Here is a 60,300-nt window from a genome sequence, read left to right on the forward strand (position 1 = left end):
ATGACAGAGAATTTTGAGCATACACCTAGATTTGTATAAAAAGCTAAGAATTTCCCAAGCACAGTTCAAATAAGGAAAGTGAGAAATTACCTTGTCAGATATAAGGCAATTAGATTCCCTTATCAACTTCATAGCAACAGATGGAACACATAAAGTAAATAAGACGTTACTATGTAGAGATGCCTCAACATGAAAGAACATTTTTCATGGTCTTGTTTTTTGGATGGGAGAGAATGATGCAGCCACTAATGAGTATTTCATGCTATTTCTTTTCCAGAGTGCAAGGGTATAAACTCTTGGTAATTTGGGCCAAAAAAGTCAACATTCCCAGGAATGGTTTCATATACAGCTGTGGTGCCGTCTTGATAATGCCAGGATGACCAGCTGCTGTAGCCTGCCATTCCAGCAGAAACGATACCGTCAACTTGACATTTACCAAGGCTATGTGTAAAGTTTCCCACTTAAGCAGTTGATTGAGTCCGGTGGTGAAATTCAATTTTTTTACTACCGGTTCTGTGGGCGTGGCTTGGTGGGTGTGGCAGGGGAAGGACACTGCAAAATCTCCATTTCCACCCCACTCAAGGGAAGGATACTACAAAATCTCCATTCCATCTCCACTCCTGGGGGATGGATATTGCAAAATCTCCATTCCCACCCCACTCTTGGGCCAGCCAGAGGTGGTATTTGCCAGTGCTCTGAACTACTCAAAATTTCCGCTACCGGTTCTCCAGAACCTGTCACAACCTGCTGGATTTCACCCCTGATTGAGTCCCCAATTTCACTAGGAATAAATCAAGCCCGTGATGATGTTAAAGTTATATGTAACCTATAAAGCTAAGCTCTCCCATTAGACAGAGGTCAATAGATTTCAGACAGTGGTAAAAGAGAATTATTCTTATGTCACACAGAATCTCCTGGATTTAAATAAAATGGAGGCACCAAATATATTCAACTTCTATTTAATCATTTTTTATTCCTGAAATGCGGTAGATGATATTCAGTACTTAGCTGGATTATTTTATCTACAGGTAGTACTTGACTTATGATCACAATTGAGCCCAAAATTTCTGTTGTTAAGTGAGGCAGATGTTAAATGATTTTTGCTTTATTTTACAATCTTTCTTGCCACCGTTGTTAAGTGAATAATTGTGGTAGTTAAGTTAGTAACATGGTTGTTGTGTGAATATGGCTTCCCCATTGATTTTGCATGTTAGAAGGTTGCAAAAGATGATCATGTGAACCTATGACCCTGCAATTATCATAAATATGAGTACGTTGCCAAGCATCTGAATTTTGATCACATCACCATGGGGATGCTGCAATGGTCGTAAATGTGGAAAATGGTCATGAGTCATTTTTTTCAGTGCCTTCGTAACTTTGAATGGTCACTAAATGAACTGCTCTAAGTTGAGAACTACCTGTATTTATTATATTTTCAGTGGTTCCAACACTTTTTGTTTCTCAACTACTGGCTTCTATGGGTGGGGTGGGGTTGAAATAGAAGAGTTAGAAGACAAATAACTATAAATGTAAGTTTAAATAATACTGCAACCTAAAGTAAAACATCTTATTTTAAATACTTTAATTTTTTAAAAAATCTGATTAAAATCAAGCACAAACACACAGCCATCCTAATCAGGCATTTATAGCAAGAGGGGTCTCAGCCAGTTTCACTTCAGCAAGTTGGCTTCATTTCTATTTGCAAACACAAGCTTCACTCAAGTGGCACTAAAAAGAAAAGAAAGGGCGGTTGGGGAACAAGCTGTATAAAGAGAGGAGTCATTCTACCATCAGGGTAAAACAGAGATTTGTGTCTGGAAGATTCTAACACCAGCTGAACTGATAGAAAAGAATTATTTTGAAAGGTTCCTAGAAATTGACTTTGTTTCATTTTACTTAACATCTTTAGAGACCTCAACAGCTCGTTCATTTGTTGCTTTGTTTCAGTCCTGGAATTTGGACGTGTTCTTTGGTTTTAAGCCGCATTAAATTTGTAACAAGTGGGTCAGGCATTTCATACTTGGTTTCCAAAAGAAAAAAAGAAGAAGAAAAAATCCCCCACCATTACATAAAAAGGATGTGGAAGCACAGGCACTGAAGAGTTCACCCTGGAATTTCTTCGAAGTTCAGAGCTACTGATAAGGCCGCTCCTCAGTTCTCAAATGAGGCAGGAACAAGATTTCTTTGGTTATTACAGACAAGTGCATCTTGAAGAATTGGTACACCTGCTTTTTTTTTTTTTTTTTTTTGCGCCAGGGTATGACAAAAGATAAAATAAGCTGTGTACTACTGCAGAGTTTTTTTTAAAGAAACTTTTTAAAATGATGTTTCTCTTTTCCACACTTTTGCCTGTTGTTTTTAAAATGAGTATTATCGATCTGTCAATTCAGGAGATCAGAATCTGCCCCAGAGGATACCAAATGGGGAAGGAAAATTCCTCTTGCTTTGGTGAGTGAAATTAAAACTTCAGACACCCTCAGAGACTTATTGCATTTTTATTAGTATTTCTATTTCTTTTATTTAATTGTGTCTGTTTTGATTTGGTAAATGCACAACATGTGTTACAATAAGCTAACTGATTGATAGCGGGTCTTGTTTTCCCAAAATCTTGTCAACAAAATAAAAGTGTCCATGAGAAACATTTTAATAAATGTAACTGTTGATCTGGAAAAATCAGGATTACTTCTTGAAGAAACTAGATCTATAGTGAACTCTAATTCTTTCTTGGTTTCTGGTGGTGGTCTAGATTTTTGCACTCCAGATCTGATATAATCTCAGTAAGATGCTAGAAACTAAGTATTTGGTACTGATAAGACTTGGAGTACCTGAATATTTTTATATTGTTCAAAAATTTAAGGCTTAATCTACACTACAAACACACTTCGTTTTTTGTTTATATTATTTTAGGAGTAGTTGGTTCTGTCAACCTATCTGACCTGAGAAATATAAACCAGCAAAATGACTTGATTTTTACATGGTTTAGTTTTTGGGAAATTCCTTGGAAAGATGGCATAGCTGTTAAACTAGCAACTTGCCTAGTAGCTATTCCACTTGATATAACTCTTATAACCTCTTCAGCCTGATTATTGGCCAGACTACTTAAGTATTATGCTTGAGGATTATAGGAGCAGTAGTCACACACCTCAACAAAACAAGAGGCTTCTATCCATCTAATGTGTATTAACTCAATGTTATGCACGTTAAATTGGAAATAAATCCCATGAACCCTGTGGGACTTGTTCCTTAGATTGCTTCAGCGGAAAGTGTCCCAAAATCAATATATTTTTATCAAATGAATTATTATTGGTAAAATGGTTTCACTATTTTTATTTGTCACTGTTATTGGGTCTTTTTTTTCAGAGCCAGTGTCCATCAACCCATCAGGTTTCTCTGTTTAAAGTTGGATTTCCATGGCCATTTTGTTTATTATTCATTGAATTTCCTGAGTTTTAAGGCCCTGTCAGCACTAGTCATGGAAACAATTCATCATTTACTCCTATCCTACACACTGAATGCTACATAGTAGTGACATTAGATCATCGTTTCAGATGTTATAGACCTGGTTTGCAATCAGAGATAAAAGATAAACAAAAAAAGTAAGATTAAAGAAAGAAAAAGTGTGTGTTGAAAAATTAAGAAGTGTGATTAAGAAATATAAATAGAAAAAAATAGAAAACGTACCGTATATAAGGAAGCAACTCCCAATTTTCTTTGCAGCAGTTACAAACAATCCTATCTCATTCCTAATTACACGTGTACCATAATTAACTTCTTTTTGTGTGCAACTTTTTAAAATAGCAAATCCATTAACCACCAATTCATTTTTTCAATTTTCAGCAAAAAAAAAAAAAATCCTTAATAGATTTCCAGTGTTTAATAACTTGTGTAACTTCCTTTGTTATTGCTAAATATCTATGGAGATTCTCAGTCATCTAGATCATGGTTGTCCCAAAGGTTCATCTCTGAAGAAGCTTCTTGGATGAGAAGCGAAACATCTTCAAAGAAAAATCAGAAAGTCCAGTGGCCTCTTGAAAAAAAGCACCTTTGGGACTTCCTTTGTTATTATTGCCAAACATTTTGTGGTGTTGTTTGTTGCTAAAAATGAGAAGTCAGTGCATTTGTTACATTTGAAAGTTATACAAATGACTGAAGACATTGGGTTATTGTTTACGGGTTAGTACTGTTATTATTTCTAGTTCTGCTCAGTTTTTGGAGGGGAATTTTATAGCTCATCACTCAAAGTTTCACTCTCACATAGATTTATTGTGGAATAATTTTTTTTCTCACATAAATTGAGAAACCCTGATAACTACAGAAATCATTATAGGCAAATTAAACAAACAAACAAACAAATGACAGGATGTGCCACAGATAACTTCTCTCCCCCAAAATCCTAGAAATTCTGTTTTTTCAAAAATATATTTCAAAGTTGCACCAAACTTTGCTCAAATTGAAGTTCTGTATTTATTAAAGAGGACTGTGGTTTGCTTTGCAGTGAGTCTCTCTGCCTTCATACCATGCATACTAATGTTTCACGTTCTGTGACTGGAACTTTGCTTTTATTCTTGGTAAATGTAGTTCCTTGTGTCTAAGGATTCTGAATTTTACTGCCAGCTTTGCAAAGACGTGATTCATTATTTAGACTCATTCTCTCAGGCTGTCTCTGCTGAGATGGCATAAAGAGGCTTTTGAGCACACAGAGCAGAAACCCAGGCTTTCATTCACTACTGCCTGTCAAGTTTTTTGTGGATAGACTTTTTTGGCAGCTGCAGCTGCTTCACTTCAAGAATAAAAGAGAAGCAGGTGATGAAGGCAAATATACGTGTCCCAGGATAATGTTAAAGGATCTACAGTAATCTAGGTCGGTTAGCGGAACCAGAGGTTTTGTCTTCCAAGTTTTTGGGCTCATGCTGGAGTCCATCTTCAGGAAACTTCTCTGTAGCACACTCTGCTGGAGAGAAGTTCCCTGAAGATGGGCTCCAGCATGAGTCCGAAAACTTGAAAGACAAAATCTCTGGTCCAGGTGACTGACGTAGATTGGATCCTGCATAAGCAGGTGATGTTGGGTTAACATTTCATGATTTGGCTACTAAGAAACATAACTGCCCAACTCTGGAATAGAAATAGGTTTTCTAATAAGAAAAGATGAGAAAACCATATTTTCTCATTAGTTGAAGTAGATGTTTTCAGGTGTGCCAGAAGAGATGATGGTGCTGTTTGGGTATCTTCATCTGCAGAATGATTTGGAACCTCTTGCTTCTAGAAAATGATTAGATCCGATCTCTGCATTAGTTAAGAAAAGCCCCTATTGTTAGATAGAATGAAGCTCTCGTGCTGGGGAATGGATTGGGATAGGTGGGGAAACAGACCGAGTACCATTGCAGTAATCCTTCTGATCACCTGAGCATACAATAGGCATCACCATGAAATGATATTTTTTTAAAAAAGAGATGCATTATGAAGTATTGGAATAAATATGTCAAATGCATAGGCATTTATGTAAGCAATGTTCAAAGTAAGTACTCTGCACTTTGGTTCACTGGGAATTATTAAATGATAGATGCAAAGCAATATAAATAGAACACCTGCTCCATTATCAACATGGTCAAAGCCATCTTGTTGGATCAGGGCACTTGCATAAAAAGATGGATTTTGCTCTGGAACAACATCTGAGCATTATTTAGACTTATACAATCACCAATGCTGTTTTAACTACTTGTAGACCTGTCAAACTGGCAGCCTGCGGACTGGATGTGTCATGGGCAGGCCACGTCCATCCCAGCTCCACAAAGGCAAAAAAACATCATGATACGTCACGATACATCATGTGACGGGATCGAGTTTGACACCTGTGAACTAGAGGAATTGAAATGCATAGTCACTAATCACGGCACTGATATCATTAGCCGATACGTAGGAAAACATTTCTAAACTTCCCATTTCTGCTCTGATCTATACATTAATATTTTTCAGATATTGACGAATGTCTGGAAGGTAGGATTCAGATTTGTAGCCAAAATTGCCTCAATGTCCCTGGATCCTTTATCTGTTCCTGTATGCCAGGCTATTCTTTGGGAGATGACAAGAGGTCTTGTCATGTAAGCGGTAAGGTTGGTTTGTTGTTTTTGACTAGTCTGTCATAAAAGCTGTTTTGGTCAAAGGAAACGCTGACTCCCTCCCTCCCCAAGTTTTCATCCTTCATCTGAAACATGAAGATGGTGATATTTTGTATGTCTTTTTGCACATCAGCCCCCAAACTGTGGAAATACTTTCCCAGGGAAATCTGACTAATCTTATTTGGCTAGTTACACTAAATTCACTCTCTAAATATATTACTGATTCCTAGCTTTAGTGTATGATTTCCCCCCCACTGTCTGTCTTTGCTTTTTGTTCTTTGTATATTGTCCTTTTTAGTTAAAAAAAGTATTGAAAAGCAACTTCTGTGGAAGAGAGCGTGAAGATACCTTTTCAAATGGAAACCAGACATCTCGACATGAATGTGTCTGTCCAGGATGCATATTGGCACCCGTGAATATGCAGAGCTGCTCCTCTCTCAACATTCTTTGAATGTGTGAAACTTTGCATATAAATGACTCAATTGTATCTTGCATTTTGCCAAGGAGCGTTCCAGTTCAAATCTTGGATTCACTTTTACTTGTATAATATAACTTGTAAATGAGGAAAGAAATATTAAGGGGAACATTTACATAGCAGATTTTAAAATTCATGGGTATGGAACACAGTTAGTTGCAGAACATTTGGTGTTAGCTCTTAAACTAAGTAACTAGTTTGCTGTAGGTAGAGGAAATAAGAACTCAAGCATATAAAAGCCTAGAAAGCTTTTTCTTTGTTGGGGTGGAGAAGGAAAGGAGGGGAATTTGCAACACACACACACCCAGCACTCAGTGGTGGAATTCAAGTAATTTAACAACCGGTTCTCTGCCCTAATGATTTCTTCCAACAACCAGTTTGCCAAACGGCTCAGAAAGTTAACAACCGGTTCTCCCAAAGTGGTGCGAACTGGCTGAATCCCACCACTGCCAGCACTGTGTGTCACTGGGACTTCACTCTGTGTAGCTGCAAAGGAGATGATTAAACATATGCATGTGTGTGCGCGTGCGCATGTATATCTAGTCATGACTCTCTCTCTCTCCCTCCCTCCCTCCCTTCCTGCCTCCCTGCCTTCCTTCCTGTCTTTCTTTCTTTCTTTCTTTCTTTCTTTCTTTCTTTCTTTCTTTCTTTCTTTCTTTCTTTCTTTCTTTCTTTCTTTCTTCATTAATTTATTAATTTATTCAATTTCTATAACTCAACCAAATCACTCTGGGCAGCTTACAATTCTAAAACTATAAAACAATTTAAAAACATCAAAAAATGAAAACTTTCACAAAAATAAATAAGTAGCAACAGCAGCCATGATGCTTAATCAGCTGATAGCAAAGCCAACAAATTAGACCTTTAACGCATTGCGAGATCCAGGGCCTGGTACACAGGCAAGTTTTTAAAACCTTGCAAAAGATCAACAATTGGGTCCAATTGTTCTAATCTCTGAAGGGAGAATGTTCCAGAAGGCAGGGGCTATAGCAGAAAAAGCCTATCTTCTAGTTTGACACTCTTTGGCTGACAGGATCTGTAGAATGCCCAATCTGTTGCATCGGTTTGGACAGAAAGAATCTCTTAGAAGATGACAGTTCCTCGGAGTTCCTCTCCACTTTCCCACGGTTAGCACACTGCCAGGTGATTGCAAGCTCCATATCTAAAAAGCCAACACAACTTCATATTGATTCATTTCAATATGAAATGAATACACACACACTGGACCAATAGTCCATTAAAATATTGTTCCTTGAGTATAATTAAAAGCACCATAATTAGTGATTCTTGCCTTAGATAGCAGATGTGGGAGTGTACAAGTAGTCATCAATTTACAATCACATTGGGATTGGAACTTTTGTCACTAAGTGATAAGGCTATTAAGTGAATCACTCCTGATTTTATGATTATTATTTTTTTGCATAGTTGTTAAGCAAATTTGCTTCCTCGTTGATTTTGAGTTTCCAAAGCCGCCTTGGAAAGTTGCAAGTGGCGATCACATGATCCGAAGATGCTGCAATTGTCGTGAATTCATGCTGCTTGGCAAACACTCAAAATTGATCATGTGACTGCAAGGGTGCTTAGACAATCATAGACAATCATAAATGCGAAGACTAGTCATAAGAGATAGAAGATGATAGGTAGGTAGGTAGGTAGGTAGGTAGGTAGGTAGGTAGGTAGGTAGATAGATAGATAGATAGATAGATAGATAGATAGATAGATAGATAGATCATCATTACCTTCCATGATACAGGACTGAACCAGGGGTGGGTTCTACTTACCTTTACTACCGGTTCGCAACGCGATCGCGCATGCACGCTCGCTTTGCTCGTGCATGTGCCTTGCTTCTGCGCATGTGCAGATCACTTCTGGTGATGTCAGGGTCAGTGGGTGGAGCCTCCCACCGGTTTTACTACTGGTTCTATAGAACCGATCCGAACTGGGGGCAACCCATCACTGGACTGAACCCTTTACATAAGGGGTGTCCAACCTTGGCAACTTTAATATTTATTGACTTCAACTCCAGAATACCTCATGCTGGTTGTGGGATTCTGGGATTTGAAGACTATGTTTTAAAGTTGCAAAGACTGCTTTACACATTACTCCTAGTCCTGCTTTACACATTACTCCTAGACAAAAGAAAAGAGCCTTGGTAGTACAGTGGTCTAAGGCACCCTGTTATTAAGCTGGTTATTAAGACCAGCTGCCTGCAATTACTGCAGGTTCGAATCTCGCCAAGGCTCAAGGTTGATTCAGCCTTCCATCCTTTCTAAGGTAGGTAAATTGAGGACCCAGTTGTGGGGGCAATAAGCTGACTTTGTATAAATATACAAAAGGATGAAGGCTATTGCTGAGCACATTGTAAGCCGCCCTGAATCTCCGGAGAAGGGCAGCATATAAATCAAATTAAAAAAAAAAAAAAAAAAAACCCTGGCGCCTGTGAATTTAGATCCCCAAGAAATGTATATAAAATTATAGCAAAACTTTTAAATAAGGCTGTTTTAAACAAAGTCATGAGTTATGGGTAATAAATATAAAATGCTTGGTCTTAATGTTGTCCATTTTCTTCTGTAATACATATATTTGTATCTTTTTAATAGATTGTCATCTTGCCTTTTTTATATACAACCTAAAGTGGCAACCAATATTCCTCCATTCTCCTTCTCTCCCCAACCAAAGCTCAGTGAGGTGGGTTGGGCTGAGAAAGAGTGACTATCCTTAAAGCCACCCAATTAGTTTTTCATGCCTAAGAATGGACAAGAATTTACACTCTCCTGGTTTCTAAGTCAATAGTTAAGTAATTAAGTAACCCTAACCCTAACCCTACCCCAAACTTTTTAATGGGATTGTTTGCTACATTGCATATTTTTGAAGGATACATTAAATGTTGAATTTGAAGGAATATATAATGCAGAAAAAAATAAAATAAAACCATTTGCTTTGGAGCCAGGCATTTTTTCCTCCACTTTCCATTTTTTTTCTTTTTAGATCCTGTACCATTCCTAGTTTTCAGCCAAGGAAATGCGATCTATAGAATAGATGTAGAAGGAACCAATCACCAAAGACTAGTAGCTGATGTTGGCTTATCAGCATTAATTGATTACCATTATGAAGCAAAGTATCTTTATTGGGTGAACAAAGAAAAATGTCTTCTCCAACGAGTACATTTGGATGGTTCAGATCAAGAGGTAATGAAACAATAATTTTCAAAATTCTTCCTGATGGTAAATAAGAAGGGACATTTTTACCCAAAGAGTATCTCTGTTTCTTCTTGGAAAGGAAGTGATACCACATGCTATAGTTTATCTTGGGGGGGAGGGCTGATGAAGTTAATGCAATTTAGATGGCAGACCTTTCTCATCATTTATCCTTATTATAATTGAGGAAACAAAGGAAACCAGTGTCTCAGGGGTGGGCTGCTGTCCTTGTAACAACTGGTTTGGCCGGAACCGAAAATGTGAGTGTGCTTTGCTTGCACGCACGCCATCCGTGCATGCGTGCAGCATCAAAAAACTGGCAATTATATAGGACATGATAGCACCAAGGCGGATGGGCGGGGCCAGTCCTGGTTGGAACTACCAGTTCACCAGAACCGACAGCAGCCTACACTGCAGTGTCTATAGAACTGTTCTTCAGAGCTTGGTGGAAATTCTTTGAATGATCAAGGTCAAACAAACAAATGAAAATGGTCACTCAAATGTGACCAGTTTTTGTATAGAGCGATGTCTTTCATTCAGCAAACTTAAGATATATGGACTTCAATTCTGAGAATTCCCCAGCAGCATGGGAGTTAGTCCACACATCTGAAAATTTGCTGAGGTTGAAAAACACTACACTAGAATTTTGCCCCTGATAAGGAATTCTGGGACTTAAAACAATTAATAACCCCAGGGGGAGGGCCTTCTCTGTGGGGGCACCCACTATCTGGAATGAGCTCCCCCCAGAGATATGGAGGATCCCGGATCTGCGCACTTTCTGCTGTGCTCTTAAGACCCTCCTATTCCAGCAAGCCAGCGTGGCCTAATTTTCTCCCCTGTTTTAAAATTCTTTAAATTGAAATTTTAATCTGTTTTAAATTATTGGGATTTTTAATTGTCTCGGGCTAAATTATTTAATCTGGTTTTAATTATGTTTCTAACTTTTGTATCTATGTATTTTATTTTGTGCCTGTTCACCGCCCTGAGTCCTTCAGGAGTAGGGAGGTATATAAATTTAATTAAAAAAAAATAGAATTTGTGGCTTGAAATGTTTAAAACTCCTGGTCTGTATTAGAAGTGCATTTTGCTCTGCCTTTACTACATATGATGCTTGATACAGAATACAGTATAATGATACTTTGCACATAATACTGTAGATGCTCAGGTTTCCCAGTTGTCAACTCTTTTTTAAGCTGCAATCCTGCCATTCATGGATGGTGTCCCAAGACCCCATTTAGATAAAGGAGAAAGAGAAATAGATCCATGGACAAATGTGGCTCATCTTTCCAAGTCTCGTGGTGGGCATGGACATTTCCAACAGTGTCATTTCAATCATAGCAATGACAAAACTATACATTCTAGAGATGTTTAGTGGCTGAATCAAGGTAGTTTTTTTGCATTCACCTGATTCTGAGCTCTTGGGCTCTCCCAATAGATATTCACAATAGATATTGGCAGGAAATTTGGGCCAATGGGAGAGAAGGACTGAAGAAACACGAAACATGAAAAATGAATTATGTTCTTGAATTTTTCTTATCCTACCACCAAGGGACTGTCTGCCCAAAGCATGAAAAGATTTATGAAAGTATAGAGAAAAAAAATCCCAGATTTGTGTTTCAGGAGTAATAGCTTATGTAGATTTAGATTGATTTTTCTTCTTTTTCTGAATTTAATAATAAATGCCTAAAGGCATTTCCTTAAATGTTAAACCATTTAAATAAATGCCTAAAGGCATTTCCTTAAATGTTAAGGTAGTATCCATCACAATGAACATATAGTTGTACTTCCTGAATTCCAATGCCTTAATAGTAATCGAAAAAGGGTTGGTGGCATTTTAGTATACCCATTTCAATTTTGTGTGTGAATGTGCTTATGTAATAGACCATCTGCTCCATAAAAAAGGATGTCACTGGATTTGCGATAGATTGGATAAATGGAGGCATTTATTTGGCTCTCTCCCAAGGAGCTATTGAAGTAATCAGCTTGGATGGAAACAATTCTCGAATACTTATAAAGAACAATCACAATCCTACAAGTATAGAAGTTGATCCAAGTCAAAGGTATTTCCATGTTTAGTTACCACAGAAGCAAAACTCAAAGTTAAATGGTATGCAGTAATAGATTGGAGAAAATGTAATGGGGAAATGAACCCAATATTTCCTATCTTTCCTTATATGTTCAATTTAGTAAGTAAATGCCTGGTTTAATCAAACAACAATTTGTTTTTCTATCCATTTCTGCATGCACAGATACATTTCTGCATATTGCAGGGGTTGTAAACCACTTGTATGTTGATAATAAGAAATGATGCATAAGTATTTTTAATAATTAAGCACTGGATGAAAACAAAATAAAGAATACTAGATAACAAATTAGTGAATAAAATAATCTATAACCTTTACAACTGCTTTGATAATTTTTGAAATAATGATAACCGTTCTTATTGGCAGGTTTTTATTTTGGTCTACTGAAGGGATTTTTGATAGCATCTATCGAGCAGATCTGGTTGGAAATAAAATACGGAGAGTTCTAAGGAGCACAGAAAAAATCAAAACCATTTCCTTGGACTTAATCAATGTGAAGCTGTTCTGGATACAGCATGACACCATTAATGAAATTTCATATTTTGGAACCTGTGACTACAATGGGCATTTTATCAAGCTATACAGACAAATGGGACGGTACGTTTATGGATATAAAATGGCATTTTAAAAAATTGCACCCATTAGCTATAGCCCCTCTGTCTGTGGGTGCAGACCTCTACTGGGGTGCTGTTCAAGTGGATAAGTAATTGTTTATATGACACATTTATTGTATGTCCTCCAAAGAAGGCCAAATTAAAGTATTATATAAAATCAGAAGGAGGAAAAAAAAGTTCTTTGCCAAAAGTGCAAATTATCCGAAGTTAACTAAAAGATCCTATTTCTAAATAGGAGAAAGTTAGCTTCATTTTTGCTATTTTGAATTAAATGGAAAAGGTTACTTGTAAAATCCCACTGATTCCAATTAAATATTATACAAATATTTCTAAGATGCTAAACTACCTTGCTATATTGATAATGTATTTTCCTTATCTTGAGCATGAGCAACTTCATAAACTGATGCCACTACTTGTTTTATTTCACTACAGAAGTAAAGCTTATGACATATTTATCTTTGGTGACCATATATACTATTCTGACTCAAGGACCGGAACTATTCGGAGAGCCAACAAATACACTGGAAAGGATATTGTTGTGCTTAACTTGGAACAACCATTTCCTCAACCTACTGAGATATTGGTGGTGCACCCATTAAAACAGATTGGCAAAAGGATGGATTCTAAAGGACTTGGTAACTTTACTTATCCCAATAAGGAAAATGTTTGCTCCACAATGCAGCCTAAAAATGCTTCTTATAGAAAACATAATTATTACTTATTTTTCAATTTCAAAACAATTGAAATTTCAAAATTTCAAAAAAAAATATCAAAATTTCAAAACAAGAAGAATATACAGTGGTACCTCAGTACTCAACTACCTCAAAACTTGTCGAATTTGGTTCTTAATGCATTTTCAGCTGAAAATGTTGTCCCAGTACTTGGCCTTTGTTTAGTACTCAACATGCTGCCATAGGAAGAGGAAGATGGCTATGGGGAACAGACAGGAAGTCAGCCATACTGGGAAGGTCGTTGACATAGGAAAAGAGACAGACAGAAAGTTCTTCTCAGCTGAAACAAAAGATTGCATGGTAATTCGCATGGTTTGCTTGGAATTTGTCCTTTCCAGTACCTGTCATACCTCCAGAACAAATTAATGCCGAGTACCAAGGTACCACTGTAAAACATTAGAAAGACATTCATATTGAATAGTAAGTTAATAAATATGAAAATAAAAAGAGATGGGGGTGAAGTGCTAATCTCTCAATGTATGTCCACTCAGGGAGTAATGCTGGAGGAGATGGCCCTGCTATCACAGAAAGGACTCTCCTGCTGTGGTGAAATGTTTGTAAGAAGTGGGTCCCCAGGATGGAGGGGGCACATTCCAGAGAAATAAGGGGCAATTTAGCCCAGATATCATGTGTGAGGAACAGAGGGTGAAATAGCCCAGTGGTGAAATTCATTTTTTTTTTACTACCGGTTCTGTGGGCATGGCTTGGTGGGTGTGATGGTTTGGTGGGCATGGCTTGGTGGGTGTGGCAGGGGAAGGACACTGCAAAATCTCCATTTCCATCCCACTCCAGGGGAAGGATACTACAAAAATCTCCATTCCATCTCCACTCCTGGGGGATGGATATTGCAAAATCTCCATTCCCACCCTACTCTGGGGCCAGCCAGAGGTGGTATTTGCCAGTTCTCTGAACTACTCAAAATTTCAGCTACTGGTTCTCCAGAACCTATCAGAACCTGCTGGATTTCACCCCTGGAAAAGCCCCTTCCTAATAGTTCACAAAGTATATTGCAGATGCAGATAGTAGAGTGCTCAATCTGGCAAGATTTTTTCTATAGCTGTGGAAATAATAAAGAATTCAGCTTGGAAGAATTTCTCCATATCATTCTTGGTTTGGGGCTTCACACCAACTTGACAGGTTTATAAGCTGAGAATCCATCACTGAAATCAACTAATCTTTATAGATTTAAAGCTGGGTATTAAGAATATACATTTTGCCCAGTATTGGCAATGTAGGGTTTTCACCACTGGCATCAGATGCCATCCTAATTTTGGACCTTTTAAATTCAAATTGCTTACTTTACACCAGTTGCAATTTCTGAAGAATTTTCAAGGGTAGTCCACGTAGAACCTATTTCAACAGATAACTTAATCTGTCATCCAATCCTATCACATATAGAAGATCTATACATGGGAAAATTACAGGGTTTGTTTAGACCAGAGTCTTCAACTTGGCAGCTTTAAGAGTTGTGGATAACTATGCTGGCTGGAGAATTCTGGGAGTTGACGTCCACAAGTCTTACTGCTGCCAAGTTTAAAGACCTCTGGTTTAGACAAATGCAAAGACATTTAAGATATTGTGGGTAGCCTTTTTAAATCTTTACTTGTAAGTAACAGATGAGTAGATTTTTATTTCTTTTTTAGATTTATATCTCACATTTTCTCCAGGAGTTTAAAGGCAGTATCTACAAGATTCTCTCAGCTTTTTTCAAAACACAGCCTGTCAGATGGGATGGGCTGAAAAATGCTCACTGTGGGTAGATGTAAAGAAGAGCAACTGCATTGTGTGATGAGTTAATCTGTTCTGGAAGCTAATGCAAGCCATGATTTAAGTTTAGAAGTCAAGTAACTCGTAGTTTAATCTTACTTCAGCTGGGGGCGTGTTAATAAAAATAAGTATTTCAATGTACATTTCCCATGTGTGGGCTAAGGGTAGACAACTGCTACTGAAATAATACAAAGGTAAGCAGTGAAGAGGCAGGGCTCCTGAGTAAGTAATACTGTATGTACATCTCTCTGACTAAAAGCTATATCAATGTTATTTTTCCTGATATGTGCACATGCTTGCTTTGACATTTTCTCCTTATATGCTAATAGAAATTTAAGACTCAGGTTTATAAAATCTAAACCAGATTAGTTCTAATATATCTCAGTTTGTCCCTCAAAGTTTGTTTCTTTCTTTCACTTTCTTTCTTTCTTTCTCTTTCTTTTTTCCCCTCCCTCCCTTCGCCTCCCCCCTCCCACCCTCCCTTCCTTCCTTCCCACCATCTCTTCAAAGGCAACTCTAGGCAGCTTTACAGACATTCAATTAAAAAAATAATAAAGCTCATAAATTTAAAATTCAATTAAAACAATAACTGAATAAAATAATAATTAACCAGGCTGGAGAGAGAGGGAGCAAATGCATACAGGAAGGAAGTTGGGTGTTATCTACTCCATTAGCTATGTCCAAAGGGCCACATCCCCAATTGGGATCCCCATTTCCATTTTAGTTAGTGCTGAGTTATTTCCCAATTGCCAATTTTCCCCTAAGTGTAACTCAGCTGACCTCTTTATCTGTTTTCCCAACTCCTTTCTTGAATTCCACATATATTGTACAATATCATATAATGATGAAATGTAATCATTTTCTGTGAGTGTTTTTTTCCTTGATAATGCATTAGCTTTTAAAGCATACCCTGTTTTCCCCCAAAATAAGACATCCCCTGATAATAAGCCCAATCGGGCTTTTGAGTGTATGGCAATAAGCCAAGCACTTATTTCAGGGTTCCAAAAAACATAAGACAGGGTCTTATTTTCGGGGAAACACGGTACTATTTGTTGACTGCAATCCATTCATTCTTTTTCCAGCAAAAATGACTGAAAAAGAGAAATATGAAGGTCATGTTGTCCTGGTCTCAAGCTTCTTTTGTTTTCTTCTTTTCTCTCCTGCTAAATGCCTCTTTATAAAGCAGTCTCATAAGGAGCTTAAGTTTCCCTGTCCAGATGAACTCTTTAGTCTTTGCATCTGCCTTATTCAGTTTATCCAACCAGACTAATTAACCGTCCAAATTAGATTTACAATGAGGCCTCACAGCAAGCGAAATTTCAGGATAAAATCATGTAAACTCTATGCTCGGTGGAGGCAAAACCATGATGTGCTAGAAATAAAAATGCACCATTGAACATGCTTGTGACAAGCAAATTACAGTAGTTTTCACTTACAGCACAGAAGTAGTTTTAATGGTTAAATGATTGCCTGATTGAGGTTCGGGTTAATAGTTGCAAGCTTTAATGCAGGATGCAATAAAATGGATTACCATTCATTTGCAGAATGAACAGCCCTGTGGGTACGCTGTGATCCTATCCAGATGGCCGAAGGTTATTATAGCATAAAGTAGCATAGTCTGGAGTTCTTAGTATTTTCTGAGCATGACTGTTTGCTTGCAGACATTTCGTAACCTGACTCGGTAACATCAGCAGTATGAGTGAATGTGGGATTTGCTCCCTGTTTATATACTGTACAGTAGCTGGCTCTGTCAGTTTTGTCCTCGGTAGTTCTTTGGTTACTATATTGTTTCTGCTAGATAGACTGTCTGGAATTAATTTCTATCTGAGTTTTGGCTGCTGGAGAGGATGTATTCTGGCCTTTCTATTTCCCTCTTAACTTTTTTGTGCCTTTGAATGATATGTAAATATGGCTTATTTCTATGTGTCTGTTGATGGCTGCTTTGTCTGAATGCCAATCTTCTAGGAATTCCCTAGCTTTTTTGCATCTAACTTGGTCTAGGAGGCTCATAATTTCCCCATTGGAATTATGGCTGAGTCTCTCTAATGTGTGTGAGATTAAGGAGTGTTTATCGAATTTTCAAGGAGACAGTTCAATCCTGACATGTATACTCTTTTCCCTTGGAGTAGCATGACTGTTTATCAGAATAAGTACACACTACAAGCAGTGTAATATGTACCAATATTGTCTCCTGTAATTACTCTGGATTGGGATAGCTTTTAATAATTTCAGTCATTTGATATTTTCTTGATTATTTGGAATCAAGACAGAGTAATTGAAAACATACAAGTCCGTATTTGAAATCTCTTTGACACAAATCTGATTATTAACTAAACTTTACCTTGTTTTGCCAATGGGTATGAATAATCCAAAACCAGAAACTAAAATACAGCCCAGTACTTTACTTAGAAAAGCATTTCTGTTCTGAATTGCTGTCATTGATCTTTTCAGGATATTAGCATCATATGATGTCAATAACCAAACTGAATTTTCTTCAATCTATCCAAATATATCCCACAGAGTCGGTCTCCTCCGGGTCCTGTCAGCTAAACAATGTCGGCTGGCAGGCCTGTGGGGGAGGGACTTCTCTGTGACTGCCCTGGCTCTCTGGAACCAATTACCCCCTGAGGTCCGGACTGCCCCCACCCTACTGGCCTTCCGGAAAGCGGTGAAGACTTCGCTCTTCCGTCAGGCCTGGGGCCGTTGATCTCACTATGGTGATCTTGTGAGACCCTGCCACGAATTGAAATGTATCGGTTTTAATGTTTTTTTAAACTTTTATATGGGATATTGTTCGTATTGTTTTATTCTTTGTTGTTAGCCGCCCAGAGTCCCTTGGGAGTTGGGCGGCATAAAAATGTGACTAATAAATAAATAAATATATTGATCTCGGGTTTTTTGGTCTTTACATTGAACAATATTTCTGTAACATAATTAGATATCTGTAATTAATTATGTAATTAGATATCACAAGATATTTAATTTACATTATTGCATTAATTATTGTTATAATAGCTTACTGCAATTAAGAACTCACAAGCATATGTAACCTAATTGTTTATGTATTTTTAAATTTATCAGATATCAATGAATGTGCATTATGGAATCATGGCTGTACCTTGGGCTGCGTGAATATCCCTGGATCCTATTATTGCACATGTCCAAAAGATTTTATTCTCTTGTCTGATAAGAAAACGTGCTATGGTAGGTAGCATCCTACGATTTTTTCCACAAACTTTTCCAAATAATTTCTCTTATATTCCCCATGTGATATTTGACAATTAGGTTACTGATCACAGGAAATAAGAAACTTCCATTTTATCTGCATTACATTGCAATACCAGGTTCAACTTCAAGCATCATATTTTAAAACAGACTGACAAACGAGTGCATCAACAGAAAAGCAATCAAGATAGGACAATTAACCAGTGGAACAATTTGCCTCCAGAAGTTGTGAATTCTCCAACACTGAAAGTTTTTTTTAGAAGAGATTGAACAATCATTTGTCTGAAATGGCATAGGGATGTGATGGCGAACCTATGGCACGTGTGCCATAGGTGGCATGCAGAGCCCTCTCTGCGGGCACATGAGCCATCATCCAGCTCAGCTGCACCATGCATGTGTGTGCGCCTCCCACCGGTCAGCTGATTTTGGGGTCTATGGTGCGGGGGCGGGGTGCATGTGGGAAATGTGTGTGCATGCATGGGGGTTGCACGCATATGCGCAGGGGCGAGGGTCATGCACACATGCACAGGTATGGGGGGAGCACGGAGGGAAGCGGCACCCCCCCAACACCAAAACGGGTTGCAGGAGGATGCAGCACACACCCCCACGGCCTGTTTTTGGTCCCAGGAGGCTTTAGGGAGGCCTACTAGGCCCAAAAGGGGTTGCGGGGGGTCGCACGTGCATATGCGGGGGCAGGGGTAGCGTGGGGAGTTGCAGGCGCAGGCGTGGGAGCAGGGCACGCAGGGGGAATTGCATTATGGGTATGGGCACATGCGCACATGACTCCCCCCCGTGCTCCCCCACTTTTGGCACGCGATGGCAAAAAGGTTAGCCATCACTGGTATAGGGTTTCCTGCCTGAGCAGGGGGTTGGACTAGAAGACCTCCAAGGTCCCTTCCAACTATTCTATTCTATTCTATTCTATTCTATTCTATTCTATTCTATTCTATTCTATTCTATTCTATTCTATTCTATTCTATTCTATTCTATTCTATTCTATGATGAACAGCAAAGAAAGCTGGAATAAAAAGTTTAAGGGGAGACATAATAGCAGTAGACCAATATCTGAAAGGTTATCGTGCAGAAGACACAAGCTATTTGCTATTGCTTTGGAGGAGGAACTAGAATGGAAATTGTGTAAAAGTAGATTTTCATAAAATACTGAGAGACACTTTGTAATGGTAAGAGCTATTAATTTGTAAACTGCACTGCAAAGGGAGCTTTCATCTGACGGAATTCCTTAAACCAGGGATGAACAGTTGATCAACAACATACTTTTTTTTGCAGTCTACGAACACTGGAAGTACAATTTCCTGGTAAGGTAAAAGTAAAAGTTCCCCTCACACATATGTGCTAGTCGTTCCTGACTCTAGGGGGCAGTGCTCATCTCCATTTCAAAGCCGAAGAGCCAGCGCTGTCCAAAGACATCTCCGTGGTCATGTGGCCAGCATGACTAAATGCCAAAGGCGCACGGAACACTGTTTTGAACCGCTGAACTGCCGACCTTTCGATCGACAAGCTCAGCATCTTAGCCACTGAGCCACCGCATGCCTTTTACAATTTCCTGGTAAAAATCTCAATTAAGCCCACAGTTAATCTTAGCACAAGTAAGATTGCAAAAATGTTTATATATTACTCTGGCCAACTTGTTTCATTTTGCAACATCATTACTTTTCTCCTCTGAAAAACTGGCCCAAGCAACTTGTGATTTAAGCAGAATAATCTTAGCGCCCTATAGCGCTGCAAATGTTATGCTGTGCAGTTTCTTTATATTATTTTATACATTTTAATTCTATAAAAGTGTATTCTTTTCCCTGGTTTCCTGTCAAAGGTAGAAATTCTCTTTTTCCCCCCATTTATGGATGTCAAAATAATTATTTGGTACATCTAATTACCTTATTTGAGAGAAATATAGTACTTCTCACCTCTAATTTTGGCCAAATTCTAGAGGACATTAGCAAAAAATATACCCTTAGATTCATTCATTTCCACGTATGACTAGGGGAGAAACCATGAGGAATGAAGATGAGAATACAATCTGTATAAATCAAACTTGGGTGGGATACTTTTGGCTGTTCATCCTAAGTGAATTACTGCTTCTATCTAGTAAGGCTAAAGCTGAAATGTTCCAAAATTGCAAATCTGCAACAACTGAGATAGATAATAGTAAACATAGATAAACCAATTCAAAATAAGTTCCTTATAGGTTCTCCTTTTTAGCTATATATTACAGTAAAGATATACCATATAGCTGCCAATGGTGCTATTTTATTTCTTCAATTCCTAAAGCTTTACATTAGTATGAATATTGAAGAGGAGTGACTGAAGAAGAGGTTAAATTTGATTTTAATTGTAGCCTGTTTGACCACCTGTGAGAAAACAAAAAACAGATAAACCACTGTGACTTGCATCTTGAAAATGACTTGTAAATCAATCCTTCAACAATCTAGTACTTTCTTATAATCAGTATCTAAGCCTCTCAGCAGCTTAAATAAAATTAAGAGAATATAGTTGGTCTTAATACAAATTTGTAAGTGATCTTTCTATTGAGCGTTCTACAAATGGAAATAAGATAACGAATAACACACAAATGATTTTGCTTGCTCCATTACTTGAATCTATTAGTTCTAAGACGTTAATACTCTAAAACTAAGTCTGTGACTTAATCAGAATTATGTAGTATACCTTTAAGATGATTTTTATTATTTTCTGTAAAATGAATGACTATCTCCCCTGGATCCCAGAAAACAGCTGTAGGAAACCTTAATTTGTTCCAGTTTTAGAGTCTATGCCTGCAGATGTTTCCATATGGTGCCTTGAGTCCTGGCAGAAAGCAAATAAATGATGATAAGGAGATGTTATCCATTCAGTCATGTCCGACTCTTGGAGATTCTATTGGCCGGGTCTCTGCACAGCTTCCGATCTTGCACTACTTCTTTGAGTTGTTGTATATTCTGGTTAATGTCAGCTTTAATGGTGTCCAGCCACTGCGTCCTTTGTGACGTGGTTTTCTTTTACCGCTACCTTACATAATCGCTTTCACCACTGAATTCCCCTGCATGACATGGCCAAAATAAGTGAGACACAGTTTTGTGATTTTGTCTTCCAGTATATGGAACACATATCTGGTGTTATCCGTTCTAGTACTTGCTTGTTACTTCACTGTAGGAGGATATCTAAGGTTATTCTTTAACCTGACTCCATACCAGCTAGAAATAGTTGATTTCATACTGACTATGTGGGATAAGAAATACAAAACAAATTTGGTAAACATTTTTGCTACTGAAAATTGGTCAAGATAAGGTTAGGCAAACTTGCTTAGGTTTATGGAATTTGTCCATTATAGCCTGATGATAAATTCTGCATCTCTAAAAATCAAGATTAAAAAAACAAAGTTGTGGTTGGCTTATTCACAAAAGGACGCTTATCCTCAAAATATTGCCACTGCATTGTAGTTTCTGTTTACTCTTCCCAGATATTTCATATATTTTCACCATATCCTAAATTGTGATTCTGTTGTTCTGCAGGATTCTAATATAAGATGGTATCACTACTGAGATGTGTTGTGAAATAGTTTGGTAGAAGATTATCTAGGGATATAGTGAGATGGACAAAAGCTGAGTTTTCTGAATCTTTTCATTATCAGTGCAAATAATAGAGGGGCATTTCCCCTGGGCAAGCTGTTGGATGAACAAGGGCATTAATCTTTTTTTCATGTAGTACAGAGATGTGCAGTTTAAGCCTCCAGGCCTCGTGAGCTCCCCAGAGTGTATACAAAAATTACTGCCAAATTGTGATGTTTGAGGATGGCAGCAATGAAACATTATCTGTATTGATTATTCTTAATCAAAAATTAAATGGGAAGTTAGCATGGTGAAAAGCAGAAGACTAGCTTTTAAGCACAGTGTTTCTAAGAATGCTTTTTGATCGTACACAATAGCAGCGTGCATAGCATTTGAAAGGGCGGTGTTGTGGCCCGCTGCCGGCCAGCAGAGCTGACAGCAGAGTCGGACAGTGAGGAGGTTGGGGAGGAACTTGGGCCAGTCCTGGGGGCTGGGGAAAGCTCAGACAAGGGCTCTACGTTGGAGGCAGAACAGAAGCTAGACAGCAGTGAGCCAGAGGAACAGTTCAAGCCTGTTCCCAGTGTGTGCATGTGCAGAGCTGCCAGAAGACAAGAACAACTCAGAAAGCAGGGTCGACTTGGGAGTAAAGCCACACCTTGGAGGTGATTGGCCCCTCCCATATGAAACAAAAGAGCGAATAGGGAGTGGGCTTTTGCAGAAAACAATTGATTAGTTCCTTGACTCTGAGAGACTCTGTGCCAAGTTTTGCCTTGTACTGTGTTTGGAAACAAGTTATGTGGCAGCTTGCCAAGCGAGATAAGGTGTGTTGATAAATATTCCTCTGAAAGACTGTTTGGACAGGCCTTGCTGACTGTGAATGAAAGTAATTCACAGTCGTGTAAATAAAAGAGGTCTTGCCAGGAACAAGACTCTGCTTCCTGCTTTTTAAGGGAGCCTAGGTCAGAACAGGCGCGACAATATGTTAGTGTGAACAAGACATCTCTTCAAAAATCTTAAAACAGCCCTGTCCTTTACAACAAGGGTTCCCAAAATCCTTGTTAGGAACTGGGCTGCACAAGTGAGTGAAGTTTCATCTGCGCATCTGCAGGATCTAGGTAGCATGCGAAACCACAGGACCCCGCGGAAAAATTGTTTTCTACAGAACAGGTCCCTGGTGCTCAAAAATTTGGGTATCGCTGCTTTACAAGGTTTGTGTATCTCCTTTGAAAATTATCCTTGTCTCCAGCTGCATTTGTTTCACTGGCAATCAGAGAAGGAGTCCATAGAAGAAGCACAGCCAGAAGTACTAAATCTATTCTAAGGTTACACAATAGAATATTGCAAGACTCTATTGTATTTCTCTCCTTCTTTTCTTTTACTCTCTGGAAAACTATGTTGTATACCTTTGAAACTTTCTCATGCTCTCTCTTCTTTTGTGGACTATGATAGCAATCGCACTTAGACTTATATAATGCTTCACATTGCTTTATATTCTTTATATTTATATTCTCTAAATGGTTTACAGAGTTAGCATATTGCCCCCAACAATTTGGGTCCTTATTTTACTGACCTCGGAAGGATGGAAGGCTGAGTCAACCCTGAGCTGGTCAGGATCAAAGGAATCGAACTCCTGGCAGTGTAAGCAGAGTTAGCCTGCAATACTGCATTCTAACCACTGCGCCACCATGATTTCTTTTATAAGCTTTTATAAGCTGACAGTCCAACATGAGGCTCTGTCTCAAGACACAGTACCAGTGAAAATGTTGCTTGTGTAAAGGTAAAGGCAAAGGTTCCCTTCGCACATATGTGCTAGTCGTTCCTGACTCTATGGGGCGGTGCCCATCTCCGTTACAAAGCCGAAGAGCCAGCGCTGTCCAAAGATGTCTTCGTGGTCATGTGGCTGTGGCTGGCATGACTCAATGCCAAAAGCGCACGGAACGCTGTTATTTTCCCACCAAAGGTGGTCCCTATTTTTCTACTTGTATTTTTTATGTGCTTTCAAACTGCTAGGTTGGCAGAATACCGGATGGATGCTGGGAGGCAAGACAGATTTTTTCCCTTTGTTTTCCTCCCCAAAAGCTAGGTGCGTCTAATAGTCCAGAGCATCTTATAGTCCAAAAAATATGGGTACTTTAAAATTCTTCAAATTTTAAAAGAAAGTTACATCAGCGGTTAATGAACAAGGAAACAAATAAAAGGGAAGGGGAAGGTACAATGAGAAGAAGCTTTCTCATGATGTTTTTAGTCATGCTTTATTAGTTTAATTATTAAATATTTACCTTTTGTCAATTTTTTTCTGTCACTTATACACCCCTTCTCTAGAGAAGCCTTTACCTAACTGGCTTGCTCTGTTTTTAGCTTTAGAAAGTGGAAATATATTCTTTTTTTAAAAAAATACCTATCAAGTTAGCAATTCTTGGCCTATATGACATAAGTACTGGAAAGGAGTGGATGGAAATAATATCAGTGATATAACACATAGCAAGTAGCTTGCATTGCTTGAATTCCTCCAACTTATTTCTATCAATTTTTAAAAACATGTTCTTTTTTTTAATGCATCGTAGAACTGATTTCCTGTTCAAGCAATTATATTCACTGCAGTTATGATTGTGGACAGACACCCGAAGGGCCTATTTGCTTTTGTCCTGAAGGATCAGTTCTCCAAGCCGATGGAAAAACATGTTCAGGTAAACAAATATAATTATTTTTCAATGCTTTTTCTGAAAATTATGCTGTAGATGACAAATGCTAGACATTGAAATAGGATAATATTTTATAATTAACAGTGTTTAGCATTAGTATTGTATTTCAGCTTTCTCTAGCCCAGTGTTAAACCAACCTGGCACTGGAAATATTTGATTAATTCCTATAAAGGTAAAGGTTCCCCTTGCACATAAGTGCTAGTCGTTCACAACTCTAGGGGCAGTGCTCAGCTCCGTTTCAAAGCCGAAGAGCCAGCGCTGTCTGAAAATGTCTCCATGGTCATGTGGCCGGCATGACTAAATGCCAAATGCGCATGGAACGCTGTTACCTCCCCACCAAAGGTGGTCCCTATTTTTCTACTTGCATTTTTTACGTGCTTTTGAACTACTAGGTTGGCAGAAGCTGGGACAAGTAACGGGAGCTCATCCCATTACGCGACACTAGGGATTCGAACCGCTGAACTGCTGACCTTTCGATTGACAAGCTCAGCGTCTTAGTCACTGAGCCACTGAGTCCCTATAATTATAATAATATAAGGAGTATAATCCCTATACTCCTGAGTTAAACATGAGGTACTGGACAGGAGTTATAGAAGCACAACATACCTAGAAGAATCCAAGCCTGGCAAAACAATAGTGTTTAAACCATTTTCTTTACCTTCTTTCAGTAAAAAAGCAGTTGGAATCTGCTGGGGATGGGGGAATCAAAAGGTATATCTTTATTGTGAAATAAGAGTGAAAATTAGTGTCAATTAAAACTATTTGCAAGCTTTAAAGAACTTTTGAATAAATAAGGTTGTTAGAAGGTATAAAAAGAAGAAAGGAATGAAAAAGTTGGCTGACATTCATGCCATGTTTACTATACGCCACAATTGGTTTTTAGGTAGAAAAATTGAGACATTGAGATTTACAAGTAAAGAGTATGCGTTGCCAGGAGTTCTCATAAAGCATTCTAGGAGTAGGAAGCAAACATTTTTGTAAGCTACCCATCGTTTGAAATATAAATGCTACTATTGGATATTTTATCATATCTGTACAGTAATAAATTGTGATAAACTTTTTCTTTATTTGAAATAAAAATTTGAGCTGTTAAAGTCCAAACTATTTAAATCCTTTGTGAGATATCCAGAGATATGACTGGTGAGAAGTAGAAGAGGTATCAAGTATGTTGTTGTAATATTAACAAGAGATAATTTAAGCTTTCATATTAGGGAGCAAAAACCCAAATTGGGAATAAATATAATCTAATGGGAAGAAAGTTTCATGCTGAGTGAGAAATTTGGAAGTTGTGGTCAACTGAATTTGAAGGACACCAGGGTCGGAGGAGGATGATCTAAATGATATAAATATAAATATAAATGATATAAATGTTTGAAATACTTTAAAACTGCCCTATTATCCATTATTGACCCATATTAATTACTGCCCAAGACAGACAATTTAGGAAGCAGAATTCCTTTGGAATATTCTTTTGTTATTGACATCCTGATGGAATACAGTGAGATATAGAGGGTTCTTATCTCCATCTCCATCTACCCTGGGAGTCCCTAAATTAATAACCACCAGCCATAGTTCAACTAGAGATCATCTGTAAAAGATGTTTACTATAATACTTACTGAAGCTCAGCAGAACGAAACATGCTATTTCATGTCAGTCTAAGACGTGCAGTGACTTTAGATGAATATCCATTTTTAAAAAGTGAATCTGTTTTAGGTTGTACATCACCTGATAATGGTGGTTGTAGCCAGATTTGTACATCTTTGAGTCCAACAACCTGGGATTGTGGTTGCTTTCCTGGCTTTGATCTCCAGGAGGACAAAAGACATTGTGCTGCTTTAAGTAAGTATTGTGATTGTTGGACTCATCCTCATATTCTTCTAACTGAGACATTAAAATTCCCCCATAAATTGCTTTTAAAAGACATGTAGTGATATCATATAGGATTTTCCCTCTTCACTCAATTCACACAATTTTTGCAGTGGATCTATGTATAGTGGATCTATGAATCATCCTTGAAGATATAATAGATGACATTGTGATAATCTTTCTGCCTCCAATTTAGGCCAATTTAGGCTGATGCAGGAATAACCCTTCTCTCAGTAACAGGATACTGATTTATGGACATTTTGGCATGGGTTGCAAAAGGAATTGGACAAGTGCTTTTTGCAGGTGCATCTGTCCATGTAATGCCAGACTGGTGTTTCTGGTTGTTCTGAAATAAACTGCACCAGCACATGGTGCATTTTGCTAAAATGTATGGCTATATATATGCTTAGATGGATCTTAAAGAGATCTAGGACGATTTTCTTTATTTGCTTTTCCATTAATACAAATGGGGGCTGATATTTCACCTTTTTTAAAAAAACCATACCCTATAGATATCCATGATAGGACAGAATTGAAAGCATAGCTAAGCAAAATAGTCCAGCTTAATATGGGAAGCATTATTGAGTCACAAATTGGTGTTTAATAAAAGACTGAAATTGATAGGGTATTTTTTGGGAGGGGGGCTGGCTAAGGAAAAATTTACACTTATATTTATGTTCTACTTAAATTTATTATGAAGTTTTCTTTTAGCCAAGTACTACTGGCATATCTTCAGAGCAAGATATATCTAATGCAGGTAATTCCTCTCCTGAGGAAAAAAATGGAAGTATGTAGTAATATTCATCTACCTGTTTTGAAAGATATAAGCAGCTGTCCCATATAGCATATGTTAAATTTATTGGCAGGTTATCACCTTGGTTTCTTATAATCATTTTGTAGTTAATGTAATCTGTGATTAGTGCCATGTAAGGATTGTACATGAGAAGAAAAGAGAGAAAGCCCATGCTACAATTTGCTTTTTTCCATTTTTATCTGCAGAGTGTTGAAGTAGAAGACTTAACATGTTACTACATTTATTACAAACAGGACCAAAGCCGTTTCTGTTGTTTGCGAACAGTCAAGATATCCGTAGCATTGCTTTTGATGGGACAGAATACTCAAGAGTCCTTGGCTGGCAGATGGGAATAGTCTTAGGTCTGGACTGGGATCCGATGGAAAGTAAGGTAAGGCTTTTCTTTAGACAGGAGGATTTCAAAATATTGCAAGGATCAATGCTCTTACTGCATTGTATTTTAACTGTTCAGTTCATAGTGCTCCATGATATATATAAAGTACTTCTTATTGCTATATGCCTTGGGCCAAATGACTTGGATTTCCTAAAACAATGAGCACTTATCAGCATTTATATGTTCACATGACATATGTGGGCTTCACATAATTTAACAACTGGTTCGCCCCAGCACCAAAAATGTGAGCACGTGCAGCTAAGTAGGACAGCATAGCGCCAGGATGGAAAGGCGGGAGGGTGGGTGGGCCCACCTGCAGGTCACAACTACTGGTTCACCCAAACCAGTACGAACCGGCTGAATCCCACCCTTGTAAATGTCATACCTAAACTTGCCACATTTTAAACATACCAACTACGGTAAATGATTCTATTAGCGATAGCAATAGCATTTACATTTACTCTATATACTGCTTCACAGTGCTTTACAGTCCTTTCTAAGTGGTTTACAGAGTCAGCATATTGCCCCCAACAATCTGGGTCCTCATTTTACCGATCTCGGAAGGATGGAAAGCTGAGTCAACCTTGAGCTGGTGAGGATCAAACTGCTGGCAGTTGGCAGAATTAGCCTACAATATTGCATTCCAACCATTACGCCACCTTGGCTTTATTGGTGATATTCACACATGGCTTCCATTCAGCACCTTGATTAAACACTATCTGTATATCAATAGGTTTGGGACAAACACAATCTCAACTTTGTAAATAATGTAGCTTTATTTATTTATTTATTTATTTATTTATTTATTTATTTATTTATTTATTTATTTATTTATTTATTTATTTATTTATTTATTTATTTATTTATTTATTTGCTCAAATAGATGTCTTTAATGTGAAAGTTGTGAGAGAAGAAATCCTATCCCCAGCTAAGAATTATAGTACAGGTGGTAGTGAACTTACAGCCATTCAGTTACAAAATAATTGAAAAAGTGACTTATGACTGGTGGTCCTCACACTTACAACCCTTGCAGCATCCCCACAGTCATGTGATCAAACATCGGGTGCTTGGCAACCGGCATGTATTTCTAATTATTGGAGCATCCTTCAGCAGCCTTCCCAGTCAGCATCTGATAAGCATAGCCAATGAGAGGAAGCTGGCTTTGCTAGCTAAACAACCACTTGATTCATGGATGTCAAACTCGAGTCAAGGCCCATGGGCCACATCGGGCCTGCAATGTGGCTGGATCTGGCCCACGGGACCGTCCTGGAAAATGTAAGGGGCCAGCCCATGTTGCTTCCACCCAGTCTACCCGTATTGCTTCAGCCCAGTCTAGCCAATGCGCCTTTGGCCCAGTCTACCCAATGAAAAGCGGAAACATGCCAGCAGTTTGGGGAGTGGCATCAAGCTGGCCATGCCCACCCACCTGGCCATGCCCACCCGGCCACGGGTGAAATGTAAAATTTGTTACTACCGATTCTGTGGGCATGGCTTGATGGGGGGGTAATGTGACTGGGTGGGCATGGCCAACTTTTTTAAAAAAAAACTTTTCAAAGCATTTTTTCTACAACCTCTTCGGCCGAAGAGGTTGCAGAAAAAAATGCTTTGAAAAGCCTCTGACGATTTCAGCTGAGCTGCGCGATCATCAGAGGCTTTTTTTTTTACTTTTAAAAGCATTTTTTGGCGGAAGAGGTTGTAGAAAAAATGCTTTTAAAAGTAAAAAACAAAAGCCTCTGATGGTCTGGGCATGTGGTGGTGGTGGGGCGCACGGATTTTTGCTACCGGTTCTCTGAATCACCCGCCACCATTGCTACCGGATCGGGTGATCCGGTCCGAACCAGGAGCATTTCACCTCTGCACCCGGCCTCCCGAGGTCCACCACAGCCTTGATGCGGCCCTCAATGAAATTGAGTTTGACACCCCTGACTTGATTTACTGAAAACAACTGCAATGATTTGTTTAACAATCATGGCAAAAAAAGGTTGAGCACAACTCACTTAATAACTCACTTGCTTAGCAACAGAAATTCTGCAGTTATAGGTTGAGGACCACCTATAATCATCTATAAACCTTCGGTTTTCTTCTTACAGATTTATTTTACCCATACAGACCTGAACTGTATAGAGAGATCTGATCTGGATGGCACCAATCGTGAAAAAGTTATATGTGACGCAAGTGAAAGACCAGAAGGATTAGCATTGGATTGGATTAATCGCAAATTGTACTGGACTGACTCCAGGTATGCTTTTTGCATAAATATTGTAGGACACCTACTGGTAGTGAAAAAAATATGGTGATAACTAATCAAGTGGCAAAGAAAGAAAGAAAGAAAGAAAGAAAGGAAGGAAGGAAGGAAGGAAGGAAGGAAGGAAGGAAGGAAGGAAGGAAGGAAGGAAGAAAGAAAGAAAGAAAGTGAAATGTTTCTGAAATGGTAGCATGCATTTGTGTACTTAAGATTAGTCATAATAGAAAGACTTAGAGATAAAAAAAAAGACTCAAAGAGACCCTTTGCTGAATAATATGCTAACCAGAAGCATTCATATAACGCAATTTCTTCATTGAACAGTGAATGTATCTCCTTCCATAAAAACAGAAAGCCAAGGAACATCGCTAGGAAAAAAAACACTCCCAATCAATTGTGTCCGATATGTTATTTTTAATTCACTTCACAGATCTCCCTTCCAGGAATTACACATATGAAGGGAACGCTTTTGATTATATCAACAAAACCATAAAAAATACTGTCTTTTTAAAAAACAGGTTAGCAATTGCTGTATTTGCCTATAGTAACAATTGGTTTTGAAGAAATTGAGGTAGTGACAGATTTTATTTTCCTGGGCTCCAAGATCACTGCAGATGGGAACTGCGGCCAAGAAATTAAAAGACGCTTGCTTCTGGGGAGGAAAGCTATGGCAAATCTAGACAGCATTCTAAAAAGCACAGACATCACCCTGCCAACAAAAGTGCATATAGTCAAGGCTGTGGTTTTCCAGTTCCAATATATGGCTGTGAAAGTTGGAGCATAAGAATCGCTGAGTGCCAAAGAACTGAGGCCTTTGAACTATGGTGCTGGAGAAGACTCCTGCGAGTCCCTTGGACTGCAAGGTGATCAAACCGGTCAACCCTGACTGCTCTTTAGAAGGCCAGATCCTGAAGATGAAACTCAAATACTTTGGCCACCTAATGAGAAGGAAGGACTCACTGTAGAGAAGCCTAATGGTGGGAAAGATTGAGGGCAAAAGAAGAAGGGGACCACAGAGAACGAGGTGGCTGGATGGAGTCACCGAAGTAGTAGGCATGAGCTTAAATGGACTCCAGAGGATAGTAAAGGACAGGAAGGCCTGGAGGAATGTTGTCCATGAGGTCACGATGGGTCGGACATGACTTCGCAACTAACAACAACAATTGGTTTACAAAGCCAGTTTGATCTAAAGATTAAGGCACCAAGGTAGAAACCAGGATAGCCTGAGTTCTACCCCTGCCGTAGGCATAAAACTAGCTGGATGATTTTGGACCAGTCATTCTCTTTCAGCCCTGAGAACAAAGCAATAGGAAACCATTTCTGAAAAATCTTGTCCAAGAAAACCACAGGGACTAGTCCAGGCAGTCAGCAGGAATCAAAAATTGACTTGAAGACGTACAGATAATAATAGATGCTTTTCATGAAGTTTCTAATTTAATTTATGGATTCTAGTTGCTCCTACTCCTAGTCTTATTCAGTTCTTATTCAGTTTACAACTTCTGTTAATAGAAGAAGATAGAACTGAGGAGAAATGTTTAATTAATATCATGGTATAAGAGAATCAACCGGAAGGAGGCAAGTAAAGTGACAGATTAAAGTTATTGCAATATGAAACCCCATTCTGTGTATCTACTTGTAGGAAATGTAGCATTGAAAGTAGTAATCTAAATGGAATGCAGAGAAAAATAATCATCCAGGAGAAGGCGTTCCATCCTCAAGGAATTGCTGTTCATCCATTTACCAGGTAATATATCAAGTCAAATTTGTTTTCAAACTGTTATTGGGTGATATAGGCACCCAAGAATAAAGTCTGTGAAACCATTGCTTCTGTTGCAACTATTTTATCTGTGCAGAGATTTTGCAGGTATAATTATTGAAGGTTCAGATTGAGTGGTGGGGTGGCCTAGAGGTGGAGCTCTTGCCTCACAATTAGGAGGCTATGAGTTCGATCCTAGGTAGAGGCAGATATTTCTCTCTCTGGGCACAATGAGAATAAAGCTGCTGTGAATTCTGCATTGGTGACAGGACGAGCATCCGGCTAGTAAACACTCAGCTCCATTCAGTTGCCCCGACTCAACCCTGATGCAAGGGATTACGGGATCATTAAAAGACAAAAAAAAAAAGTTATTGAAGGTGCAGATCCAATGGCTTCTAATTCTTTAGCACCTCATGAGCTACTGACCACAAAGCAGAAGTAGAATATAGATAAACGGTTATTTATTCTGTGTTCATATATACAAGACCAGGCTAGTTAGAGCAATAGTCTTCCCAATAATGATATATGGGTGTGAATGATGGACACTAAGAATGGCTGCTTGAAGAAGAATTGACACCTTTGAACTATGATACTGGTGTAAATTGCTGCCTATACCATGGACAGCCAGAGTAACTAACAGAGAGGTGTTAAATCATACAAAACCAGACGCATCACTCAAAGCTAAAATCATAAGACTACATCTGATCTACTTTGGCCATATTATGCATGCAAATTCATTGGAAAAGTCAGCGATGCTAGAAATGATTAGTGGAACAAGAAGAAGGGGCAGGCAAAGAACATGCTGACTTGATAACATCAAATCTAGTACAAAATTCAGGGGTGGAATTCAAATAATTTAACAATTGGTTCACCCAGGGTCATTAGGTTGGCTGTCGTGGGAGGCGTGGCCCAACCTGACCCTGGGCGAACTAGTTGTTAAATTACTCCCCCCACTTTCAAAGTGGATCCTGGATGCTATGCTGCAATAGAGAAACAGGCAACAGAGCAGCCGGCACAAGAGAAGGAGGAGGAGGAGGAAGAAGAAAGAGGGAAAGCAGCCTTCTCCTTCCCTTGCGCCGGCTGCTCTGTTTCCTGTTTCTCTACTGCAGCACAGCGCCCAGGATCCACTTTGATAATGGGGGAGGGGGTGTCAATTTAACAACCCCTTCACCCGAACCAGTGCGAATTGGCTGAATCCCACCAGTGACAAAATTAAACATCCAACAACTGAAAGAAGCTGTTTTTGAAGGGTATTATGGAGAGCACTTGCCAGTAGAGTCACCAAGAATCAGACACAACTACTATATTTTTCGGAGTATAAGACGCACCTACCTTTTTTGGTGAGGAAAAGAAGAAAAAGAAATCCCCCTTTGCCTCCCAGCAATTCTGCCTCATTGCAGCAAACAGTTTACTTTCATTTTCGTTTTCAGCATAGCTTGATTAGCACAAGGAAAAAAAAAATCTGCTCCAGCAATTTACCTCCTTGCAGCAAGCAGCCCTGCAGAAAACAGCTGAGAGCAAAACAGCTGAGAGTTGGGAGGCCGATCCAATCAACTTGTGCTAATTAGGATGTGCTGAAGCTGAAAGGAGCTGTTTTTTCTTGCTGCTTGCTGCAAGGAAGTAACTGCTGGGAGGCAGAGGCCAAAGGGTGGGGGCCAGTGGGTAGGCGGGGCTACATTCGGTGTATAAGATGCACTTAAATTTTCACCCCCTTTTAGAGGGGGAAAAAGGTGCGTCTTACACTCTGAAAAATATGGTAAATGGTTAAACATAACAAATTTTATGTTCTGTCTGTTCATCATTCTGCCTGCTCTTTGTTTAAGAGATTGGTAACCGGAGGTCACTTCCTTCTGCCTTTCTTCTCAGACAGCCATGCACAGAGCACATGCTCTTTGACTCTTCTCCAGATAGTTAGCTAGATGTTTGATTTTCTCTTATCCCCATGAGGCATTTCCTCTAAATAAATTTCATTTTCTGTTCCAGTCATAAATCCGGTAATTGTCCAATGACTTTTGCCTCCTATATTTTAATCATGGTTGAGGGATAAACGATGGATTTTAAAACACAAAATTATTACCTATGAATATTGTTTATATTTCACTCTGACAGATATAGATTTTTATATGTTCTTTGTTCCGCAATGTGAAAGGATTTTTTTAAAAAATGCAATGACTTACTTTGTTTTCCTTCAATAAAGGGAACTGTTTTGGACAAACCTAGGGATCAATCCACATATTGGAAAATCTACTTTACAAGGCTCAGAGCGTGTCATTATAGCAAATTCAGACTTACTTTGGCCCAGTGGAATAACTATTGACTACGCCGAGGACAAGCTGTACTGGTGTGATGCCAAAATGTCTGTTATTGAAACTGCAAACCTGGATGGTTCTAACCGCCAAATACTTACACAGAATGATGTAGGTGAGGCTTTGGGATGCTAGTTTTCTATCCAATGATGCACATATCAAAATGTCAATGGAAGAATGACCTCAGTTGAGTGACCTCCCTTTTTTTTGTACTACTTATCCATCACTGCTGTTCCAGAAAATTGATTAGGGTCCCAGTCAGTGGTGGGTTTCAAATTTTTTTACTACCGGTTCTGTGGGTGTGGCTTGGTGGGCATGGCATTACTTGGTAGACGTGGCTTGGTGGGCGTGGCAGGGAAAGGATACTGTAAAATCTCCATTTCCTCCCCACTCTAGGGGAAGGTTACTGCAAAATCTCCATTTCCTCCCAATCAGCTGGGACTTGGGAGGCAGAGAATAGATGGGGGTGGGGCCAGTCAGCATTTTTACTACTGGTTCTCCGAACTACTCAGAATTTCTGCTACCGGTTCTCCAGAACCGGTCAGAACCTGCTGAAACCCACCTCTGGTTCCAGTGATGAAAGCAGCAAGTTCTTGCAAATATCCATGATAGTCAGCTGGTTATTTGCTGCTGTTGGTCACCCATCCATATTGTATTACTTCTCTGGTTTGATTCCACCTTGCCCCAAGATGAGGGTCAGGCAGCCCTGTGGAAAATGAAGAAGAAAAATGGGGGAGGGGGGGTTGGAATGGGAAGCAGGAAAGTGTTAAAGGAATTATATCTAGACTCTGTTTTGGAGAGCAAAGAGCAATAGGACTCACCTGGTCCACATTCCAATGTATGTTTGTTTTGATAAATCAACAGGGCCCTAGTTAAGGGAGTAGTGAACTTAACAAAGGGACTGGTGTATGTGTCTCCCCCCACCCTCCCTCCCTCCTGACTTTCTTGAAGTTTTATGTAAAGAAATGTGAACAAATTTTGAAAATTGAAGTACTGTGTGCCCATAAGGGGAAGAAAATCGAATACATACTTCCTTCCTCCCTTTAGCCCAGCTATTAATAGGTTAATATTACTGTAGTGATTCTTATTGCAGCACTACTGCCATCTAGTGCCCGTTCCTGTAATTTAAGGTACTGAAAAGATGCTTCTGTGGAGGAGACAGATCTAAGGAGGATCGGTCTTGAGATTCAGTGTTAGCTCTGAGTTGGTGGTAATATGCTTCCAACTACCAGTTGCAGAGGAAGAAGAGCAGAGGAGACCTCTGCTTGTGAGTGCCATAAATGCAAATCTATCTGACAACTAGCAAGAAGGTTTTGGACTAATCCAGCAGGGTTACTTTTAATGTTCTTAGATAAAGGTATTATGTTTATATGAGAAGAGAAGAAACATTTGTGTGCATTCTAAAAGTTCCAGTGATTTTTGTGCATTCTCTGGTTGTTGGCTGGTACAAGGGCCAGGCTTTTAGGTGAAGATGGGCAATCATTTGCTGGCTTGGCTGCACTAAAAGAAGGACAAAAAAACCGAGTGAGGATATGTCATATATGCAGATACGGCCAAGATTTCCAATATTCTCTCTGTTTGGAGTGGGGAAATGTTGAGGTTTTTCTGTCTATATTTTTTTGTGTGCATCCTGTCATAAAATGGCAAGAAGTGTGACTGATTTTTAAAAATTGTGCCATTTTGCTCCAGTTTCTTTTTTCTTTTTTAATTTGATTTATATGCCGCCCTTCTCCGGAGACTCAGGGCAGCTTACAGTGCGCTAAGCAATAGCCTTCATACTTTTGTATATTTTTATACAAAGTCAGCTTATTGCCCCCACAAACTGGGTCCTCAATTTACCTACCTTAGAAAGGATGGAAGGCTGAGTCAACCTTGAGCCTGGCAAGATTCGAACTTACTTTTAATTGCAGACAGCTGGTGTTAAATTACAGTGCTTTTAGTCTGCAGAACTATCCAGGCTCCATCCAGTTGTGCGATTAAGAAAAAGGATCACTGGTTGTAAAGAAATGAAAGTGGGAATATATATCTCCCTAAAGCTACAGATTACACCCTATTGTGTTAAGAGAGCAAAGATAAAGACAATGCTTATAACTGATGTTAATACAAGTAGTCCTTGCTTAGTGATCACAATTGGGACCTGCAACTCAATTGTTAAGCAAAGTGGACATTAACTGGGTTTATGGTTTTAACAGATTAACAGAGTTGGAAGGTCATCTAGTCCAAACCTCTGCCCAAGCAGAAGATCCTACATGTGCCTCTATCTAGGATCGAACTCACAACCACCTGATTGTGAGGCAAGAGCTCCACCTGTAGTTCAGCTTTCTTTTGCTTTACAGACTTGTGAAGGTTGTAAATGTGTAGATTGGACACAATGTTATTTTTTCGTAACCCTTGTAATTGCAAATATTCGTTAACTGAAAACTACCTGTGCTATAACTGAAATCTGGATTTTGTACCCTTGGGCCTCCCAGTTCTGACAAAATCATCAGAAATCATAAAAATCCTAGAAGAATGGGACTTTTTAGATACGATTAAATAAATGACTGAAGACTGGCAATACAAAAATATTTTGGATTACAAGTAGTAATTTGTAGTATTTAAAGTCAATTAAACATCGGTTAGAACCATTAGAACAGGAGCCTGAGTGGCGTAGGAGGCTAATGCCTCCTACTAAGGCAGCATTTAACATCCAGCTGCCTGCAATTACTGCGAGTTCAATTCTCACCAGGCTCAAGGTCGACTCAGCCTTCCATCCTTTCTAAGGTGGGTAAAATGAGGACCCAGTTTGTGGGGGCAATAAGATGACTTTGTATAAAATATACAAAAGTATGAAGGCTATTGCTTAACGCATTGTAAGCCGCCCTGAATCTCCAGAGAAGGGCGGCATATAAAAATAAATAAAAAATAAAAAAAATAAAAAAAAATTTCTAGTGAAACAAGCTACCAGTGAGCTGACATCTCATTGCTTTAATGCTTGCACAGATTATTCCCGCCTGATGTTCCTGATATAAAGTCACTTGGTGATCTAAAGTCTGCATATATTGTTTGAACTGCTTTTCTTGCTTTTATCCATCAATGTTGTGGTAGCAGTGATGACATCTGGAGTCCAATGCCCTCTGGAAGGACACATGTCTTTCCCTCTGCATCTAATACAGATTGATGAATGTGCTTTAGGCAAGAGTCTGACCTAGGAATTTAAAAGATTCTGCCTCACTCTGACTCTAAACTTTGATTTATAACAAGGAGGGGCAGTTCTAATACAGTGTAGGGTATATAACTAAAGCTGCAGATGGGGCTAGGAGTCTTTAAGGATTGTTCAGGGCTTTTAAGGGATTGAGGCAGTGGTGGGCTTCAAAAATTTTTACTACCACTTCTGTGGGTGTGGCTTGGTGGGCGTGGCATGGCTTGGTGGGCATGGCAGAGGAAGGATACTGTAAAATCTCCATTCCCACCTCACTCCAGGGGAAGGATACTGTAAAATCTCCATGTCCTCCTGATCAACTGGGACTCGGGAGGCAGGGAATAGATGGGGGCAGGGCCAGTCAGAGGTGGTATTTACCGGTTCTCCGAACTACTCAAAATTTCTGCTACCAGTTCTCCAGAACAGGTCAGAACTTGCTGAAACTCACCTCTGGATTGAGGGATGCCTCCTCCAAAAACAAACAGATTTTAGTCTCATCTATTCTGGAGTGGGGGTTGGGGGGGCATCTGCAAGTTGCAGAAGAGATTATGGCACAATCCATGCAATCCCTAGAAATCTAGATTTGGATCTTGATCTGCAATGTTCAGAATAGAAATTTATTGGGTGCATGTTAATTGCCTCCAGAGATAAGGAGAATCCAAGACCTCAGTGCCTTCCGTCATGCCCTTAAAACCTTCCTTTTCCAGCAAGCCAGGCTGGCCTAATTTTTTAAGTGTTTTTAAGTGTTTTGTTTATTGTTTTTAATTAATGGGGCCAAATTTATATATGTATATTTTAACTGTATTTTAATATTTGTACTTGATGTTTTTACTTGGCTGTTCACCGCCCTGAGTCCTCAGGGAGAAGGGCGGTATACAAATTCAAAATAAAATAAAAAATAAAATAAAATAAAATTGATACGTTTACTCAGTACATGTATATAATGGAACTGTTATCTTTTATCTGCATTCTAGGCTATCTCTATGGCATAACGGTTTTTGAGCATTACATTTGGGTATCTGACTGGACTAGGCCTTCATTACTGAGAATAGAGAAGAAAAATGGCCTCAAGAAGATACGCCTTGGAGGAAGCATGCTGAGACCTTCTTCACTGCTTGTACTTCACCCTTTAGCCAAACCAGGTATACTGTATGTCAAGTGTACTTCAGTCTTTTTCTGATTAGCTCTGTATCAGGGCTTATGAGAGCAGAGGTCTTCAAACTTGGCAGCTTTAAGACTTGTGGACTTCAACTCCCAGAATTCTCCAGCTGTGCTGTGTTGAAGTCCACAAGTCTTAAAGCCGCCAAGTTTGAAGACCTCTGTATTAGGGGCTCTAAAATGTTAGAAGCAAGCTTGCTGGCAAACTACTATTTGGCAAGTGCTGCAAACAGTGATAATAAAATAGCATTGTAATACATTTTATAATATAGCAAAACCTGCCCCAATAATCAATTAACAACTTTTTAAAAAGAAAAATATTCTGATTGTCATTTTAATTACACCTATATGCTAACCAATGTGACTCCTATTACTGGTCTATTTTGACGGTTACAATATATTTCCTTTTTTGTTTTAATTTAGCAGTTGAATACATTACAACAGGGGTGAAATCCAGCAGCTTCTGACAGGTTCTGGAGAACCGGTAGCGGAAATTTTGAGCAGTTCGGCAAACCGGTAGCCAGAAATTTGAGTAGTTTGGAGAACCAGCAAATGCCACCTCTGGCTGGCCCCAGAGTGGGGTGGGAATGGAGATTTTACAATACCCTTCCCCCCAGGAGTGGGGAGGGAATGGAGATTTTGAAGTATCCTTCCCCTGCCACTCCTACCAAGCCACGCCCACCAAGCCACACCATGCCCACCAAGCCACACCCACAGAACCGGTAGTAAAAATATTTTGGATTTCACCACTGCATTACAGGGATATTTCTCCACTAGTAAATAACAATTTTGAAATGACACAGTGCAGTGGTGTATATCACCTACTTATTTTTACTCTTTCAGGCCGTATCTCTACATACAAGGAAGATGCAGTAGGAAAGGAAATGTTTGCTGGAGAAATATCATCCCAGCATCTTCTGATTAACAGCAAATATGGTGATAGCCATGGGGATGATCGAGAGAAGCAACAGACACTGACTGCTGAAATTGTGGTGTCTAGTAAAGATTGCCTTTTCTTATTTCCTAATGGCAAAAGGATACGTGTGTTATCAGTGTTTATGCCAATGGCTGTTGTGATCATGTGCAATTGGAGCATAAAAAAATCTGCCTTATACTAACTTAGATCATTGATCTGTCGACTCTGCAGTGGCAAGTTAAACTGTGCCAGCAACTAGCTTTGTGACAAATATTACTTATTTATTTATTTTGCAACATTTATAGCCCCTTCAATCCAAACGGACTCTGATTATGATAAGCATTTGAAAACCATTGATAAAGAAGAAAGTACAAAGTATTAGCTAGCAATATTTAAATTAATCCAAGGGGTGAATGAGAGCAGCTTGCTGTAGTGATTAAGGCAGAAGTGGGGAACGATGGCCCCTTTATGACTGATGGACTTCAACTCCCAAAATTCCTGAGCCAGGATGGCTGGCTCAGGAATTCTGGGAGTTGAAGTTCACAGGTCATAAAAGGCCTATCGTTCCCAACCCTTGGATTAAGGCATTAGGCTAGAAGCTGGGAGTCTGGGAATTCTAGTCCCACTTTAGGTGCAAAGCCAGCTGGTTGACTTTGGACCAGTCACTTCCTCTCAACCCCAGGAAGGATGCTAACTAACTGACTAAAAAATTAGAAATGCCCACTGGAACAATACTGTTTTGATCAGTTGCAAAATGCAAATAGGGAAGAAGGTATAGATATCTTGGAAAGAGAATATTCCATAAAATAGAGTCTGCTACTAAGAAGGTTTGTCATCCTGACCATAACCCATGTGTCTTGTAAAGAGGAAGCAGCTCAGGGGTGAAATCCAGCAGGTTCTGACAGGTTCTGGAGAACCGGTAGCGGAAATTTTGAGTAGTTCGGCGAACCAGCAAATACCACCTCTGGCTGGCCCAAGAGTGGGTGGGAATGGAGATTTTGCAATATCCTTCCCCCAGGAGTGGGGAGGGAATGGAGATTTTGTAGTATCCTTCCCCTGCCACACCCACCAAGCCATGCCCACCAAACAACATCACGCCCACCAAGCCATGCCCACAGAACTGGTAGTAAAAAAAAAATTGGATTTCACAAAGGGGTCAGATGAATAAAATTTAAAAAGTTAGCTCTAATGAGTTTTTTCATAACAATGTACTACTGTGAACACATAAACTATGGATAACTGTAGAGTGATAAATTTTCTTATCCTTATTTTGTGCCACAGATCAGGACAACTGTACACCATTGGGTTGTGATCTCAATTCTCAATGCATTGCACATCAAAATGGTGCTGTGTGTGAGTGCCAGACAGGGTTCATCATAGAAGATCAACTGTGCCATGGTAATTTTACATGACAGATTACAGAGTAATATTAATATTATATATTTTTGCATGTATTTCATCTTGGGTCGTCATTTTGAGATCAGAAATATACCTCTGGCACCATGCTAGTGCCTTCAAAAAGCAGACAAGCTATGATTAATAAGGAATACAGCAACTATAAATTCAGGTTTGAAGTTAGAGCTTTTTAAACTTTTTAATATGCCTTGACGTTAGGATTATCCTTCAGTTTAGAATAGATTATCCCTGACAGTCAGGATGGTCAGCGTTCGGAGGTCTCACTCAGATCACATTTAAAATCAATATACAGTAGTTATCAATGTAATAAGTTCGCTATACAAATGCATTCATATATGAGTGAGGTCCATCTACAGCAGATTTGATTCATTGTATTTATATCTTGCCTTCTCAGCAGAAATTTAAGGCAGCATGCATGATTCTCCCCAGTTTTCTTTTATCCTCCCAACTCTTCTGTTAGAAAGAATTTAATTAATTCTTTCATGGATAGTCTCCCAGCTATAAATACTTTTTTTTTATCTTGTAGATGTTGATGAATGCCTTCTTAACAAAGAACAGTGCAATCAGAACTGGTCTAGATGTATCAATACCAAAGGAAGCTACTTCTGTGAGTGCCTTTTGGGTTATGCTGAAGATGGACTTCATTGTTCTGGTGAGTTATTAGGATAAAGGATGTACCTCTGGGCATTCTGAATAATTTCTCCATCCTACTTAGAGGGGCTTTTATGCCAAGCTTCTAGATGTAGTTATTTATCACATGGATTTAGCATATTTATATGCTGCCCATCTCACAGAAAAATGAGTTTGGGTAGCATACAGTCAAACTATAAAACAATGGTTATAAAAGTATTGTATGATTAAAACGTACATATTATTATGTATTTTTAGAAGCCAAAAAGGATTGGGAGATCATAGATGCTATACACAATGTAACTATTTCATTAAATCCCCATTTCCATGATACCCCAAGCTTGTTGACAAAACCAAGTATAAGGGACTTTTGAAAGGATATCAATACATGCACAGAGCGTCAAAAGCGGGACATGATGATGTCCAGGTGGCTGGTTGGAGCCTCCCACAGCCACCGCTACTGAATACCACTACCGGCTGAATACCACCACTGGTTCCACATCATTTATTTTCCTTCAATTTAGGAAAGCAGTTTTGCACTGTGACCTATGGGGGATAGTAGCAGGATAACTAACTTTCATTTTGATTTTAATATTGATATGATAGAAAGTAGAGAAAAGATGGGTGCCCAGGAGGGAGGGGATGCATTCCAGAGAAGTAACAGGCAACTCAGCCCAGATCTTATGTGTGAGAGAAAGAGGGTGAAGACAGCCACTCCTTAAGAGTTCACAGAGTTTATTGTAGATGCAGGGAGTAGAGTGCTCAATCGGGCAAGATTTTGTCTACAGATGTGAACCATTAAAGAACAGCTTGAAAGAACTGACAGCTGTCATTCTTGGTTTGGGATCTGACAATTGCTAAATATGAAGATTCAATGAATTGCCTTAATGAGTTCATATAGTAATTTATATCCAAGGTAGCTGGAAAATGAAATGTAACCTGCAGGCCATGGACTGCATATGCTCCCCCACAGAATGTCAAATTATAGTAAAACAAAAAAAAAAATATGTTTCATAGATATGACAATAAAGAGATATTAAGCCTGGAGGGCCTGGTAGCCGTATTTTATGTTTTAAAAATGGGTTCAAAATTCCAGATAGTTCCAGAGATACTACATCAAGGCAACCATCACAGTATGTAAATAGTTCTTGGTGCTGAAAAGACTATATTCCCTTCTTAAAAGTTTTAAGTACTTGCTGACGCTAGACTTCCAAACTCTGTAAGGTTGCTGGCATTATTTATCCCTTCTTCCAGGCTTTCTGCATTCTAGGTGATGTTTAACATCATCAGTTCATCAATATGCAAAGCCTCTAGATGTCAGGAGATGTTTTCTCCTTCTGTTATTTGGCAGCGTTAATGGAATGAATGACCCAATAGAGATTTATTGGAAATCATTACCCTGCCTATAAATGAAAGCGCGTATTGAGTCAGTCATAATACTCATCAAATAATTTTATGTTCGTTAATAGTCATGAGATTCGAGTTGCTGACATTTCCAATCAGGGTTCATTGAAAACTATGTTCATAATCAGATTCCCTGATCTGCATAGTTAGAATGCAAAGGCTGACATTAAATCATAAGTTTAGTGTCTAAAAGAACTGCTTGGAGATACGAAGGCAGCAATTTTTAGCAATTTGTCAGCTTATCCCAAACTGGGCCAATTCTGATGCAGGTACACGTTTTTGCAAATGGGCAATTAGACTTTACAAATGTACATTCCTTTCTCTGACATCTCCACTTAAATTCCCCCTTTCTTACTCTTGCTTACTGCATCAATATATCCCGATCTGTTGTTTTGCTGAAATAACAACTCGGGAGGAAAACCTTGGTTCATGGCTATTAGCTTGATAGTTACAAATGCCACATCTTTTGGGAGACCAGTTGATGTCCTTGTGCAGTTGGTTATCCATTATGAAATTTTATCCATCTGCTGGACTAGACAGGACAGGAGTTCAATTTAGCAGGACAGTACTTATGTTCTTATGTTTTCCTAATTAAAATGCTAGCTACACAATGGAAGAAAATCGTAGTATTATATATGAACTGGAATGTTCTCTCATAGTAAGGGGAGAAAAAGACCCTAATTTGCTTAGTAACAATCTTCTTTAGTTCCTCCTCAACTGCTATGGACCAAGTGTTTCTATCTCTCCCTCCTTTCGTCTCTCCCCTCCTGCTTTACTTTGAGAATAAACCTATAATAGGCTTGTAATGAATAACCATTCCAAAAGCACTCAGTTTTTAAGTGAAGACTTGCATTTACCTTGCTAAATACAGCATCTCAGACACTGCATCACATTGATTGTCAAATAGCTATTATTAAGAAAGTGATATTATGCAATGACTTTAAGTAACATAAAGTCATAGGGAATTTCATATTTTGTATCCCAGTTCTGTTGCATTAAGACCTGCTAAGTAGACATTTCACTGTATCTGCCTTTATTTCTTCCAGCAGCTGTTATTTACTGTTTTAAAAGTGGGAGAATCTACTCAAGTAGAAAATCAAGTCATTCAAATTTGGCCCCGGAGACTCAAACACATTAACTCCCCTTCTCCTAAATTGTTTCAGAATCTGTCATCGCTCCTTCTATTGTAACCAGGGATGACTCTACATTATCTGAAAAAGAAGGTCCTATGGACTGCTCACCATCATACTGTTTCCATGAGGGAGTTTGCATTTATTTTTCAGATCTGCAGACTTTTGCATGCAAGTAAGTACTGAACTCCAACGTATTTCTAGTTATTAATTAAACTCAACAGTTAGTGTCCAGTGAAATAACAGGCAGGTTAAATAGTGTTGCTAGACATGTGAATTACATGTATTTTATTTATATCCCATGCATGCTTAAGGCATGCATAATCTCTTGTTTTCACAATGATAATCTTGTAATTTGGGATGAGAGAAAATGTCTGATCCTAACTTACTCAGTGAGCTCTGTCATCAAGAGAGGAGTTTAGTTTTCACTAACCTAGTTTTGAACATTTGGCCCAAGTCACTTACAAATCTAAAGCATATGAGGCAGGGGTGGGTTCTACTTACCTTTTCTACTGGTTCACAACGGGATCGCGCATGCGCAGATTGCTGATGACGACATCCAGGGTGGTGGGTGGAGCCTCCCACCGGTTTTACTACCGGTTCTTGCGAACCGGTCCGAACCACACACCACTGATATGAGGATATAATGTTTGGATGAGGTATAGAAATATTTATTTCCCTTTACCTCACAAGATCCTTGTGTGTATCAGCTCTAGCTTTGGTATTTTTACACTGAACATGGGGCTTTTGTAGGTATGGTTAAAAAAAATCAAGATGGCTGCCACAATGCTGCGATCTAAGCTCTGTCTGATTTTTATATGTGTTACATAAACATAAAATCAAGGTGGAACTTCAGTTATACCATTGTGGCTGCTTTCTTAGCTTTCTTGATATTATCCCCTTCAGATACTTCTGACTGAGCAGGAAGGTATGAGAGGGATTTTGTGCTGCAATCTTCTTGTAGATATACTCATTCCATTTGAGAATATCTAAAGATGGAACTTTGTAAAACATGCTCAGTATACTATTTCAATTAAAATATTCCATATCTTGTTCTTAGGTGTCACATATCTATGACAACCTGAGTTTGACTTCAAACATTATTTTATACTTATTGTTCTTGTGTACAGTTTTACATTAGGTGGCAGTGTTTCATCATTCATTAACACAGAGATTTCACTCCATTACCAAATTGGAAAAAATATTTTTGTTCCCATTTTCAAGACATATCAAAAGGCTTGTTATAGCTTCCTTTAAAAATAAACATGCTTGTTATACTAAGGTTGTAGCATAGCACATGATTTCATACTATTATAGTTCAGAATGTATTATTACTTATTTAACAGTCCAGATCTCTTTTTGGCAGATCTCTGAGTGAGTTGGGTCTGTAGAATTCAGTAAAAATAAAAATTGCCTTTTTATTCATCATGGGATGTCTACACAGTGCAATTCAAAATAAAGTTGGATTTAGTGAATGCCCTACAGAGGAGAAAGAAAAATATTACTTTCAATCATTTACTATTTGTCTTTTAGTTCCCAAGTAAGCAATGCTAACATTGTAAAATGTAGATCTGTTGACTAGAGTCAAAATAAAGCAATATTAAAGCGCTCATTCATTTAAATATTTTTAAAAGTGATGTCCTTGCACTTCTCGGTTTGGTGCCTTCTTTATGATATGGGCCGTATCTCCCATCATTCCCATTTTTACTAACTGGAAGGCAGAGATTGTAATTCAAATCTGTCTGGGGATAGCAGATTAAGGAAAAAAGTAGTATATCCGTCCTTAATCTGGGTGTCTGCAAATATGTGGATCACAGTTTTCAGAATTCCTACCATGGCTATTGTGAAAATTCTGCAATTGGAGTCCAAGTTAAGGAAAGTAACAGAAGATGTCTGCAGGGTCATGCTATGTTGTGGCCCGTCAGCGGCCTGTGCAGTTAGTAGCTAATTCCGACAGCTAGGAGGCTGGTGTGGTGCTGCGCCAATAGCCTGTGCAGTTGGCAACTCGAGTCGGACAATGAGGAGGCTGGAGAAGATGTGGTGCCAGAGGCATGGATTCAGCCAGGGCCTTCAGAACCTCCAGAAGCTCCCATCAGTGAAGAGGAAGAGCCTCTTCTCGATGCACGAGCGTGCAGAGCTGCGAAAAGGCAGGACTGGCTCCTCAGGAGGAGATCTCTTTGAGAGTAAGGCTTGGGGCTAATTGGCCACTCCCCTAGCATATTTAAGGAAGGACGACAACTGATGCAATTTGCAGGAAACAACTTCGTTCAAATTCTTTCGTGTCTTGATTACAGAAAGCATTTGATTTGGCTCCTGTTTCTCTCTTATCAGTTTTCCTGCAAATTGCTTCTCAGCATTCTGCCAACCACAGTAAGATTATGGTTATCTGAAATACTGTGCCTCAGAACTGAGTTATTATTCTTTGAATTCTTGTCGGCTGTTAGTGAAGTTAAATTAACAGCCTTTGTTCAGAAAAGACTGATTTATTGTACTTGTGTTCGAACAATACTAAGAAAGCTCATTAGTAGTCTTTAATTAGTAAATTAAGGTTTGTACGAACTTTGTGTGTGCTGCGTTATTTGGGGTCCGTAGCTGGGGCAGAACATGCTAATGGCTCATTTAATCCATTATTCTATACTGTGTAATGGTCGGTCAGGTGCATAGTGAAAAGCTATAAAGATGGAAACAAAGGTGATAGCATCCTCCATTGTTATTCTCCAAGCAGATGGCATTTTAAAGTATTGTTGCTCAGGATTTTGATGATAGTAACTGGCGTTCAAAACTAGCAGCCATGGTAGCTTGATCTTTTTTGAATTTGTCCAAGGCGTTTTAAAACAAAACATGATGGCAGAAAAAAAAAATTCACAGTTTAATTCTCCAAGAAGTTTTCTCAGTCCTGAATATTTATTTTTAACATATGCCCCATTCTGTTGTTGCAATGCTATGAATTTCCATCAAGTTTTGTTTGGCCTTCATAGCAAGTTCAGTAGCCTTCTAAACAACTTGGTTGTCCTTTCTACGTATTTTCACTGCTGCTTTTTCTCATGTGATGACTAGAAATCACAATTTTCCAGAAAGACTGTACTTCGTTGAATGAAATCAGCCATTCCTGATAATTGGCATTGCCTTCTTTGTTGGTTTGCCCATCAACAGCTGTGCGAAAGGCTACCTGGGAGACCGCTGCCAGTTTAGTGACTTGGAGTGGTGGGAACAACAACGTGAGATGCAGATTAAGAAGCAAAACATCGCAACTGCTGCAGTCTTGGCTGCGCTGTTCTTGGTCCTGCTCCTTGGAGTGGCTGCCTTCTACTTCTATAGGTAGAATTTATTTCCTGTTTATGATAATCCATTGCTATGTTGTTTGTAATCTTTATAGATTCTTTCATACAACATAAACCCAAGATTTTGATTTGTTTGCTCATTAATTTAATATTCATGAACATTATTGGTCCTAATATACATTTACAGTAATAAGGATGATGATTCTATTTTAATTTGCAACTGGATATCCTACCATGCTTGCCCATTTTTAGCAATATGTTCGAGGAATTTAAATGAGGGATGCAATGGCTCAGTAGCTAAGACGCTGAGCTTGTCGATCGAAAGGTCAGCAGTTCAATGTTCGAATCCCTAGTGCCCCATGATGGGGTGAGCTCCTGTTACTTGTCCCAGCTTCTGCCAACCTAGCAGTTCAAAAGCATGTAAAAATGCAAGTAGAAAAATAGGGACCACCTTTGGTGGGAAGGTAACAGCATTCTGTGCGCCTTTGGCGTTTAGTCATGCCGACCACATGACCACGGAGACGTCTTCAGACAGCACTGGCTCTTTGGCTTTGAAATGGAGATGAGCATCGCCCCCTAGAGTTGGGAATGACTAACACATATGTGCGAGGGGAACCATTACCTTTACCTTTACCCTATCATGCTTGCCCATTTCTAGCAATATGCTTGAGGAATTTAAATGAGCAACTTTTGAAGGATGAATTTCAACGGTCATATAATGTTTGCAGACATGTGGCCCTAAAGTATTTTGGCTGGGATATATGTGAAAGTAAATGATGAGAGCAGCATTACACTATCCAAAACAAACTCTGTTTTTGGCACATGTGTCGTGATATCATATGCATATATGAAAAGGGCAGAGCTTGTGTCACAATGTCACAATCCTGTTTCGGTTATTTAGATGAAAGTAGTAGCTCCTGCCCATTGGACATCTGAGATTCCAGCCAATTATTTTTTAAAGAATAGGATGGAATTGGATGCAAGAAATTGTGGAGAATTATGAAAAGCCAGTATGCTTATAGTGGTTATTGGGTTAGCTTGGAGAGGGGAGATTGTGATTTCCCCTTGAAACATAGAAATGATAGGGGAGAATGAGAGAAGAAGTTCTAAACTGCTAAAAAAAAAAACCATACCAAAAACTGCTAAAACCTCCATATCAAAGACAGAAAAGAAAATTCAAGTGTAAGACGATTTCCTTGGAATTCCCACAAAGTTGATTGCACAATAAATCTTCTGATGACTGCACTCCATCTAAAATGCCCTCTTATTTTATTCCCTAATTGTTGTAACTGTCTTAAAAGTGTAACAACAGGATGGATTTATTTTGACAATTAAACAGCATATAATGAGTGTGTGTTATCTACATTGGGATCAACACAACTTCTAAAGAAGCAAATTATTTCCCCAATATTTCTAATTTATGTCAGAAAGTTGGTGAATGTGTCATGCTTTTAAGAAACAAATGTAGAAAAAGGATGAGCTATAATGAAACTGAAATAAGACCTTCACTTGGCTAGGTTTATATGTTAATGGTGTATATAAATCTTCTCTGCCTATATGCAATTCTCAAAATATGAACTAAGCATCTCTTCCTAGAAACAAGTAATTTCCATCAGGTCCTTTACATATGAAATATTTATATCTTTTATCAATATTATTTGAGCCCACTATTCAGGCTAACAATTTTCCTGGCAATCTACAAGCAATATTGTAAGTAAAGCAATAAATTTTGGGATCCTTCCTGAAATAGATGGTAATAAGTCTCCTTTTGGATGTGAGCAGGGAAAAATGCCTGCCATTATCCTCTCTCTTCTTCAGGCTTCCGTCCAGCTGTTCAGCTAGTAATAATGGCGGGAGATGGGATGAGGGACTATCCAGCTGAGCAGATCTTAGTGGTCATTGTTCCTGGGTTTCCTCTGGCTCTTAATCAATAAGTTGAGGGAAATACAAGGGAAAAATACTTCAATTGAGAAAAGAATCATTTTTTTAAAAAGAAGGGCAGAGTACATTCATCTTTTTCCTTAAGTCAATTTATATGAAGTAAGAATACATTAAAAGTAGAGTATCATTGTGCACTTGTTCTCAGCTGCTGAAAAAAATAAGCAATGAGGTCTGCAGATCTAATTTCTCAGAAGGAATAGCATCAAAAGCTTTGGCTCAGGGCTCTTAATTGTTAATTAACAAGGCCAAATTTTAATCCCCCGCTTTACGTGCCCTGCTTATTCAGCTGTACAATCCCTAGCTACCTCTGTATTTTGTCTCTCTGCCTTCTTGGACTTGCACAGCTCATCTTTGTTTGCTGGGAAAATTTAATTTCAGTCAAACTGATATCTACCAAATTCTTTGCTGAACTGATTTTTTTTTCTTGAGAACTTGTGATTTTTTCCCCTTAATTGTGTGTGTTAGACCGCTTCATGTGCCTTGTAGTTGGTGGTAGGCAAATAACAGTTGGCTGGATTTTAATATATTGTTCGGGTAAATTGAGCATTGATTGTGGTTTATTGGTACCATTTGTAGGTCTTGCTACAGGTGGTAGAGGGTAAAGCTGGTAATCTTGTCTACGCCCTCTATTATTAAAAAGCATTATGTAAAAATCTCATTTGATCCACGGTTAGTGCTGAAAGTGAATCTCTATAGGCCCATCTGTTTGGTAAAATATGGAAGATTATGTCTTACAATTCATATTTTTTTTGTAGTGTTTATTCCACATGTTGCAAGATTTACTTATCTTTGCATTGGGCTCATTTAGTTCTTACAGTGAAACTATCAGTACATGGTGTGACAAGGGATTTATTTATCAGCTGGCTTGTTACAGAGTGTAACACTGATTATAGATGAGAGGGTTTGAGTGCCCAAAATAATTCAGCTGGATTCTGCTCTCAAGGATTATTAGATTCTGGATCTCCCTGCTCTTTGTACAGTACTTTAACCACTACAGAATGCTCACTACCACAAAAACATGGTTGGTTTGATTATCTATGATGTAAGATTGAGAATGGATAATTATTTGATAATGTCAAACTCATATCTTGGAAAAATGAATGGGGGGGGGAAAGGAAAAGTGAAAGAAATGTGAATAATAATCAAAAGATTGCAGAGGGAAAAAGCATCAAAACAAAATATATTGGAGAGATTAATCTTGCAACATTATGAATAGAAAGAGGACATAGAAGCTCCATGCAGCATAGTGAAAGAAAATTTATTAGAGAGTGCCACAGTAATCCGTAGAGTTGCTTTAAAATTGAATTGAAAGAAGATGCCAATAAAAATGCATTATCATATGTAACTACAATTGGGATAAAAGTAAGACTTGTATTATGTATAGAAAGAAAAGTAGAGTGAGGGCTAATTTATATTTAGAACTGAATAATATATAGAGATGTGTGTATAGAAAAAAAGACAGTTGTAATCAAAGACAGCAAGGAACGATCAAGATTAGAAGAGGCAGAGACAGTGCAGAGCACTTTTTAAGGAAATAAAAGTTATTCTGAAAATGGGTGAAGAATAAAGAAGGAATCTCTAAAAGAGAAAATGTAATCAAAAATAAAACGAATGTTTGAAAGGAATTCTGTTGTGTGTTGATTTAGAGAAAGCACACAATAAGATGAATAGGTGTGAAGATTTCAGAGGGGTGGGTTCGAAAAAGCCAAGAGTTTAGCAGGAAAGAGCTATTGAAGTTAAGATCCTCAAAATGCAGTATATAAAATGGTGTGTATAGACGTGGTGAAAACAATGATGGGTATGGAAGGACAAAAATATATGGAATGAATGGGGTTCGGAGAAACTACCTTAAACTATATTTCCTTATCTCATTTCTTCAGTTTCTTTGGTTTATACTTGTTACGCTTTTTCCTCTGCTTGGTATAATGCTGCTTAGGCTTGAAAGGGAATAGCCTAATGAATGTTATACATAATATCACACTTTTTAAGGCAAACCTTTTAAAAAAACGGTTTTACCACATAAAATCTAGCATTCCTAACTATAATAGTCTTTTAGTTTTATGTTTTTTAATTGAGTTGTTTATATCGGTTCTTTGTATGACAAACTGCATTCCCTGATTTTCTGAACCTATATTCTTGCATGTTGATATACTTGCTTGTTGACACATGCTGGATTTTACATTTTTATACTAAGGACTACTAAACCAATCTTGGCAGAGCTCTCATCTATCCCGAATCACCTCACCTCACATGCAAGATGGTCTGAGAACCATCATGTCCAGAGCATGCTCAATGTATATATTGTTTGTTTGAAAGCAGTATTGTTTTAATTCACCTTCAGCTGGTGTCAGAATGCTACATTAAATGTTAACTGCTTTTGTTGAGTCCTCAGTTCACCTGAATGGTCCATATGGATCATGTATTTGAAATATAGAGCCATCCAAAATGATGAAATTGTATTAAAATTATCATCACCACCAGCACCATTATAAAAATATTCTGAACATTTGAAATTTAGAAACTCTGATTCGTTCCTCTAATCCTATGTGTCCACTTCTATAAAAATATCCTATTATTATTTTTGTTTTGTCAGCCAAATGTTTAGACTGTACTATTCTATTATTATTCTATCACTCTGTTATTGTTGTTGTTTATTTTTCCCTGATCCATTTCTCTCTTTTACCAAATGATTTCGGACAATGTAACTGTTTATCTTGAAAACAAGTTTTCAATTACATGCTTGGCTGGTTTATATTACCACTATCAGTAGGCTAACTAGATCAAAATGGAATCACTGATCTAAATCCCCCTTTAACTGGAGTCCAGAAGCCAATATTTGAATTGAGATTGCTATTTCATTTTTACTCATACTCTGCTGTATTTTAAGACGTATTGATTATGTTTTGGAAGCAGGTCAGTAAGAGGCCTTCGCTTCATCCATAAAACATGAAGTCATATTGCTGTTTAAGAAGCTTGCAGATCTAACAAAATACACTCACAAGAATAAAAATAACGTGGCCTGCAGGGATAAGGCTTATAAAATACAAACAATATCTTCATCTTGAGCTATAATCATTTACTAAGAAGTCTTACTAATGGAATCTACAGATAAACAAATAAAGAAAATGATGTTTTTTCTTCAGGGTGCTAGTCAGAGAGCCATACTGCAGCCTGTATAATGCCATTCACTTTCTTGAACTACTGTATGCCTATTCTATACCTTGGGGAGGTTGTATTGGAGAGGTACTTCAGCAAAACCCGGGGTCTACTTATATATGGATAGTGTCTTTGATTCCATACTACATAATTATGTACAATATGTATGATATTTGGGACTATGGGATTCCTGCTTGGATAGTGAGTTCACTATCAGAAAAATGTTAACTTTTGAATTGTGAGATTATTCTTGAGTGTAATCAGTGGTTATATATAAAAAGTAACACAATTAATACAATCTACTGTTAGTATCCTAAATGCTTTATTTATTATTTAAGCAATTTTCTGACAATAATGTAAAATGTGCTGCTCGCATACAATACTTCTCATATCCGATTAGTAATAGATTAGCAATAGCAAAAACAAAAGGGATTTTTTTTCCAATTTAAATTAAGCTGAAATGATGACAGCTTAGTAGAGGGAAGAGTGGACTTGAATGTGAAAGATTGTGAACTTGGTTTGTTTTGGAATGTAAATAAAGTTTCCTCAGTAGCATTCTTGTCTTTAGATCTAAAGAGATTGTTTGTACTTGAGGGTCTAATAAAAGTTAAAACGTATCTGGTTTGAAGTCTGTTCATTTTTATTGTGGAAGTCAGTATTGATTATCCTGAAAAGTTGAAGCTTTAGGAAAGTGACTTACGTAATGTTAATCAAATGGCTCTCATTGCAGAGAAAACTATTAAGCATCCAAAGAAGATGGGACTCAATTGTGGTTGAAGCAATGTGCACATTTTTAGGCTAAGGGTTGCACCTTTGAGTGACGTGTCATAGGCCTGCATATCCATTACATGTATAAAGTGGGAGTGAACATAACAAAAGTAATTTTGAGTTTCCAATTTGAGTTTAAGTTTAAATACAGTTAATATGAATAGTGCCATGCTTTTAAAATTTGGGGGGGGGGGGAAAACAGGTTAGGGATAGATTGGAGAGATGAAAAAATCTATGTGGTGGCTAGGAGTTGAAAATAACTTGATAGCACATAATCAATCAATCATTTAATATTTTTCAGCTTCTGGTCTATTAGTTAAAATTAAGTGCAACAATTGGGGAACACATATACTCCAAGGATCTGGCAAAGCACACCTGGACGAGCATTTTCAGATAGATTAATTGAAATTGAAGTTTCTGTTGGGTAAGAGCCATTGATCATCCTTTCTCTACCCATTGGGAAATAAACAAGTTTTAATTTTGACATCTTTGTAAGCAAAATGACATCTTTGTAAGGAAAATATATCTGAGAATTGTAGGCGAGGGAAGACTGAACTCAATCTCTGTGTCAATCTCATTATCCCTAGTTATGACCAATAGCATAGCCTCCTCTTCCTTCTTCAGCAGGTATGTTGCGGAGTCACTGATCTACAATTCCTATAATTGCCATCTAGGCACTCAAATTATAAGACCAGGCAACCTTATAATTTGAGGAATACCACAATAATAATTTCAGCCTCAACTGTAAAAGATTAGTGTTACTCTGCAAGGTAGGGATGTATTGGAATTCAGCTAACAAAACAAATGGATGCTTGAACTATATTTTATAACCATAAAATGTATATCCACAGAGAATTTTATTCCTTGATTTTTTTTTCCTTTTACAGGAGACAACAGAGATTTTCCAAGAGAGAACCCTATGCAGAAGACAGAATAGCTGCTGACATGAGCTGCAGCAGCACTCCTACTAGCCCTAAAAATGAAGACACGAAGCTGCCAACTATTAACCCCTCGGTAATTCTATAGTAACAAGAGTAATGCAAAACAACGGAGAGATCAAAGGATATCAGAGATTCACTTGAGATTATCCATCAAATACTTCATTTATTAAATATATTAAATAACCATTGGGAGGGCTATCAAGTATTTTTCTATGGACCCAAAGTTCTTCTTAGCTCATTGTTATGTGATCCTTCAAAGTTCACAGCTGCCTGAATACATTGCAAGCAAGTGACAGTGTTATTGTTAGCTGTGCACAAACAGTTGGAGGGATGTTCTAAATTAAAGAATGCCAACATGATGACATGACCGATTCACATTGCAGAGATGAAAATGAACTTTGTTTCCTAGAGACCACTGCTGGCTGGCTCTTCTTTCCGTGTTGAGGGGCCTAGCAATGCTTAATCCCATCTCCCGCCATTATTACCAGCTGAACAGTTGGAAGGAAAGTGCAGAATCCCAGTCCAAGATTTTGCAAGCTACTTACGACATTTGGCCTGGAGGGGAAATGCTTTTGGATGTATTTGGGCAACTGAACAGTGAAAGAAAAGAATGAGAAACTGGATCTCATGATCTCATTCATTGTACTTCACACGGACAACAATTTATTTCATTGAAAATAATAAATGGAACAATGCAGAATTAATCAGCTAACAGAGTTGTGTTCCCTATTTGCATTTTTTCCCTGTTTACTACAAACTCAAGTGAAAAAGCCCAGCATGTAAACGTCTAAACTAAAACAAGAAAAGTGCATTAAAACCACAGCTATCCTTCTATTTCAGACTGCTCTAAATAAAGATGTCCTTAAGAGCACTTGTTGCTACAATTAATCCCAGCATCTTGTGTCATTTTCATTGAGTTTTAATGTTTATTAGATAAATAAATATTGGACCGAGTTGATTAAATCAAATCTTATTTAATCTTCAGTAACATTCTTTTCACTGTTTTTTTCTCGTCTCGTGTAAGGATCAGCTTTGTGAAGTTATACACAATGATCAGTAGAATCCAAATTTATTTATTTGGTTTATTTCTTGTCGTTCTGTTTTGTTGAAGAAGCTAACGAAATGTAAGTAAAGTAAATATTAAAGCTACAATCAAATAAATGCAAAATCATTTTAAAAATTAAAACCTGGTGAAAGAGATATATCTGTGGAGTTCTTGGGGCTTTTTGAGTTTGAATGCTTGCTTGAGGATATTTTCTTACCCAAGTAGGTAACAGCATCACTGCAAATGAGGATGGGATTTGCTACCTGTTTATGTTTGCTAGTAGTAGTAGAGGTGTGGCTTCCTGCTTGATGTTTCCTTGATCAAAGTATTGTTTTATACATGATTGTTTGTTTGATATTGATCCTTGTTTATGTGATTATGCACTGCTGGAGGGAATGTGTTCTTTTTGTTTCCTTCCTAGGTTTTTTTGTGTCTCTTGCGTATGATGTATAGATGTGGTTTATCTCTATGTGCCTCTTGGTGCCTGATTTATCTGACTGCCAAACATCCAAGACTTCCTAGCATTTTGGATCTGTATTCATTCATTCATTTTATCTGGCTGTCAACTCAGGGGTGAAATGCTCCTGGTTCGGACCGGATCGCCCGATCCGGGAGTGATGGAGGCGGGTGGTTCGGAGAACCGGTAGCAAAAATCCCTGCCCCGGCCCCCCATGCCCAGCTGAGCTGCACAATCATCAGAGGCTTTTTTTTTTACTTTTTAAAGCATTTTTTCTACAACCTCTTTGGCTGAAAACTCTTTTTTTCTTTTTTTCAGGCAACTCAGTTGGGATCGTCAGAGCCTTTTGAAAGCATTATTTTACAACCTCTTCGCCAAAGAGGTTGTAGAAAAAAATGGTTTTAAGAGAAAAAAAAATTGGCCATGCCCACCCAGTCACATTACCCCCCCACCAAGCCACGCCCACAGAACTAGTAGTAACAAATTTTAGATTTCACCACTGCATCAATTCACATACCAACTGTAAGTCACAATCATTAAAATGAAAATAAAAAACTAGGTTAGAAAAAAGCAACAAAATACATTGAACCAGTGTAATAACAATTGAACTCAAAATACAGGAAATCCTCAATTTACGGCAGTTCATTTCGTGATGGTTCAAAGTTACAATGGTACTGAAAAAAGTGACTTGTAACCATTTTTCACACTAATGACCGTTGCAGCATCCCTGTGGTCACATGATCAAACTTTGGCAACTGGCATGTATTTATGACAGTTGTAGTGTGGTGGGATCATATGATCCCCTTTTGCGATCTCCTGACTAGCAAAGTCAATGGGGAAGCCATATTCACTTAATAATTGTGTTACTAACTTAACAACTGCAGTGATTCACTTAACAACTATAGCAAGAAAAGTCTTAAAATGGAGTAAAACTCACTTAAAAACTCTCTCATTTAGCAATGGTAACTTTGGGCTTAATTGTGGTCATAAGTCTAAAACTACCTGTACAGAAGCTGGCCTCACCAATGCTCTGTTCCAATCCATGGGAGAAGAATCAGTGTTCCATGAAAAGCCAACAGGAATGGGATTGTCCTAATCTCAAGGGATATGTTTTTTCCCTATAGGGAAGATATTGTGACAGAGAAAATATCCTTCCTGCATCCCATAAAATGACACTGTTTAATTGAGAGGAAATATAATATGCCCACCCTTTCTCATCTGACTAAGAAGTTCTCACTTCCACATCATATCAGTCCCTATTTTACCCACTTTCTTTGGTTAACTTTTAGTATTCAATGTTTTAGTAATTAAATGTTTTAAGACATGGGTGTCAGACTTGCGGCGTGATGTTGCCGTCACGTGACATATCACAAATATTTTCCTCTTCGCGGAGCTGGGGTGGGTGCAGCCTGCATGTGACTGTTTGACACCCTGTTTTAAGATGAGATAAAAGACAAGAAGGGGGTCAAGTGATATCATGCATGTCATGATGTTATCACACAAACGACTTTATTTATTTGCATGCTTTCAAACTTCCAGGAGCTGGGAGCAAGTAACAGGAGCTTACCCCATTGCGTAGCATTCAAGTCTCAAACCCAGGCTGTCAGCTTTCTATCTGACAAGCTCAGCATCTGTAATCCACTGAGCCATCACGCCCCCATGTGGTTCATATCTTGACACAATTATCATGGGTTTTATATTGGATTATTTCTTTGGTGCAATGTGTTTACTGCCGTTGTTTTTGTAACTCTTTGGTTAGTTTGATGTATGGTTTTTAATCCTTTTATTAGAGAAGGTTTGATAAGCCAGAGTGGCATGTAAGTCATAGTACGTAAATGAACACAGTAACTAAAATTGTGTAATGTACATAAATTGTGTGATGACATGTTGTGCCGAATGTCATAAATCTCCTAATGGCGTCTACTGGATGTCTGTGAATGCTATGTTTCTCTGCATTATTAAACCTTTTAACTCGTAATTTTTATTTAGAACATTTTAATGCCTCCATTTGAGGTAAAGCAATTTCTGTAAATGGATATAACTCAAACCACAATAGTATTACAGAAGAGTTGTAAACAAAAACAGTTTTAAAATAACAGTTAAAATTGGATTGCTCACTTAGATATAAAAAGATGTAAGAGAGGCAAAATTCATAAACACGATTTTTATAGATATTAGAATAAAACAGGAATGATGGGAAATACACACAGAAATTTTGTTTGATTTTTATTACATGCTTACAAAGCAGTTGTTGAGAAGTTCTTGGTTGTGAGTGTTCAGATAAGCAAATTGTCTTAATAATTTGAGAATTTAAAAGGAGGTCAGGTGTTCCTGGATGTGTATTAGATCAGGTTATATATGGTTTATGTCTATTGTAAATATTTTGAAATCCAGAAGATTAAAAGTGGTTTGATTGTTGTTATCTCTTCTGCCTTCCTCATGTTGGCACATAGGAACAGAGTGTGGTCTAACCGTCCTAGTTTCAGAATTATTTTCTAGGGCAGTGTTTTTGCATATACCAATTGTTGAGGCAGATCACAAGTCACAAGTATTAATGAATATTAAAAGTAATCTCCTTGCCCACTTTGTATCAAATAATACAACAATGGGAAAGGAGATTATTACCTCATAGCAGAGGTGGGTTTCAGCAGGTTTGGACCAGTTCTGGAGAACTGGTAGCGGAAATTTTGAGTAGTTCAGAGAACCGGTAGTAAAAATTCTGACTGGCCCCATCCCCATCTATTCTCTGCCTCCAGAGTCCCAGTTGATCAGGAGGAAATGGGGATTTTGCAGTAACCTTCCCCTGGACTGGGGAGGGAATGGAGACTTTACAGTATCCTTCCACTGGAGTGGGGTGGGAATGGAGATTTTGCAGTATCCTTCCCCTGCCATGCCCACCAAGCCACGCCCACCAAGCCATGCCACGGCCATCAAGCCACGCTCACAGAACTGGCAGTAAAAAAATTTGAAACCCACCACTGCCTCATAGGCAAGGCTTAATTTGATATACTTAAACTGAAAAGGAATAAGATGGCCTGCCAAAGGTGACATTTCATTTGAAGGTGCCTCCTATTGAAATGGATTGTAGTTCAAATCTGATTTAAGATGGAAGTCCATAAATTAAGAGCAGCAGGGAACGTTGTCCAGTAGCATATGGTCAGCTGACTAAGCAGGTATGCTCATCACAGATGGAATTAAACTCTTACTGAATTTTGTAATATATTTTCAATTATTGTAATGCTAAACTCTATAGATAATCACCATTGATCAACATGGCCAGCTCGCATTTTTAGTGATATGGGAAATAAATAAATATTTCTCAGGGCTTTCTTCTACGGAATGGAAACAATGTTTAGACTCAGACTGGGAGAATAAAAATTTTGCCAATTTATGTGAACTGAACAGAGATCTCAGTCCTATTAATATATAGGAAGGTTTAAAACTAATAATTACCTTCATTTTTGGCTTCCCAGATGTTTTGCTTACATTAATGGAGATATAAAAGAACAGCTTACCAAACTGGTGCTTTAGCATTTTTAGATTAGTTTAGTATTTATAGTGAAACCTGTTTTAACAGATTAGGTAGGATGTGGTCATGTTCATTAACCATCATTAAACAAAAAAATACATGTGCAGCAATTTATATTATTTGTGGAATGACATTATTATTCATTCTGTACATATTTGGATTCATACATCACACAGGATGAATACTGCATATTGCTTATTCTGTAAACTTCTGTAAACTGTAAAGATATTAACTACCGGTTGCAGGGATGAAATCCAGCAGATTCTGACAGGTTCTGGAGAACCAATAGTGGAAATTTTGAGTAGTTCGGAGAGTTGGCAAATACCACCTCTGGCTAGCCCCAGAGTGGGGTGGGAATGGAGATTTTGCAATATCCTTCCCCCAGGAAGGGAGGGAATGGGGATTTTGCAGTATCATTCTCCTGCCACGCCCACCAAGCCACACCCACAGAATCGGTAGTAAAAAAATTTTGGATTTCACCACTGACCGATTGGTATGGCTGTATTAGGCTGGATTGAATATTGCAAGGTGTTCTATGACTGCTATTTCAGAACTGCACATAGAGTATTTACATTTCTTGCAAAATGATGAAAATTGCCACAGAAATTTGGTTTGTTGCATGACTAGTTGATCATATCAGTCGACGAAATGTGTTGAAACATTCAGGATGTTTTTTTCCTTAGAAGAAAGTACATTGAAATGTGAATTCCTTTTTCTGAAATCTGAAGAAATACATCAGAACCGATAGAAGAAAAAAGTCAGGTCATTCTTTTTGAATGCTTTTCAGGGACAAAAAGCAAGGCTGGTTTGCTGATCTATTTCTCGAGGTCATAAAAATTAAATGTAAATATTATTACAAGCCTTTTGTCCTGCTGCATCTCTTTTGGAGCATGCCTATCATTGAATAATTTCCATTTGGTTTTCCCACTTACTTCTGTATGTTCTTATTTCATTGGTTTTCATAATTTTGCTGTTTGAGATACTCAACCCCTTAATAACCCTATTTTAGCTTTACATTTACTGTTTGAGGTGAGAGATTTCAGTTTAATTATGTGGCAAAAGCTTTTAAACTTAAATAGGATTTTCTTTTTATGGGAACAGAGGAAGACACTAAAAATCCCTAACCCAAAGAGTTTGACAAGAAAACTTTTTGTGTTGCTATCATATAGGTATAATTCTTGTTCGGTATTGTCACATTCATCCTTCTGAGTGCCAGTTGAGATGTTATGTGGAAAGAAAGAGCTTTCTACTAAAAATGTTAATAATTTTAACGTAAGTGTTACATTTTTTAAAAAAGTCTTCAAAGAAATCTGAACTCTTTCCTCCTTTTTTGTGTTTTAATACCACCAGAGGGCACACATTCTTAAAATATGTCCTTATGGATCTAAGGTTAGTTTTATACTAAACAGTAGTCAAAGAAAATAAAGAGTTTAGTGATGCTGTAATATATTCTGGCATCTCTTGGTGTTTATGGCATGATGTAGCAGGCTAACGTCAAGGAGACAGCCACATAAC

The 60,300-nt window shown here is 38.3% G+C and overlaps 1 protein-coding gene across 2 annotated transcripts; it reads left to right on the forward strand.

Annotated features, from left to right (window-relative positions):
• The first annotated feature begins 1,793 nt into the window (after positions 1-1,793).
• On the forward strand, positions 1,794-54,956 carry EGF (epidermal growth factor). 2 transcript variants are annotated; one of them, XM_034442277.3, is made up of 20 exons: positions 1,794-2,448; positions 5,974-6,105; positions 9,580-9,779; positions 11,670-11,848; positions 12,239-12,469; positions 12,919-13,121; positions 18,066-18,188; positions 24,337-24,459; positions 26,189-26,314; positions 27,389-27,525; positions 29,619-29,767; positions 31,410-31,514; positions 33,724-33,947; positions 37,988-38,155; positions 39,015-39,170; positions 40,369-40,485; positions 41,030-41,155; positions 43,701-43,842; positions 46,821-46,985; positions 53,701-54,956. In XM_034442277.3, exons 1-20 carry the CDS (start codon positions 2,322-2,324, stop codon positions 53,837-53,839), a joined length of 3,072 nt encoding a protein of 1,023 aa, XP_034298168.2. In that variant the 5' UTR covers positions 1,794-2,321; the 3' UTR covers positions 53,840-54,956. The 2 variants fall into 2 exon arrangements, with proteins under 2 accessions (XP_034298168.2, XP_034298171.2); XM_034442280.3 differs by lacking the exons at positions 43,701-43,842; positions 46,821-46,985; positions 53,701-54,956 and having other exon boundaries at positions 2,062-2,448; positions 39,015-39,163; positions 41,030-41,140.
• The last annotated feature ends 5,344 nt before the right edge of the window (positions 54,957-60,300 follow it).

Source organism: Pantherophis guttatus, chromosome 8 (genome assembly GCF_059756535.1).
Source record: "Pantherophis guttatus breed Tessera chromosome 8, ASM5975653v1, whole genome shotgun sequence".
Classification (NCBI taxonomy): Eukaryota; Metazoa; Chordata; class Lepidosauria; order Squamata; family Colubridae; genus Pantherophis; species Pantherophis guttatus.

Excerpts from the sequence above, each read along its gene's own strand:
- EGF (XM_034442277.3), top strand. The coding sequence starts at position 2,322 with ATGATGTTTCTCTTTTCCACACTTTTGCCTGTTGTTTTTAAAATGAGT. Across the intron at positions 26,315-27,388 it reads AAGACATTGTGCTGCTTTAA|GACCAAAGCCGTTTCTGTTG; the intron begins GTAAGTATTGTG and ends TATTACAAACAG. Across the intron at positions 38,156-39,014 it reads TCACCCTTTAGCCAAACCAG|GCCGTATCTCTACATACAAG; the intron begins GTATACTGTATG and ends TTACTCTTTCAG.